The sequence below is a fragment of the Triticum urartu genome, chromosome 3A (assembly GCF_056163025.1).
Source record: "Triticum urartu cultivar PI428250 chromosome 3A, HENAU_Tu73, whole genome shotgun sequence".
In the NCBI taxonomy this organism is placed as follows: Eukaryota; Viridiplantae; Streptophyta; class Magnoliopsida; order Poales; family Poaceae; genus Triticum; species Triticum urartu.
Window position 1 is genome coordinate 678,406,040 of NC_141875.1, and position 54,301 is coordinate 678,460,340.

At 45.7% G+C, this 54,301-nt stretch overlaps 1 protein-coding gene and 3 pseudogenes across 1 annotated transcript; 1 reads left to right on the plus strand and 3 right to left on the minus strand.

The window, feature by feature from the left end:
* Window positions 1–20,206: 20,206 nt before the first annotated feature.
* Window positions 20,207–22,399, minus strand: LOC147981483 (uncharacterized; annotated as a pseudogene).
* Window positions 22,400–24,272: 1,873 nt separating this feature from the next.
* On the plus strand, window positions 24,273–29,521 carry LOC147981484 (uncharacterized; annotated as a pseudogene).
* Window positions 29,522–31,454: 1,933 nt separating this feature from the next.
* LOC125549155 (uncharacterized) lies at window positions 31,455–32,655 on the minus strand (annotated as a pseudogene).
* A 3,506-nt stretch (window positions 32,656–36,161) lies between these two features.
* On the minus strand, window positions 36,162–37,896 carry LOC125549154 (DIMBOA UDP-glucosyltransferase BX9). Its single transcript, XM_048712631.2, has 2 exons — window positions 37,342–37,896; window positions 36,162–37,247 (listed from the first exon to the last, which is right to left on the minus strand). Exons 1-2 carry the CDS (start codon window positions 37,784–37,786, stop codon window positions 36,349–36,351), a joined length of 1,344 nt encoding a protein of 447 aa, XP_048568588.1. The 5' UTR covers window positions 37,787–37,896; the 3' UTR covers window positions 36,162–36,348.
* Window positions 37,897–54,301: the final 16,405 nt, after the last annotated feature.

A 54,301-nucleotide genomic window follows, 5' to 3' on the forward strand; every position in this document is an offset into this window, starting at 1 on the left:
CCTGTAAGCTGAGGTCCCGGAGGTAGCAGCGCTGACAGTTCCAAAGTTCATCCAGTTAAAACAAGAAAAACAAACAACGCGGAACATCGAGTGAATGCAAAGAGAGGCACTCACGCGGAAGCGACGGGGATATCAATCTTGATTTTCGGCAACGCCTTCCGAGTCTTCGGCTCTACAACTCTGGGGTGCTTTGGCGCCTTCTCAGTCGGGGTTGGTGAAGAGATCCGAGGGCGCTTCGAAGACTGACCAGCCGGAGCAGTTGCCTTGTCACGGCACTCAGTCGTTCTTGGTCAAGCTTGGATCGCCTCTCCCTGCGAGGAGACGACTCGACTTCTTCTCCACCGCTTGAGTCGTCGCTTCCTCCATCCCCTTCACCATCGGAAGTCCACTCGCCGCTTTCGCCGCCACTCGCCTCGCCTTCCAGAGCTTGCTCTTGCTCCCCGTTGGGCATTGAATACATTTCAATAATGGCCTGAAAGAAAGCAGGTAGATCAAAGTCAGTCGATGCAATATAGGCAGCTACGCGAGTGAATTCAGATTACAAGCAAAAACTCAGAATCAGACCTGCTCTGGTGCGTGGGACTGGTCGAATGGAGGGACTCTCCTGGATCCCCTGGGATTGTCCTTATTCCCGGTAATGCCAGACAGCTACTTCTCCAGTGTGTCGTCGTCGACCTCCTCCGGGTGGAGTCTTGAAGACCCGAATACATCCACATCGGATGGTCTCGGGCTTGGAGAGGCTGGATGCGCCGCTGAAGGAAGACCTCCAAGAGATCCATACCAGTGACCCCGTCACGAATAAGCTGGACCACTCGGTCGACCAACACCTTCACGTCCACCTTCTCCTCCGGGAGCACCTTCAAAGGGGAGGGTTTTTCCACTCGGTCCATGGTAAAGGGAGGGAGGCCAGTCGATTTCCCTGGCGTCGACTGGTCTTTACAGTAAAACTAGGTCAACTGCCATCCGCGAACTGAGTCAGGAAGAATCATGGCCGGGAAGGAGCTTTTCCCTCTCGTCTAGATGCCAAGACCCCCACACATCTGGATCACTTGGGTCCTCTCGTCACTCGGATTAGCCTTTTTCACTGTCTGGGAGCGACAAGTCAAAATATGCTTGAAGAGACCCTAGTGAGGCCGACAACCCAGGAAGTTCTCACACAAAGAAATGAAAGCGGCAAGATAAACGATTGAGTTGGGGGTAAAATGATAGAGTTGTGCCCCAAAGAAGTTCAGAAACCCTCGGAAGAAGGGGTGAGGGGGCAAGGAAAATCCACGGTCGACATGGGTGGCAAGAAGGACACGCTCACCCTCCCGAGGCTGCGGCTCAGATTCCTTCCCCGGAAGCCGCGCCGAGTCGTAGGGGATCAGCCCCCCTTCGGCCAAGTCGTCGAGGTCTTCTTGGGAGATCCTCGAGTGGATCCAGTCGCCCTGGATCCAGCCCCTCGGCAGGCCGGACCGCGAGGAAGATCCGCCCCGGCTGGTCGCCTTCCCCTTCGACCTCGCTGTCGCCTTCTTTGCCCGCTCCAGAGCCACTGTCTTCTCCTTCCCCATTGTCGCCGACGAGACGCGTACGGTGCGGTGGCGCTAGGGCGAGAGCGAGCGCAGCAGAGGTGCGTGAGGAAGAGAAGAGGAAATGAGATGCACTGTTCGGGAGACTCCGGTCCGGCGCTTTATATCAGGTAGCTTCCGAGTGGCTGACGGGTAGGCCCAGGCGGCTCTGTCAAATCCCGTAACGACTGCGCGCGCGATACGTGGCGAAAAAGGTGGCACGGGGATCGAGGCGGCTCCGCTCTATCCCATCCGATTACTGCGGCCTCCCCCGTCCCGCGCGCTTCCCAAAGTTCGGATCCCACGAAATCTGCGCGCAACAAACAACTGGTCAGACCAAAGATCTCCTCCGCACCATCACTCGGAGCCTTACAAGTAAAGAAACCCACTCGACGAAGAATTAAGAATGGATCAAGGCGACTGAAAAGGAAGTTGCTGTTGTCACTCAGGTCCGTTGATCTAAAACAAGATATGCTCACGGCATGAAAAACGAGTCAGAGAAGTTCTCAACTCCTTCCCCACTCAAACCTCGATCCATTCGGGGGCTAATGATGAAGCTATGTACCTAGGGTAGGATCATGGACCTGTCCTAACTGCCCTACCCAAGGACATCTCTAGAAGAAACCACCTTTCAATCGACTTGGAGGCGTTCCACTCGACAGACTCGAAGACGCTCGACCAAGAAGCAATCACTCGACCAAGATCCAACCACTCGACGGCCAGGAGACCTGAAGTCGCTCCGCACGCTAACGGTCGGTCATTAAGTAGCTTTTATGGTCATCATAGCACTTTATTAACTAGCGTTACCAGTAACGCCCTGCCTTAATGTACATTGAACCCTTTGTAACGTGGGCTGGCCGGGGTCCTGGCGCACTCTATATAAGCCACCCCCTCCTCCGAGACAAGGGTTCGCACCTCTGTAACCCATATTCATATAATCCAGTCGACCGCCTCCGGGCTCCGAGACGTAGGGCTATTACTTCCTCCGAGAAGGGCCTGAACTCGTAAACCTTGCGTGCTTACAACTTCTCCACAACTAAGATCTTGCCTCTCCATACTTACCCCCCTACACTACTGTCAGACTTAGAACCACGACAACCCCTGCCGGCGACGAAGGGCCACCACTAGCACCCCATCTCTCCTGACCAACTCCCCGCTAAACACCTCCGTGCCTCCCCACCATGGCCGCTGCCTCGGACCATGAACCGCCGCTCGCCCACCGAGTCGAGAGACGGAGCCACCACCAGCAGCAGCCAAGGAGCCTTCGAGAAGCCTTCCCGTGCCGCCCGCTGCTGACCAGGTCGTCGCACGCGCACACCGCCACCACCAGCCCCCGCGCCAAATTAGGCCACCTCACATCCATCGAAGCAGAGCACCTGCAGCTGCCGCGCCACCTCCAAGACACTGCCGCCGCACCCTCACCCGCAGCCACCGCAGTTGAGCGCACCTGGATCTGCGCCGCCGAGCCCCGCCATAGCTCAGCGCCTCCGGTGGCCAGACGGGGGATCCACACAGCGGGGGAGAAGAGGCCCTGTCACCGCCTACGCCGGCCGGGCTTCGCCCGGCGGCGCCTCCAGGAGGCGGCGAGGGAGGGGGCGGAAGGGACGGGAAGGAGGTGGTGACTAGGGTTCCCCCGTCCGCTCGCGGGAGCGGCGCGGGGAGGGGGGCACTTGTTTTTTAGAAGAGCTTGGGCCTCTAGTCCTTAATTAAATGATTGCTGATTGCACCACAAGTAAATTTTCTTCATGAAATCTGGTTAGCTATGGAGATTAAGCTCATCATTAAAGCAAGAGTTCATTCTAGTAGACATTTTTTGGAAAAGGAGAGGATAAACCCCCGGCCTCTGCATCTGGACGATTAATTATTCACAGAGACTATATAAAGTAATACATGAGTGAGTTTGAAGCCACCATCTAGGCAACACCTGTTGCTACTCCTATCCCATTGATGAAGGTGTGCTGAATATCCGGGCCTAATACCAAAAGGACGTCGCATCAAACCCTAACATCTAAAGCCAGATGCCCTAGCCCAACCACATACCGGGACTGGGTCCCATATTGGACCGACGCACTCTCAGAGGCTACCGCCGCCATCTTCCACTGGTCCATCTCCAGAGCAGCAACTGACCCATCGACCTTGCCTGGCCCGCCGTCGATGCCACCACGACGCTAGATAACTCCACCAACTTCCACGAATCCGTCCACACGCGTCCATCGCCGAACCTCCGCAGCACCATGCCATCGGGATCCCCCGTCCCCCTCGCTGCTAGCTGTGTCTTCAATCTTGTCGTCTACTTTCAGTAACTTGTGATAATTGGCTTGGTCACACCTGTTCAGTGGTCAGCCAGAGCCTATACTTGACTTGTATGAGTAGCAGCATGGTGCATAGGGTAGCCCATGAATGTGAGCAGTGCACAGCAAGGTGAGGGAATGGAGCTCGGTCAGCAGCAGTATATCTGGTCGTGTGGAGCTCCTTGTAACCTTTATCAGGCTCTCTCCCATTCAGAGAGTCAAAAACTGAAAAAGAGAAAAGAAGGAAGGGCAGGCACAAGAAGGCAGTGCCGCCTGGAACAAAATTTCAGTGTGTTGCTTACTCTGTTTCCATTCGATTCCTCGGCTCTGGTCTGTTAGGTTTAGGTGTTGCCTTGGAGTCCACCATAGAAGTGAGGCTGGGCAAGAATCTGGCCAACAATCCCCTCTGCTTCACATTATGTGCCCAATTGAGTTGATGTTGTCGACTCACAACTTGTGCCCATTGTTGAAATCAAGACGAGTTCTGTTTTCCATGTGCACCCATGCTTTTTTTGTGAGAGAGGTTAATGGCATTCTTGTTGGACTTTAGGCTGCTTTTTTTTTCTCCACTGCCCAAATGGGTGAAACATTGAATTAGATCTATCTGTACCACTACATAGTGTGTCAATAGCTTCAAATATTAGTAGTTGGATATCAGGATATGCACATCCAACAGTCGAGAGATTGCAAATCCAAGCATTATCATTCGTTGGATAAAGTTTTCAACTCATACGATTCTACCACGTGGCCTTCTAATTTAACCCCCAACTCTACCATCTTATGTGTTCTAAAAGCATCTATCCACATGCTTATCTTATCCTCTAATAAAAAGGAACTAAAACAATCTAGATTCTAGAGAGGTAAGAACCAAGTTGGATCTTGTCCAATACTATTCTAGGAAAGGAAATACATATTTAAATGTATATTCCCACGCTTTTTATATATACTTAAATGACGCGCCAAGCACGTGCAATTTACTAGTGCCTAATAATAAAGAAATTAGTGCTTCTGCCCATACGTCGTGGAAATTGCCCTCAATGTTGCAAAATATTACCCACCGATGTCACCCATAAATGACAAAAAACATTTCACACACACACACACACACACACATCTATACTGGGCCTGGGACAGCCCACGCACTAGGGACTTCCTATACTTCTACGCGCTGGGAGAAGATGATATGCGCCTGTTTGGGCTAGCCCATGTCCGGGTAGCCTGTTTCTTAATTTTTTTAATATTTTTTTTCGTTATTTTAGTTTAAATAATTTGGCATTTGGGATTTCCGAAAAGTTCTGAAATTAAAAAAAATGATAATTTTGAAATAAAATTGTCAATAAATCATAAAATGTATGTGGATTGAAAAATTGTTTAAAATTGTTAAAACAAATGTTCAAGAAATAAAAAAAGTCCATGAGTTCTAAAAATAGTTCGTGCATTGAAAAATGTACATGAAATTGAACAAAATGTTCGCCAATTCAAAAAATGTTCATGAATTGAAAATTGTCCTAAAAATTTAAAAACATTCAAGAATTACAAAATAGTTTATTGATTGATAAAATGTTTTCTGATTCAAAAATTTACCAAACATCTCAAGAAATGTTTGTTAAATCAAAAAGATGTTCGTTAATTTTAAAAAAATGTTCCACGAATTTTCAAAAAAGTGTTCGTCTATTCTAGAAATGTTCGCAGATTCAGTAAAAATGTCTCAAAAAATGTTCAATTTTTTTAGAAAATGTTTGCAAATAGTATAAGTGTTCATTATTTTAAAAAATGTTAAAAAGTAAAAGGTTCATGAATTTGAAAATTATTCATGATTTGAAATATGTTCATGAGTTTAAAAAATAGTATTGATTTTCAAAAATTGTTCACGCTTTTATGAAAAATGTTGAAAAATTTGCAATGAGGTTACAAGAAAGAAAGAGAACGAAAATAGGAAGAAAGAAAAGTAAATAAATAGAATAAACAGAAAATAAAATAGGAAAAAAAGGATGAAAAAGCAACCTGATTTTCTAAATATTTTTTGAAAACATGAACATTTTTAGAATTTATGGACTTTCGGTAATTTTTAAGCTTTATAGGGCTGATGTGAAAATAGGCCGGCCTTGTGGGGCCTGTTTCGCCGCAGCCCACGCGAGCCCTCAAAGCACGTTTCCTGCGGTCTTTTTACTCACTTTAAAGGTCCAAGATATAAGGGGTCTGCTGAAGATACTTTTACAGGGGTAATTTAGGGATAGTGAAAAAATTACAACACGTTAACAAATTGACTGACGGAAAACCATTTTTGACATACAACGGGCAGTGCTATATTGGGCTGAAAAACTGAGGAGTGGTATATTGGCATGTTGGTTTCACTAGTGGTATAGTAGCAAGTTCGAATTTGGCTCGTCGTATTTTGGCTACTGCCTTATGGTGTTACGGGGAAAAGACATGGATGCGGTGTGATGGTGCTTGGGATCTAATTCTTCGGTTCCTAAATATAAGTATTTAGGAGATCCTAATACAGACTACATACAGAGTAAAATGAATGAATCTATACTCTAAAATACGTCTATATTCATCTGTATGTAGTTCATATTGAAATCTTTAAAAAGACTTATATTTAGAAACGGAGGGAGTAGATCGGAGCTACTTGGAACCGCAGGCTACTGCATGCCCTCGCCTCAACTAAGGTACACCCCCTGATCTTAACCCACATCACCAGTTGTATACTTTCCCATAGAAAATTCACCATACTGAAACTTATGACTAGAAAACAGAAACTGCAAAAAATAAATAAAAAGAACTTGACTCACTGTAAATTTTCATTTCTCATTCATGGGTAGCTAAAGAAAATTGCTAGTGGCAGATTACCCCCTAAGGAAAAATGTAGATAACTCAAAAATAAGACTGAAGCAGAAACATCTCGTTGTTCCCTATGGGAAAATGTAGAAAAATAAAATAAAAAGACCGAAGAAAGAACGATAAAGACCAATGCTACTTGTGCTGAAGAATGATTAAAGCACATACAAAACCTAACAATAACTTCAATAAAAAAACAATGATGGGAACACAAACCTTACCAGAATAGTATACGAGAACAACAATCTTCTAAAAGCTCTGCCTTATACCTCACCCCCACAAAACAACCACTTCTTCTTTGCTGCTACAGCTGATGGTGTCCTGGACTAGGGGGTGCTAACCTATATGACCCACAGTCCACGGGCCGAACTCACAGCACACCGATCACTACAAGGAAGGACTCCGGAAGCCATGAACCCCCGGTGTGATCAAGATAGAAACCTCCGAAGACTTGGTGTGTACTTCAAGGGTACCAAAGCCGGCATGTTGACAACCGACCATATGTGTAACCTAGGTACCCCCAGTGTGTGTATATAAGCTGTGGGGTTTAGTCTTTAGAAGCACATTTACCAGCCTTAGGGTTTCGAACACAATCGTACGATCTTGAGGTAGATCATCTTATAATAGGCTGGAGCTGTAGCGAGCTGGAACGGGGAAAGAAGAGACAGTGAGAGATCATGCCAGGAAGATATCGTTGAACATGAAGAAGGTGACTGTAGTGAACCGAAATGGAAGCAGAAACAAACTGAATCGAAATATGGACAGGATAGGAGATACCCGGATGAGTGATAGTGAGATAGACAAGACTCCCAACAAGATGACGGTAACGCGTCGGATCAGACAAGGGCTCACCATCAGAAGCACGAAGGTGAACATTGAGCTCCATACGAGTCTCAACAGTGCGCTCATCACTAAGAGCCGTACGAGAGAGAAGATCTTGGATATACTTTTCTTGATAAATAAAGAAGCCATCAGAGGTATAAGAAACCTCAATCCCCAATAAAGTAGCAAAGAGGATCAAGATCAGACATACGAAACTGCTCACTAAGACGTGCCTTGACAAAGGCACTGTACTCAGAGTCGTCACCAGTAATGATCATGTCATGCTTTGGATCTGACTCTCGAGTAAGGTGCAAGGGTGGATTGAAAACACCATGTCCACTTCAGGCAAGGAAGTTCTAGTCAAAGCAGTTGCTTAGTCTGTTTCTGTTTATTCGATGTCATTCTTTAAACCGGCAAGATGTTTATGTGAGCACGTGAACATGTTAATCAGAAAGTTCTGGTGGGGCTCTAAGGATGGCAAACGCAAACCTCATTGGATCTATTGGGAGACAATGACACAACCAAGGGCATGGGTGGTCTTGGATTCAAAAACTTTGACCTCTTCAACTTTGCCATGTTGGCTAAGCAAGCCGGCGTTTAGTTCAAGACCCTAATTCCTTGAGTGCCCGTATACTAAATGATATGAACACGGCAACATCTAGTATATCAAAGAGTGTGGCTGCTATTGAAGTTAAACAAACCGAGTCGAGCAAGAAGAACTTATTCGAGAATGTTGGAGAAACTACCAAACGATCAAATATATTGCACCGTGGTAGAGATGGCAAGAAACAGCTATGTGGACCTGGTTTTTGTGCCATTAGTTATGGAGACGCAATATACAAGAGGGTCAAAATTACACAGCAATCAAGATTGAAGCAAGGAGTAAATTGTAGCCAACCCATGTGTGTGAGCGTATGCATGCACACAGGCCTGGAGCCAAATTAGCCAATTAAACCAAGACATAAAATATTGTACAGTTTGAATCAGCTTGTCAAGGGTCACAATCAAGTGCCTAAGCCAGAAGAGATTACACCCACCTTTCGTACACCTCCACGATGGGTTAAAATTGGGACCATGAAGCTGCACGTTGGGTCCTAATTGCATGGAGATTACTTTATTTTTTTAGTCCCTTTATCTTGCGTACGGTTGTGTCCTTTTAAAATTAGGAAGTATATCTTCTTGTTAGTTAGTAGTTTCCCTTGTGCTAATTACGTGCCATACAAACCGTGAGGGTAAGTTTTGTTAGGAGGCCAGGTGGTGTGGGCCTTAGGCCATGTGTTCGTTATATAAAAGTGAAGATGGCGTCCATGTATCAGATCAGTTTTTTGTTTATCCGCGAGTTATGAAAAAGTCAAAAAACGTCCATATTTCGGACGACCCAATTATGAGTATTTTGTGTGATTTTTCCATCGAAAAAATCTACTAGTGATGGAGGGTTGATCATCATATCGACACCTACGTGCTGAGGGATCGTTATTTTTGTTCGTGTATTTTCGTACACGGGTGAAAATTATTATTGGAGGTTGCGAGGAGGAACAAAACGGAAGAATTGTAGATCAAATACCGCCGTGCAAGATCGGCCATCTACACGCGCAAATTAGCATCTCGCTATTTTGTGCTTCATCACTAAACATCATATACTATCCAACCACTGATTTTATGCAAACTTTACTAGGAGCGCATCCGAGCCAAATTTGGATACCCATAATTGAGGACCGTGATGTTCTCAAGCAAGGTTTGATCACGCGCGTCCGAAACGGCACAACCACCAACATATGGATAGACAATTGGCTCCCCAGGGATGAGATGCTCCAGTCATATGGGTGTGTATCCGCGAACCCGCCCCAGCTCGTCTCGGAATTGATAGATCCCACCTCGGCTACCTGGAACAGACAAAGGGTGAACGAAGTCATTATGCCAATGGGCGCGAAGATCATCCTGGGCATTCCGTTATGCACACGAAATATAGATAATTTTTGGTGCTGGAACCTTGAGAACCATGGCTCTGTCTCCGTAAAATCTGCTTATAAAATGTTGGTGGCGACCAAGCAAGGCCGTGAGGCATGGCTGGAGGGTTCCGCTAGAGCTTCAAGTTCAAATGCGGAGGAGGGGATGTGGAAGAAACTTTGGAAAACTAAGGTACCAGACAAAGTGCATATGTTCATGTGGAGGCTCTCTAAACACTCGCTACCTACAGAGGACGTGCGAGCTCATCAGCATATGTCAGGCACCAGCACATGTGGCTTATGCGGGATGCCGGAGGCGTGGAAGCATTCTATTTTACAGTGCACAATGTCGAGGTGCATATGAGCGTTGTGGACGAAGACCTTGCAAATAAAATGTTGATGATTGAAGATCCTAATGCAAAGCAATAGTTGTTTACACTGATGGAATCTCTCCCACATGACCAGTTTGTCCTCCTGTCAATTACATTGTGGTCGATATGATCTGCACGGCGTAAGGCGATCCACGAGGGAATTTTTCAGAGTCCTCAAGCTGTCCAAAGCTTCATCAAAAGATACCTCGACAAAATGAACATAATCAAGCCGAATGTAAATCGTGGGACTGCAGCCACTTCTAATGGCCAGCAGGCAGCGCGACGACATAAAGCTCCTCGTGTGAGCTATGCTAAGATACATGTAGATGCCGCAGTAAGGCAAGGAAGGGGAGGTTCTGCTGCAGCGGTGTGTTGAGAAAGCAACAGTAACTACGTGGTGAGCTCCGCCCTACACTAGTAGAAAAAGGGTTAAATGTGAAGCACATTAGTGCCGGTTTGAATTTGAGCCGGCACTAATGTGACAATTAGTGCCGGTTTCAACGGCTAGGCGGGCGGGCATCATTAGTACCAGTTCGTGGACAACCTTTAGTACCAGTTCATGCCATGAACCGGTACTAATGAGGCCAGTGCGGCTGTGGTCAGGCTGGGGCCCCCACGAAGACCTTTAGTACCGGTTCATGGCATGAACCGGTACTAGAGTTTCTTAGTAAGCTGATTTTTAGTCCCACCTCGCCAAGAGAGAGGCGGTATGAGTGGTTTATAAGCCGTGAGTGCACAGACAATGACGAAGAGGCGCAATGCTCACCTGCACATTGATTAGCTTCAAGCCTTTCGGAATAGCATAGGTTGCACTGAGCAATGTGCAGTACAGTCTAAACTATTCCGAAAGGCTTGAATCAAATTAACCAGCATTGCACCTCTTTTTTATTTTTAATAACTTATTTGAACTCCGAACTTCTTGTGTTTCGTATGCAGCATTCAAAGCGACGTCATCAATTTCCAACATGTTCTGACATCATTTGTTGTTTTTCAGTCATTTACCTAATTGTTTAGAGAGCTAAATGACCGTGAAATTGAAAATCACTACAAAATGAACTGTGAAAATGTTGAAATTTAGCATGGTATCATCATTTCATCCGCATAGCATGTGCGAAAGAGTAGAGAGGGTCACGGCAAAAACTGGACGCACTTCGTGTATAAACTGGACAATCTCTTTCGGAGTATCAGGGTTTCGGACGAGAACTCATCTGTTACACGGGCACTTCAATGTTTTTTAAACTTATTTGAACTCTGGACTTCTTTTGTGTTCAGTATGCAGCATTCAAAGCGACGTCATCAATTTCCAACATGTTCTGACATCATTTGTTTTTCAGTCATTTACCGAATTGTTTAAAGAGCTAAATGACCGTGAAATTGAAAATCACTACAAAATGAACTGTGAAAATGTTGAAACTTGGCATGGTATCATCATTTCACCTGCATAGCATGTGCGAAAGAGTAGAGAGGGTCACGGCAAAAACTGGACGCACTTCGTGTACAAACTGGACAAACTCTTCCGGAGTATCAGGGTTTCGGACGAGAACTCATCTGTTACACGACCACTTCAATGTTTTTTAAACTTATTTGAACTCCGGACTTCTTTTGTGTTTAGTATGCAGCATTCAAAGCGACGTCATCAATTTCCAACATGTTCTGACATCATTTGTTGTTTTTCAGTCATTTACCTAATTGTTTAGAGAGCTAAATGACCGTGAAATTGAAAATCACTACAAAATGAACTCTGAAAATGTTGAAACTTGGCATGATTTCATCATTTCACCCGCATAGCATGTGAGGGTCACGGAAAAAACTGGACGCACTTCGTGTACAAACTGGACAATCTCTTTCGGAGTATCAGGGTTTCAGACGAGAACTCATCTGTTACAAGGGCACTTCAATGTTTTTTAAACTTATTTGAACTCCGGACTTCTTTTGTGTTCAGTATGCAACATTCAAAGCGACGTCATCAATTTCCAACATGTTCTGACATCATTTGTTTTTCAGTCATTTACTGAATTGTTTAAAGAGCTCAATGACCGTGAATTTGAAAATCACTACAAAATGAACTGTGAAAATGTTGAAACTTGGCATGGTATCATCATTTCACCTGCATAGCATGTGCGAAAGAGTAGAAAGGGTCACGGCAAAAATTGGACACACTTCGTATACAAACTGGACAAACTCTTTCAGAGTATCAGGGTTTCGGACGAGAACTCATCTGTTACACGGGCACTTCGATGTTTTTTAAACTTATTTGAACTCCGGACTTCTTTTGTGTTCAGTATGCAGCATTCAAAGCGACGTCATCAATTTCCAACATGTTCTGACATCATTTGTTGTTTTTCAGTCATTTACCTAATTGTTTAGAGAGCTCAATGACCGTGAAATTGAAAATCACTACAAAATGAACTCTGAAAATGTTGAAACTTTGCATGGTATCATCATTTCACCTGCATAGCATGTGCAAAAGAGTAGAGATGGTCACGGCAAAAACTGGACGCACTTCGTGTACAAACTGGACAAACTCTTTCGGAGTATCAAGGTTTCGGACGAGAACTCATCTGTTACACGACCACTTCAATGTTTTTTAAACTTATTTGAACTCCGGGCTTCTTTTGTGTTCAGCATGCAGCATTCAAAGCGACGTCATCAATTTCCAACATGTTCTGACATCATTTGTTGTTTTTCAGTCATTTACCTAATTGTTTAGAGAGCTAAATGACCGTGAAATTGAAAATCACTACAAAATGAACTCTGAAAATGTTGAAACTTGGCATGGTATCATCATTTCACCCGCATAGCATGTGCGAAAGAGTAGAGAGGGTCACGGCAAAAACTGGACGCACTTCGTGTACAAACTGGACAATCTCTTTTGGAGTATCAGGGTTTCGGACGAGAACTCATCTGTTACACGAGCACTTCAATGTTTTCTAAACTTATTTGAACTCCGGACTTTTTTTGTGTTCAGTATGCAGCATTCAAAGTGATGTCATCAATTTTCAACATGTTCTGACATCATTTGTTGTTTTTCAGTCATTTACCTAATTGTTTAGAGAGCTAAATGACCGTGAAATTGAAAATCACTACAAAATGAATTCTAAAAATGTTGAAACTTGCAATGGTATTATCATTTCACCCGCATAGCATGTGCGAAAAGTAGAGAGGGTCACAAAAAACTACTCAGAAATAAATAGACGAAAATAAATAAAGCAGAAAAGAAAAAAACTATATAAAAAATTACTCAAAAATAAATAGAAGAAAATAAATAATGCAGAAAAAAAGTATATAAAAAATTACTCAAAAATAAATAGAAGAAAATAAATAATACCGAAAAAAATCTATATAAAAAATTTGTTTGGGCGCTGCCCAGTGGGCCTGCCAGACGTAGGGTGTGCAAATGCAGGCCCAGAAGGGCCAGCAGACTCACAGGGCAGCGCGCCCTAGTTAGGCCCAGAAGCCTGTTATATAGAGAAGTTCGAAGGAGTAGGCGCGGCTGGGTTTATAAACCAGTGCGACTGCCCTTCGCTCGGTGAGGTGGGACTAAACATTGTGCACCACCGGTGGCAGCGCACAACCATTAGTACCGGTTGGTGGCTCCAACCGGTACTAATGATTGAGCCTTTAGTACCGGTTCGTGGCACGAACCGCTACTAAATGGGCCGTTTCGCGCCCCTTGGCCTGGCGAAAATTTGCCTTTAGTACCGGTTGGTGGCTCCAACCGGTACTAAAGACCCCTCCTATATATATGGCACTTACGAAAAATTCAGTTTCATCGACCACCATTTCTTCTCGATCCAACTTCTTCGCCGCGCCCGTCGCCCATCGCGCGCCGCCCTCGCAGGCCCCGCCGCCCCCGCCGCCCGTCGTCACTGTCGCCCCCACCACCCGTCGTCGCCGTCACCGCCGTCGCCCCCGCCACCCGTCGTCGCCGTCACCGCCGTCGCCCCCGCCGCCCGTCGCCGCCGCCTCGCCCGCCGCCCGTCCCCGTCGCATTGCCCGCCGCCGCCTGTTCGCCGACGCCCCCCGCTCGTTCAAACACACACACACACACACATACACACACACATACACACACAAACACATACACACACACAAACACATACACACACAAACACACACACACACACATTGTTTTTACTTATTTTCTATTTTCTGTTGTTTAGATTAATGTTAGATAAATTACATAGATAATAATGTTAGAATGTTAATGTTAGCTAGATGAATTATATGGAAAAGATGTTAAATATTGATGTCAATTTTAGATGAATTAGCTAGATATTAATTAGGTATATATATGAGATTTGAACTAGTTGAATTAATATAACTAGTTTATTTTTAGTATGAAAATTAATATAACAAGTTTATTTTTAGTAAGAAAATTTAGGTATATGAGATTTGATGATCTAATCAAAATATTATTATATAGAACTACCTACTTTATTTTAGTAAGAAATTAATAGAACTAGTTTATTTTTAGTAAATGCTTAGTTGAATTAATAGAACTAGTTTATTTAGTTGAATTAATAGAACTAGTAAGTGTTTAATGTTTCACCTATATATGAACATATGTTAGATATTAATGTAAAATGTTAGATGAATTAAATATAAATTATATATTAGATATATATTTAATTTAGTTATATGAGATTTTATTATCTAATTAACATTTTATTATATAGAACTAGCTACCTTATTTTTAGTAAGAAAATTAATAGAACTAGTTTAGTTGAATTAATTAGTTGAACTAGTTAGTTGAATTAGTTCAATTAATTAGGTATATTTTTCATAAGTGCTTAGTTGAATTAGTTCAATTAATTAGTTGAACTAGTTGTATTAACAGAATTAGTTGAATTAATAGAACTAATAAGTGTTTAATGTTTCACCTATGAACATAGGAATGTCGTCTGACGATGAACACGATTTCATTATGTGCGAATACTGCGAAGACCAGCGCGGCCTGTGCAGCAGCAATTTTCTAGTTGATGATAGACGCTTAAGCATCAAGCTGGACGAGAACTTCGAAGTGGATACAATAAGTCACAACGACAAGTCTTTTTTCGTAATTAAGCATGACTTATGCTTCATTTGCTTCAACTTTTAATTTTAATTTTTCACTATTCTACTAGCGTTTCCCCTGCCATGCAAGTATTTTTGTCTTGGATAAGATAAGTTTCAGTCCTAACGAAACTATGGAGGTAAAAAGATTTTACTTGAAGACCGAGCATGGTTATACCTTCAACGTCAAATTATACAATGCAGACACATACACCTATTTTGAATGCAAAACTTGGCAAGCACTATGCAAGGCTTATGCATTTGAGCCTGATATGGTTATCACCTTTGATATTCGTCCGGAAGATGATATTGAAGGTAATACAGACATCTGGGTCGATGTGCAGACGCCTCCAATTTTACCATTATGTGAGTTTCTCAACCATATTTATGTCTTCGATATGAGATTATTTGAACCAGTTGAATAATTAATAGATCTCAATTTATATTGACAGCTTACTTCCAATCAAGCAAACATGTCCGGCGCTTGGTAGACAGGACCTATTATGTTTCATGGCTTGAGGATCTTGATACCATGCGAACTTTCAACCTTTTCTGAGTTCATTTGAAATGCTTTTCAATTTCAGGGTCATTTAGCTGAAAAAATCAGTAAATGCATGAAAGAATTTGCTTGCACACAAAATTTCTTCGCGTTTCAAATGCCAAAACACATAACTAGCTACCCTAACTATTACAGAGATTCCCTCCTAGGTGTGAAACACAGAAGAAAGTGATGATAGTGAAGCTGATCACATCCCAGATCTTTGGGTGTGAAACTTTTTCTTCGCGTGTGTCCCTTTGCGTCGTAGCCATGGAAAATCTTCATCATTTAACTGGATGCTCGGGTCAATATTCACTGTGAATGGAGAAATTTCATCAAACTTTTCATAATATCCTGACATGTCTGTCTTGTTATCCACTCCCACGATGTTTCTCTTCCCAGAAAGAACTATGTGCCGCTTTGGCTCATCGTACGATGCATTCGCTGCCTAAAAGGATTAATGCCATCTGCGCTTAGACCAAACCATACATTCCTTGCGTCATCTGCAAACTCCTTCCCGTACTTTCTTTTGATTTTTCTTCACTGCGACCCGTCAGCGGGTACTCTCAACTTTTCGTCTTTCTTACGGTCTTCTCTGTGCCATCGCATCGCCTTGGCATGCTCTTTGTTTTGGAACAAATGTTTCAACCGTGGTATTATAGGAGCATACCACATCACCTTGGCAGGAATCTTCTTCCTGGGGCGCTCGCCCTCGACATCACCAGGGTCATTGCGGCTGATCTTATAGCGCAATGCAATGCATACTGGGCAAGCGTTCAAATCCTCGTACTCACTGCGGTAGAGGATGCAATCATTAAGGCATGCATGTATCTTCTGCACCTCTAACCCTAGAGGGCAGACAGCCTTCTTTGCTTCGTACGTACTCTCGGGAAATTCGTTGTCCTTTGGAAGCATATTCTTTATCATTACCAGCAACTTTCCAAATCCCTTGTCAGATACACCATTCTCTGCCTTCCATTGTAGCAATTCCAGTGTGGTGCCCAGCTTTTTCTTGTCACCTACGCAATTCGGGTACAACATTTTTTTGTGATCCTCTAACATGCGCTGCAACTTCTTCTTCTCCAAATCACTTGCGCAGTTTCTCTTTGCATCGGCAATGGCCCGACCTAGATCATCAACGGGCTCATCCGATGCCTCTTCTTCAGCTTCTTCCCGCATTGCCGGCTTAGCTTCTTCCCGCATTACCGGCTCAGCTTCTTCCCTCATTGTTGTATCATCGTATTCAGGGAACCCATGGCCAGGATAGCTGTCGTCATCCTCTTCTTATTCATTGTCTTCCATCATAACCCCTCTTTCTCCATGCTTGGTCCAAACATTATAGTGGGGGCATGAAACCGGACTCAAACAGGTGGACGTGAATGGTTCTTGACGTAGAGTAATTGTGACCATTCTTACAGCCAGCACATGGACAAGGCATAAAACCATCCGCCCGCTTGTTTGCCTCAGCCGCAAGCAGAAAAGTACGCACGCCATTAATGAACTCGGGACAGCATCGGTCATCGTACATCCATTGCCGGCTCATCTTCAATACACAGCACCGAAAACACCAAATTAATACAACACATAAAGTTCGTACATAAAGATCATACAACACTTAAATGCAACAAACAAATAACTCTCTAGCTAAAGAATTTAAATGCAACAAAAAATGCTATCAAGATCGCAACTAAGGTAACAATTGATCCAACAGCATAATGATACCAAGCCTCACTATGAATGGCATATTTTCTAATCTTTCTAATCTTCAAGCACATTTTCTCCATCTTAATCTTGTGATCATCGACGACATCGGCAACATGCAACTCCAATTCCATCTTCTCCCCCTCAATTCTTTTCAATTTTTCCTTCAGATCCTTGTTTTCTCTTTCAACTAAATTTAACCTCTCGACAATAGGGTCGGTTGGAATTTCCGGTTCAACTACCTCCTACATACAAATATCTATGTCAACTTGATGGGCATAATTTGTCATAAATACGAAATGCAATGAATAGTTTCAATAGAGAATATACCACATCCGAATCATAACCTGGACGAGGGCCGACGGGGACGGATATCAAAACCATGGCACTATGTATAACAAACAACATATGTGTAAGATAATTATACGAGTAACTATATATTCAAATCACACAAACATCAAAATTTTATATAAAACTTCATGAACAAGAGGCTCACCACAAGGTGGTGCCGGCGACGGGACGTTGCGAGCGATCGACGGTGGTTACGACGGAGATTTAGAAAGTACTAAGTAAACCACACCTACATATGCAAACTAAGTGTTATTTTTGACCTCAAATTGCATATAAATCAAATACTAGCACATATATATAATTCCTCCCAAATTACTAAACTCAAAAATCAATCACTATATAAAGCATTGCACGAGCTAATCTAGCAATGAGAGATGAAAGGACAAATTTGCTAACCTTTGTGATCATTTGAATGGATGGGGCCCTTCAAATCTTGACAAATTTTGGGCAAAATGTGTGATGAGCTTGAGAGGAAGAGGGAAAAGAACAGAGAGGAGAGGGGAAAGGGGAAGAACAGAGCGAGCTCGGGTGGACGAAGGGTCTATGTAGGACGACCTTTAGTACCGGTTCGTGATACGACCCGGTACTAAAGGTGCTGGAGGGGCCCCAGACTGACAACATCCTGCCACCACTCACTTTAGTACCGGTTCGTGGCACGAACCGGTGCTAAAGGTTCGCCACGAACTGATACTAATGAGAGCGGCCGGCAAGCCGTTGGAACCGGCACTAATGCACACATTAGTGCCGGCTCAAATTCAAACCGGCACTAGTGTGCTTCACGTTTGACCCTTTTTCTACTAGTGTAGTAAAAGACTGGAGCAAAATTGTGAACGATCACAGAGAAGTACTAGGGGGCAGCAATCAGAAGCGCAACCCACGATTAGGAGACATGTTCATCTGCATGCTCCAATATGATGAATCAGCAAAGCTATACATGTTCTATGCTATTTTACCTGAGAGAGAGCAGCAGGAATGATTAATTAGCTAGTTCATGCTCTTAGTACTTGTCCTCTCATGTCCGTGTTCTTCTTCCTGAACTTAATATCAAAGAGCGATTTGCTTTTGTGGTGTTATGAACGCTTATAATATCATTATCATGTTGAACTCGATGATATCTTTGCTATGAAAACTGTTGTTGGTGATGATATATATGATGCAAGAGTTTTTATATTAATATGATGATGATGATGAGTTATTATATCATTTATGAAAGAAACTGCATATTAGTTTCAACTGGATGGATTCTAGCTAAGTGATCAAGTATATGCCATATCCATATTACCTCGATCACTTAATTAGGTGATCAAGTATATATAATATGGATATGACATATACTTGATGACTTAGCTAGCTAGGATCCATGCATCCAGTCAAACTAATCTGCGGTACATTCACCTAATGATTTAACAACTCATTATAATGTAAAACAATCACTAAATTAAATTAAAAATACAAAATTAAAGTAAAAATAAAAAATAAAACCAAAACACACCCAAACATTTAGTACCGGTTGGTGTTACCAACCGGTACTAATGTCCTACGTGACCACGGAGCTGGCTCGGGCCACGTGGTTGCCCTTTAGCACCGGTTCGTGCTGAACCGGTACTAAAGGGAGGGGGGCTTTAGTGCCCACAATTTAGTACCGGTTACCGAACCGGCACTAAAGGGCCTTACGAACCGGTGCTATTGCCCGGTTTCTGCACTAGTGCTAGTGGCCGAAGGCGTTGATGATCTTGCTTCTTTGGAAGCGATGGCATGCAGGGAGGCCAATGCTTTGGCTACAGATCTTCTTCTTCACACTTTTGTGGTCGCTTGTGATTGCAAGCAAGCTGTCTCGGATATACAATAGCTCCTGGGGGCAATATGGTGCAATAATTAGTGTGTTTAATCTCCAAGTTGCTCAATTTTAAGGTATTTTTTCTTTCAAGTGTCGTGCTGTGAATTATGAAGTACATAGCTTAGCCAGGTTCTCCCTTGCAAAAGGTCTGGGGCGCCACGTCTGGTTTGGCCAACACCAGGATCCAACTTGTATCCCACATTTCATGGACCTTGAGTAATAAACCTGGCTTTACCCTAAAAAAACTAGATCGATCAGATCGGGAGCTAGGAACCTCCAGATCAGTTAGATCGAGTGCAGTGCAGCCTGACGGGTGGACGAATTGAAGCGAGATGGAGGCGGATCGGAACAGAAGGCCGAACGAGAACCAAATCGATCCACAGTTGCACGCACACGCGCGATCACGCGAGGGTCCGGGGGCAACTGTGGAAGCCAGCCACGGTGCGAAGATGGCGGGGCCGGGCGGGCGAAAGCCAGCAGCAGCGACGACGACTGGCAGACAGGGCCGATGACCAGCGGCGACAGGTGGATGGGGACTGGCAGGAGGGCAGCAGGGTGGAACACGTGCAACCTGGAGCGGATCGGCAGGGGCGGAGCCAGGATTTCACCATGGGGGGGGGGGCGAGGAACACATTGAAGCACACATGAGACATAACACAAAAATATTTCAAGTCTTGAATATTGTATCGATATCAAACATGTAATAGTATAAGCTTTACAATAAAAAGACTACATTTCTACTAGTTTGAATGCAGATCTACGCCCCCCAGCCGGTCGATCAAACAAATCAATAATCTCATTAACATTGAACTTTGCAGCTATTTCCTTCCCAATGTATACAACCATGTAAGGTCGAAGAAAATCGTCACCCATTTTACTTCGGAGACGTGTCTTGATAATCTTCATTGCTGAAAAAGCTCTCTACGCAGTTGCAATTGACACCGGGAGAGTGATGACCAAGCGCAATAATCTATCAACCATTGGATACACAGAGGCTTTACCTGTTTTATGCAATGCAACGGTCAAATCAGCCAGTGATGACGAAGAATTCAGCTCTGGATGGTTGCAAACATCTAACTGATAGTGTGGAAGTTGTGACTCCAGGCGAGCCTGCTCTTGACTAGAAAAATCCGTTGGATAGAATTTGTCCACAAGCATGCAAATCTTTGATATGTCAAACGAGTCATGCCTTGGATCCAAGGATGCACAGAGTGTCATTAGCTCTGTTGTCTGAACGCTAAAACGGTCATTTAGCTCAACCAGTTGTTGATCTATCGCCACATTGAACACATCTGCTTTGTAGTGGTGAAGCACCGTGATGTTATTATGTTTATTCCGAGACTTAGTCACATCAACATACCTGTAAATTACAAATACAGTATATGTGTTAGAGTAAAGCATATGTGATCAATATTATTCTATTATACAGTAGAGGAAAGGGAGTAAGGGACATACTTGCGACTCATATCGGGGATCTCAACTTCATGCTTCACACAGAAGGTCTTAACCTCCTCTATGAGAGGTTCCCATCCTTCCTCTCTTAGATCAGGGAGGAGCACCTTAGTGTTAGAGAGTGTATCTAATGCATTCAAAATGTCCATAGATATCTTCTGGAGTGTTTGGACAAGACATCTGTGATTTTCATAATCCTCTCCATGAGGTGCAAAATGAACACAAAATCAAAAGAAACAATTATCCTTAGGGCGCCTCCAGCATCTCCACGGGAATATTGTGTCACCGAACGATCATTCGCTATACTTCGTAGGACTGTAATTGTGGCACCAAACATCTTCCTCAAGCTCCGAATTGACTTGAAGTGCGAACTCCATCTAGTGTCTGCTGGTCTCTGTAAAGAACCTATCTGGTTTGCCCCTTTTCCCGTATCAAGATCCCCCAGTTCAATTTCACGTGCAATTTCGGTGGCTTGATTTGCTAGTAACTCATCATTGCGTTTAGGTGAAGCACTAACAACATTTATGACAAAATTGGCATGTTGAAAAAAATTATGCACTTCATGTACCTCTCGTGATGCTGCAACAAGGGCCAATTGAAGCTGATGCGCCATACAATGAATGCAATATGCATAAGGGCACGCCTTCAGAATTAAAGCCTTCAATCCGTTCCACTCCCCTCGCATATTACTGGCCCCGTCATAGGCCTGACCTCTGATATCTTCCACATTTAAATTGTTATCTGCTAGAACAATGCAAATTGTCTCCTTGAGAGTCAATGCAAGAGTGTCATTCACATGAATGACATCAACAAAACGCTCCTGCATGAACCCTTCAGTGTCACGAAACCGGAGGACCAACGCCATTTGCTCTTTCTTGGATTCATCGCAAGCTTCGTCAACCATTATACAAAATTTGCTATCACCAATTTCTTCTCTAATTGTTCTTTGCACCTTTCGAGAAAGTATAGCAAGAATTTTCTCTTGAACCTGATGAGATGTGTACTTTGTGTTTCCAGGAGCATTTTCCAAGACAACATCTTTCACCTCCTTGTTATAAGAAGCCAAAAGTTTTACCAGTTCTAGGAAATTACCCCGGTTAATGGATCCCGGAGATTCATCATGCCCTCTAAAAGCACAAGCCTGGAATGTTAACCACCTGCATCATGTCATATAATTGTTTTGTTAGGATACTACAAGATATAATATTTTAATTATTGTAACATAAGATGGAAGAAAAATATTGCTTACCGGATGGAATCAATTGTAACTTTGAGCCTTAGCCTTGCATCTAAAATCGTTTTTGCGGTTGCTTTCCCATACACCTTATCAATATGAGTCATGCTGTTTTTGAAATTATCATAACAACGAACTGAGAAGTTATGGGCTGAACCAGCATCTTTACCCATATGAGTTAAAAAAGCACACTCTTTCCCATTATTCACCTTCTTCCACCTATCAAAGCCCAAAACAGTAAATGTTTCTGAGCCGCACTTCCCAATCAGCTTTCTTGAGAAGAGGAAACAATGGAAGCAATATGCACGCTTTGTGTAAGGTGAAAACTCAAGCCATTCAAAATCCTTGAACCAACTGTACTGGAAACGCCGACGATGTTTTGGTGGATCATCATTATATGGATACTCTCTCATGTATGGCATGTATCGGCCTTCAGAAATATAGAATTGGCGTGCTTCATTTTGCTTATCAAGAGGGAGTTCCCAAATCTGTTTGCGCTTTCCAGGGTCTCGCTCGAATGGTGTGCTTCCGATTCTTTGTTGTTCTAGAACTTCTACTTCTACAGATGCCTCAATATTTTGCTTGGGGGGTGGCATATCAACTGAACTGAGATTGGGGACACTGTTATCAGTGGGTTGCTCTGTGACATCGACCTCCACGGTTGCACTTGCATTTTCAACTGTAGAGTTTGAAGCAATTGGCTTGAAAAAATTACTTATCGGTGGTGTCTTCTTCTTCCTCATGACCTATGCAGTTCATATATAAGTACAAAGCAGATATGTAATCTGGAATTGATGTGACAAGTGCCAAAATATACTAAGTCACTAACCACTAAGTAGTAAGTACTAACAGTTGATCAATTGATTTATTGAATCAAACTGACGAGTAGTATGAACCTGACAATAATACCTCCTTCTCTGATCACGGGACAGGATCAGTTAGGAATTCGGTGTGGGCTTGTGGCGATTCCGTGCGGCTGCCTGTACTGGATTGATGCGCGGTCGGCGGCAGCTTCGCGAATCAGCAATCGACGACGGGCGAAACACGGCGGCGCGACGCCCGGCGGCCGGCGTCAATGAAGCCCTAGCGCCAGCGGCTAGCGGCGCGTCGCGGACGAAAGAGTCCAGGTCTCCAGGAAGCTAGTCGCGTGCATGTCGTTTATCATTGATCGATTGAGAATCAAACTGACGAGTAGTATGAACCTGACAATAATACCTCCTTCTCTGATCACGGGACAGGATCAGTTAGGAATTCGGTGTGGGCTTGTGGCGATTCCGTGCGGCTGCCTGTACTGGATTGATGCGCGGTCGGCGGCAGCTTCGCGAATCAGCAATCGACGACGGGCGAAACACGGCGGCGCGACGCCCGGCGGCCGGCGTCAATGAAGCCCTAGCGCCAGCGGCTAGCGGCGCGTCGCGGACGAAAGAGTCCAGGTCTCCAGGAAGCTAGTCGCGTGCATGTCGTTTATCATTGATCGATTGAGACGCGTGCATGTCGTTTATCATTGATCGATTGAGATGTGCTCAATCGATCAATGATAAACGACATGCACGCGACTAGCTTCCTGGAGACCTGGACTCTTTCGTCCGCGACGCGCCGCTAGCCGCTGGCGCTAGGGCTTCATTGACGCCGGCCGCCGGGCGTCGCGCCGCCGTGTTTCGCCCGTCGTCGATTGCTGATTCGCGAAGCTGCCGCCGACCGCGCATCAATCCAGTACAGGCAGCCGCACGGAATCGCCACAAGCCCACACCGAATTCCTAACTGATCCTGTCCCGTGATCAGAGAAGGAGGTATTATTGTCAGGTTCATACTACTCGTCAGTTTGATTCAATAAATCAATTGATCAACTGTTAGTACTTACTACTTAGTGGTTAGTGACTTAGTATATTTTGGCACTTGTCACATCAATTCCAGATTACATATCTGCTTTGTACTTATATAAGAACTGCATAGGTCATGAGGAAGAAGAAGACACCACCGATAAGTAATTTTTTCAAGCCAATTGCTTCAAACTCTATAGTTGAAAATGCAAATGCAACCGTGGAGGTCGATGTCACAGAGCAACCCACTGATAACAGTGTCCCCAATCTCAGTTCAGTTGATATGCCACCCCCCAAGCAAAATATTGAGGCATCTGTAGAAGTAGAAGTTCTAGAACAACAAAGAATCGGAAGCACACCATTCGAGCGAGACCCTGGAAAGCGCAAACAGATTTGGGAACTCCCTCTTGATAAGCAAAATGAAGCATGCCAATTCTATATTTCTGAAGGCCGATACATGCCATACATGAGAGAGTATCCATATAATGATGATCCACCAAAACATCGTCGGCGTTTCCAGTACAGTTGGTTCAAGGATTTTGAATGGCTTGAGTTTTCACCTTACACAAAGCATGCATATTGCTTCCATTGTTTCCTCTTCTCAAGAAAGCTGATTGGGAAGTGCGGCTCAGAAACATTTACTGTTTTGGGCTTTGATAGGTGGAAGAAGGTGAATAATGGGAAAGAGTGTGCTTTTTTAACTCATATGGGTAAAGATGCTGGTTCAGCCCATAACTTCTCAGTTCGTTGTTATGATAATTTTAAAAACAGCATGACTCATATTGATAAGGTGTATGGGAAAGCAACCGCAAAAACGATTTTAGATGCAAGGCTAAGGCTCAAAGTTACAATTGATTCCATCCGGTAAGCAATATTTTTCTTCCATCTTATGTTACAATAATTAAAATATTATATCTTGTAGTATCCTAACAAAAAAATTATATGACATGATGCAGGTGGTTAACATTCCAGGCTTGTGCTTTTAGAGGGCATGATGAATCTCCGGGATCCATTAACCGGGGTAATTTCCTAGAACTGGTAAAACTTTTGGCTTCTTATAACAAGGAGGTGAAAGATGTTGTCTTGGAAAATGCTCCTGGAAACGCAAAGTACACATCTCCTCAGGTTTAAGAGAAAATTCTTGCTATACTTTCTCGAAAGGTGCAAAGAACAATTAGAGAAGAAATTGGTGATAGCAAATTTTGTATAATGGTTGACGAAGCTCGCGATGAATCCAAGAAAGAGCAAATGGCGTTGGTCCTCCGGTTTCCTGACACTGAAGGGTTCATACAGGAGCGTTTTGTTGATGTCATTCATGTGAATGTCACTCTTGCATTGACTCTCAAGGAGACAATTTGCATTGTTCTAGCAGATAACAATTTAAATGTGGAAGATATCAGAGGTCAGGCCTATGACGGGGCCAGTAATATGCGAGGGGAGTGGAACGTATTGAAGGCTTTAATTCTGAAGGCGTGCCCTTATGCATATTACATTCATTGTATGGCGCATCAGCTTCAATTGGCCCTTGTTGCAGCATCACGAGAGGTACATGAAGTGCATAATTTTTTTCAACATGCCAATTTTGTCATAAATGTTGTTAGTGCTTCACCTAAACGCAATGATGAGTTACTAGCAAATCAAGCCACCGAAATTGCACGTGAAATTGAACTGGGGGATCTTGATACGGGAAAAGGGGCAAACCAGATAGGTTCTTTACAGAGACCAGCAGACACTAGATGGAGTTCGCACTTCAAGTCAATTCGGAGCTTGAGGAAGATGTTTGGTGCCACAATTACAGTCCTACGAAGTATAGCGAATGATCGTTCGGTGACACAATATTCCCGTGGAGATGCTGGAGGCGCCCTAAGGATAATTGTTTCTTTTGATTTTGTGTTCATTTTGCACCTCATGGAGAGGATTATGAAAATCACAGATGTCTTGTGCCAAACACTCCAGAAGAAATCTATGGACATTTTGAATGCATTAGATACACTCTCTAACACTAAGGTGCTCCTCCCTGATCTAAGAGAGGAAGGATGGGAACCTCTCATAGAGGAGGTTAAGACCTTTTGTGTGAAGCATGAAGTTGAGATCCCCGATATGAGTCACAAGTATGTCCCTTACTCCCTTTCCTCTACTGTATAATAGAATAATATTGATCACATATGCTTTACTCTAACACATATACTGTATTTGTAATTTACAGGTATGTTGATGTGACTAAGTCTTGGAATAAACATAATAACATCACGGTGCTTCACCACTACAAAGCAGATGTGTTCAATGTGGCGATAGATCAACAACTGGTTGAGCTAAATGACCGTTTTAGCGTTCAGACAACAGAGCTAATGACACTCTGTGCATCCTTGGATCCAAGGCATGACTCGTTTGACATATCAAAGATTTGCATGCTTGTGGACAAATTCTATCCAGCGGATTTTTCTAGTCAAGAGCAGGCTCGCCTGGAGTCACAACTTCCACACTATCAATTAGATGTTTGCAACCATCCAGAGCTGAATTCTTCGTCATCACTGGCTGATTTGACCGTTGCATTGCATAAAACAGGTAAAGCCTCTGTGTATCCAATGGTTGATAGATTATTTTGCTTGGTCATCACTCTCCCGGTGTCAATTGCAACTGCGGAGAGAGCTTTTTCAGCAATGAAGATTATCAAGACACGTCTCCGAAGTAAAATGGGTGACGATTTTCTTCGACCTTACATGGTTGTATACATTGGGAAGGAAATAGCTGCAAAGTTCAATGTTAATGAGATTATTGATTTGTTTGATCGACCGGCTGGGGGGCGTAGATCTGCATTCAAACTAGTAGAAATGTAGTCTTTTTATTGTAAAGCTTATACTATTACATGTTTGATATCGATACAATATTCAAGACTTGAAATATTTTTGTGTTATGTCTCATGTGTGCTTCAATGTGTTCCTCGCCCCCCCCCCCCCATGGTGAAATCCTGGCTCCGCCCCTGCCGATCCGCTCCAGGTTGCACGTGTTCCACCCTGCTGCCCTCCTGCCAGTCCCCATCCACCTGTCGCCGCTGGTCATCGGCCCTGTCTGCCAGTCGTCGTCGCTGCTGCTGGCTTTCGCCCGCCCGGCCCCGCCATCTTCGCACCGTGGCTGGCTTCCACAGTTGCCCCCGGACCCTCGCGTGATCGCGCGTGTGCGTGCAACTGTGGATCGATTTGGTTCTCGTTCGGCCTTCTGTTCCGATCCGCCTCCATCTCGCTTCAATTCGTCCACCCGTCAGGCTGCACTCCACTCGATCTAACTGATCTGGAGGTTCCTAGCTCCCGATCTGATCGATCTAGTTTTTTTAGGGTAAAGCCAGGTTTATTACACAAGGTCCATGAAATGTGGGATACAAGTTGGATCCTGGTGTTGGCTAAACCAGACGTGGCGCCCCAGACCTTTTGCAAGGGAGAACCTGGCTAAGCTATGTACTTCATAATTCACAGCACGACACTTGAAAGAAAAAATACCTTAAAATTGAGCAACTTGGAGATTAAACACACTAATTATTGCACCATATTGCCCCCAGGAGCTATTGTATATCCGAGACAGCTTGCTTGCAATCAGAAGCGACCACAAAAGTGTGAAGAAGAAGATCTGTAGCCAAAGCATTGGCCTCCCTGCATGCCATTGCTTCCAAAGAAGCAAGATCATCAACGCCTTCGGCCACTAGCACTAGTGCAGAAACCAGGCAATAGCACCGGTTCGTAAGGCCCTTTAGTGCCGGTTCGGTAACCGGTACTAAATTGTGGGCACTAAAGCCCCCCTCCCTTTAGTACCGGTTCAACACGAAGCGGTGCTAAAGGGCAACCACGTGGCCTGAGGCAGCTCCGTGGTCACGTAGGACATTAGTACCGGTTGGTAACACCAACCGGTACTAAATGTTTGGGTGTGTTTTGGTTTTATTTTTTATTTTTACTTTAATTTTGTATTTTTAATTTAATTTAGTGATTGTTTTACATTATAATGAGTTGTTAAATCATTAGGTGAATATACCGCAGATTAGTTTGACTGGATGCATGGATCCTAGCTAGCTAAGTCATCAAGTATATGTCATATCCATATTATATATACTTGATCACCTAATTAAGTGATCGAGGTAATATGGATATGGCATATACTTGATCACTTAGCTAGAATCTATCCAGTTAAAACTAATATGCAGTTTCTTTCATAAATGATATAATAACTCATCATCATCATCATCATATTAATATAAAAACTCTTGCATCATATATATCATCACCAGCAACAGTTTTTATAGCAAAGATATCATCGAGTTCAACATGGTAATGATATTATAAGCGTTCATAACACCACAAAAGCAAATCGCTCTTTGAGATTAAGTTCAGGACGAAGAACACGGACATGAGAGGACAAGTACTAAGAGCATGAACTAGCTAATTAATCATTCCTGCTGCTCTCTCTCAGGTAAAATAGCATAGAACATGTATAGCTTTGCTGATTCATCATATTGGAGCATGCAGATGAACATGTCTCCTAATCGTGGGTTGCGCTTCTGATTGCTGCCCCCTAGTACTTCTCTGTGATCGTTCACAATTTTGCTCCAGTCTTTTACTACACTAGTAGAAAAAGGGTCAAACATGAAGCACACTAGTGCCGGTTTGAATTTGAGCCGGCACTAATGTGTGCATTAGTGCCGGTTCCAACGGCTTGCCGGCCGCTCTCATTAGTATCGGTTTGTGGCGAACCTTTAGCACCGGTTCGTGCCACGAACCGGTACTAAAGTGAGTGGTGGCAGGATGTTGTCAGTCCGGGGCCCCTCCAGCACCTTTAGTACCGGGTCGTATAACGAACCGGTGCTAAAGGTCGTCCTACATAGACCCTTCGTCCACCCGAGCTCGCTCTGTTCTTCCCCTTTCCCCTGTCCTCTCTGTTCTTTTCCCTCTTTCTCTCAAGCTCATCACACATTTTGCCCAAAATTTGTCAAGATTTGAAGGGCCCCATCCATTCAAATGATCACAAAGGTTAGCAAATTTGTCCTTTCATCTCTCATTGCTAGATTAGCTCGTGCAATGCTTTATATAGTGATTGATTTTTGAGTTTAGTAATTTGGGAGGAATTATATATATGTGCTAGTATTTGATTTATATGTGCTAATATTTTTGTGTTATGTCTCATGTGTGCTTCAATGTGTTCCTCGCCCCCCCCCCCCCCCCCCCCCCCCCCCCGTTGAAATCCTGGCTCCGCCCCTGTGCCGGCGAGTAGTTCGGCGCCAACTTCACCTCAGCGACGACATCGGAGGTGCTGGCGACATGCGGTCCGGCTCCATTTACACCACCACGACGTCGGAGCTGCCAATGTGCAGCCGGCGCCATCTCCTCTTCCTCGAACCACGGACGATGCCCCGAGCCAAACCACATCCACGCGATGATCAAGTGTAGTTGTCCACAAGCAAGGAGGAGAAGGCCGACATCCAAGGCAGCACCATCACGTCGTGGGAAGAACAAATTCATGCGTCCATCTTCGAGGAGATGCCTTCATGTGTCTTCTCCCTTTCTCTTTGTTTTCCTCTTATTTCAGCGTATTGAGCGGCGGACGGACACTCGGGAGCGGCAACACAGAGTGCGCCCCAGGGGAGCAACACACAGGCCAGGTGGATTCGTGCCTGCAGCGGCAGCGTCGAGGAGATTGCAAAGAGGTGGCCACGGCGACGGCATGCTCGCCTAGCAACCCCGGAGGCAGCGACTACATGCGGCAATGGAGGCCGCAGGCACCGCGCCGAGGAGGACCATGTGCTCTAGTCGGGACCATTGCAGATGACGCGTTCGCACCCGCAGCACCATAGACTTACCACGACGATGCCGGAGGACCGGCTGGCGGTGTCTTCTTCTATCTGCACCAACACACTACATCAAAACCCATCCGGGAGTGGCGACGCGAAGAGTGCCCCAGATGGAGCATCCGCACGTGCGAAGGTGGTCACGGATGGTGCGCATGGAGGCGTTCATCATCAGGTGAAAAGGTGAAGCCCTGTACACGCGAGGAGGAGGAAGCCGACGTCCAAGGCTTCATCATCATCTACCTCAACTACGTGAAGAGTGAAGTCACGGCGTCCAACTTCTTTGGTGGCATGCTTCAATAATTCATCTTGGAAAAAGTCCAAAACAAACTTTGAATTTGTCGGTGAAAGTTAAATCAAACCCTGAACTCTCAATCCTTGAAATCAGCACACCAAACTCTGTTATCCCGGTCTATTTTAAACCTTGAGAGGATTTAGCCGATATTTGCTGAACTGGGCCGGCCCATTAGCAGCGGCGCTCGCACGCGCCCACTGCTCCTGGTCTTCTTTGTTTTTGCCTTTTTGTTTTGTTATGTTTTTTGTTTTTTACACATGTCTATTTTTTCTTCGTACCCAATATACATTTTTAAAGCACACATAAAATATTTTTTGATAAACTTTTGTTATTTTAAAATACATCATGTACATTTTTAAATTAAATGTTTTCAAAAAAATTAATACATATTTATTATTTAAGTACATGTTTACATTTTCTTAATGATAATAAACATATTATAAAACTAAACAAACACTCTTTTGCATGGTTCAACATTTTCATATTTGTAGACACTTTTTTCAAACACAACCCAAGTATATTCTGTTAAGTGTAAGACACAATTTTTTACAACATGCAAACTTTTTATTTACATTGTACACACAGTTTTGTTTGAAAATCTCACAAACACATTTTTTGAAACTTGTAAACATTATTGAAATGCTAAAAATTTTCGAATGTATGAAACATTTTTTTGAGTTACACAAATATTATTGTACATTGTATAAACATTTGTTTGAATTTGTCCGTACATTTTTTTAAACTTTAAGATTATGTTTTCTTACAGTTTTTTCAGATTTAGAAATTTGTTCCTATTTTTAAAATTTTCAAGAAGCATTCACACCTTAAAATTATGTTCAGGTTTCAGAAAATATTTATGTTTCAAAAAGTGTTCGCACTTAAAAAAAATTGTTCAGCTTTCAGAAAATAAAAGCCCGCTTCATGTCTGGTGGGCTGACCCAGGCGAGTCCTTAGCCAACGATCCGAAAGAAAATTCTAAAAACATTACTTTAAAATGCGACACGATTTTTAAAAATCCGAAAAATTTTCATAGGATGTGAAGAACTTTTGAAATTCTGAACATTTTTTAGAATTGCTTTCGGAATCACAAACAATTTTTGAAAATGCGAATATAATTTCAAAATTTCAGAATTTTTTTAAAAAAACCAAAGGAATTGAATTTGTGCGAAAAATAGAAAACAACAATATTTTTTAACTTCTGGATATTTTAGAAATGCGTGAATATATTTTAAAGTTCATGATTTTGTTGTTGTGTTATAGTGGGCCCGCCCAAATTCTGAGTAGCAGGTTATCCCCAGGATTTTCTTATTCCCAGTGTGCGAAACAGGTCTAGGGTCCAAAATAGATCGGGATTACAAGTTCAGAGTGTCAATTTCCGGGATTCAAAGTTCAGGTTTTGATTTAGCTATCGTCTACAATTTCAAGGTTTGTTTTAGACTTTTTCCGGGCTTCTTGATCATATCAACAAAGAAGGTAGCGAGCTCATACTTGGTGTTGCAGCCATGAAGATACTGACAGTTAGTCCTTTAAGAAGCCATGAAAGGCAGATCGTTCACAACATAACCCTCCAGTGTCGGAAAGAAGGTATGTGGAACAAGGGTTTGTTTGAGCCGAAGTTGAGTAAGACCAAGGTGTTCGCGATAGAAACTAGCAACCAACTTGCTATCCATGTCAACCTGAAGCAGCCAGTTGTCAAATCGGACCAGCACGAGCAACTCGCCATCCCCAGGCACGACCACCACATTCCACCGACCATCATACTTGTCACACTGCTTGGTGATCTCCTCAACCGGCAACTCAATTCGGCACTTAAAGGCCCAGAGCTCACTTTCGTATTCCGGCAACACCTAGATATCAATGACCGTCCCTGCATCACTAAAGCTGGACATACCAAGCATGCCATCCATCTCAAACAGGTCTGCATGTCCAGGAACGACCGGAGCACCCATCTGCAGGAACGACTCAGTAGCAGTGTCGAACACAATTATCATGTTGCTTTCACTCTCATGCTGTGGTAGGTACCAATGCAGGTTACCACGGCATAGCACAGAAGTGTGGAGCGTCAGTTCCTCCACATCCGGCCACCCGATGTGCCTCGGCGGCTGCCTGGAGCCCAATGCGAAGACATAGCAGGCATCCTGAACGGCAGGAGACGGCCCATCATACATCAATTTCGGATTTGGGTACAGCAGTAGCCGATACTCACCACTGCTTGGGTGCGGGTATATTCCCAAGAGCGCGAAAGCACGGATCAGCGGGAGGCGAGCGTACTGACGAGTGGCCGGGTTGCAGACGAAGAAGTACAAGGCACCAGATGAGTTCAGGCCACCGGAAGTGAAAAGGATGATGAGGCCGTCGCAGGAGGCCTTCAGATTGTACCTGGGGTCGTCAAGCGTGGCGACGGGGCGGAGCTGGAGCTGGGCGGTGGCGGCCCTGTGGTCGAAGTGGATGATGTCCAGGCAGTCGTCTAGGGAGGCGCCGTTGCCGTCGTGGCCGTAGGGGAACACGCCGTCGTCGAAGTCTCTGTTGCGGACGTAGACAAGGGGGAGGGTGGGCTGGCGGGCGTGGTGGGCAGTGTTTTTCCCTAAAAAGAAGGATAAGCCAGTGTTTAACTTGTACACAGCAGATTTTTGAAAAAAAAAACTAATTAGGCAAAAAATTACTTATGATGAAATACCCATGTTATCTGGCGACCGTTCGTGGCTAACCCCAGCGAACATCCTTCATGTTGTCCCACGATTCTCAGAGCAGAACTGACAACGGGCCAGTTCTTTTGGGCGATTCTATCAGAATCGCCCCCCCCCCTCCCCAGCTTCTCCCAGAATCATCACTCCATATGTTTTGTACAATCCTAAATAATTAGACCTTAACTAGGTAGGATTGTAAAAAAAAAAATGAAGTGACGATTCTGGAAGAAGCTGGGGAGGGGGGCGATTATGGGAGAATCACCAAAAAGAACTGGCCCAACATGTAGGATCGCTGGAGTGGTTCATTGTGCAGCTACTTCTGGCGAAAGCGTGTTTTTTTTTCCTTCCAAAAATTCGTGAGGCAAGGTGGGGGCATGCCCTCTTGTGCGTGCACGGGCAACCAGCGTCACTAGGTTGAGACTTGAGAAGCCATTTATGGTTGTCTTGTGTTTAAAATGACACATATTTTTTTCAATTCCGAAAATCCCTTTTTTATTTTCTCACATGACAGTTTTTTGTAGCATGTCATTTTTTTAAGAGGATGGCATTTTTATTATTGAGAGACAACATTTATTTTATTTTTAATGGCATGGCAGTTTTATTACTAAGCGCATGCCATTTTTTATTAGCAATATGATGACATTTTTATTATAAGAAATGGCATTTCTATCATGGCATTTTTTACCATGGAATTTAAGAGGATGGCATTTTTATTATAAGAGAGTGTCATTTTTCATATAAATAGGATGGCATTTTTATCATTAAGAGGATGGCATCTTTTATAAAGAGGGTGGCATTATTATCATTAAGAGGATGGCATTTTTTGCCGTGATCATTGAGGATTACGATGGGCGGATTCTACATCAAGCAAGCTCGGCGGTTTCTACGTCTAGGCACAAACTCAGAAGGTGCCAGACTTATATCGCCATTATGTTGTAGTAGAGCAACTTGCCTGGAGAATTGGAAATGTAAAAATATTTCAATTGCGGCCAAGGCTTTTGTACTAAACGAGACTATGTGCGGGTAAGGGCTCAGCTTCTCGTCTACAATTTTCACTCTGTTGACCATTGAAGGGGGGGGGGGGGGGGGGGGGGGGGGCGATGTTTTCTATAAGTTAAATATGAGAATATCCCCCCTTTTTTGTGAGGTTTGTGGACTCATTGGGCATGAACATGAAGAGTGTGAAGATGGTGTTTGGTAGTAGGGGACAAGCAGTATGGGAGGTGGATGATAGTGGAGAAGAGATTAGTGGCATGTGCATAGCAGCGGTGCGCAGGAAGGTTTCCGATGGGTGACCGAAATAGAGGCAAAGGTCGAATGCATAAGCATTACATGTCGAGGAAGAGATCCTCTCAAGATGCAGATCCACCAGATGAGGGTGATGAACTTACACGGCAACTAGCTCGCTCAAAACTGCATAGGAGATAGTCCAGGAGGAGGAGAAAGATAGGAGTCCATTGAGAAAGAAACTTGACTTAGAAGGAAAACAATGACCAAACAAGGGGAGGAGGGATGATCGAAAAAGGAAATGATTCCGCCACAGCCCACCCAATATAGATATCTAGCTCAACATCACCCAAAAGGCCAAAACACATAAAACTGGACAACATCGGCGGCCTTGAGAAGGGCCCCGAGCCTAATGTATATGCTATGCTGGAATTATTATGAGTTGGGCGACCCTGCAACAGCTCAAGAACTGCGCGAGTGTGCCTCGACGGTGTTGTGCGTGGTGGAAACACAAATTGCTAAGTACCGTGTGGAAAGTCTGGCAGGTTCATTAGGATATGATCATGCTTATGTAGTTTGTACTAGTGGAAGAAGTGGAGGCTTGGGCATCTTTTGGAAGAATTCAGTGCAACTCAGCATGAGGAACTTCTCATAGTATCACATTGATATGAAGGTTACTAGCTAAGGCCCTGTTTGTTTGGGTTGTGGCTGAACGAGAAGCGTCTAGAGCCGGTAGAAGTTGAGAAGCCAAAAAACAGGGTTGGTGACGTTTTTAGGATGGCTTGTCAGGCTGTAGCTAGCGGTGAAAGTCTGTGATGCTCCTGGATGCTGAAGATGTTATATAAACACGAATCTATTAGCTTATATTGTACAATGGCTAAAAAAAGCTTAGCACTTATTTAGCCGAGCAATTGTTTTTCATTGTACGTGTCGTCGATGTAGATGGTTGAGGAAGGCCGGCTGCAGTACGCGTCATTCCTAGAGATGGTTGAGCAATGGCTACGCCCGTCGGCGTCTGGTGTAATCTGGTGGGTATAAGCAGCGGTGACATTTTTTATGTAATTACAGCGAAGTCGACGGGCATGAGTTCGCGGGAGGGTGAGAAGCGGGTGAAAGATGAGGGAAGCTGGGTTGGAGGTGCTTTTGCTTCACAGTGCAATTTCGGCAAGTGCTTCTTACAAGCCCATCCGAGAAATTATATGTTTGGTTGGGCTTAAACAAACAAGGCCTAAGGTGGACAAGGAACTGTGGTGTCTGACATGTTGGTATTGAGAAGAAAATACAAGTCTCAGATGTAAGAAATGGGACATGATGGAATTTTTAAAAGCTGACAGTGACTTGCCATGGATGTGCATAGGAGATCTCAACAAAGTATTGAAAAGGAGAAGATGGCGCACATGGGTGCAAATTCTACAGTTTCTTCACACAACGTTGATCTATGTGGGCGAGATGACTTGAGATACATTGGACTGTATATCGGTCTGCGTACGCAGCCAAGTTTGCAGGCCTTGAGGTGTCACCTACAACAATGTTTACATGGAAGTCTAAAGCTCCACTGCAGTGTCACTTCTTTTCTTGGCTGGCCATCAAGAATCGTTGTTGGACATCCGATAGGCTTGCTCGACGTGGGCTACCCCACCGAGCCTCCTGCCTGTTCTGTGACCGGAGTGAAGAGACCATTAGCCACATAATGATCATTTGTGTCTTGGCGAAGGAGATATGGCACCGCGTCGCTATCGCAAGTGGAAGACCAAAGTTTGAACCAAGGATCAATGAGACCTTGCTCGACTGGTGCGTCAGACAAGAACTGAGGGACGAGAACAAGAAGTACGCATGGGCGTTGTGCCTTCTAGGCATGTGGGAAATCTAGAAACACCGGAATGACATCTTCTTCAACGACGCGTCTCCATCTCCAGCCCAACTCATCCGAAGGATTGACAACGAGGGAAGGGTATGGGTGACGGCGGGGCTGATCAGCAAAGCTCTTGAGGGGTTAGTAGTGGAGGCATCACCGCGGGTAATTCAGGAGTAGTCCGTCATGTAGCTCTTGGGGTGGAGATGGCTTCGATGAGCCATTTGTAAATTATGTCCTGCATGACCCATTGGGAGTCTCTCTCACATTTCTTCTATAATGAATGATACGCACTTTCGTGCGTATTTAAGAAAAAAATTGAGAAAAAAGTGAAAGGGAAACAGTACACGAAAGTGCACTTTGGATCAGGTGCTAGCAACGAATGACTGGAGAACGATGTTCTATCAACACTCACCACACCCACTGTCGAAACTATGCTTGTCAAATCAGTAAGTACTCTCTCTGTGAAAAGAATATAAGATCGTTTAGATCTATGAAATTGTTCCCTCCATCCCAGAATAGGTGATTCAAATTCGAACTAGTGAGGGACTAGCAGTCTTTGTAGACCATCACGTAGAAATATTATTGTTTGCATGCCGTAGCCACACACACGTTCTGACAGACTGCACCATGTGAACCATGTATTACTTCGACTCATAGGGACAGTATGTGATCTATCAACTTGTCTACTGCCAGCTGAGTTGACCCCGCGCTGCCCAAAGCCTCCATTGCTTTGATCTGAAGCTCCTTCGCTCTCTCCCTCATGGCCGCGCCATCGTCCCCTTCCATGAACCTCGCGATCGCCTCCGCAACCTTGCCCCGTTCCAGCTTGCCCGCCAGCAAGGCTCCCGTCCGCCACACCTCCTCCACGTACCTCCCGCTGGCCAGCTGATCGCCGAAGAGCGGCCTGCACAGCATCGGCACCCCCTCGCAGATGCCCTCCAGCGTCGAGTTCCAGCCGCTGTGCGTCCAGAACCCGCCGACCGCACGGTGGCCGAGCACCTCCTGCTGCGGCGCCCACCGCACCACCTTGCCCCTGCCCTCCGCCGCCCGCTCGAACCCCTCCGGCAGCTCTACGTCCTCGGCGCCGGAGCCGATGACGAGGCCCCGCCGGACGACCCACAGGAATGGCCTGCCGCTGTTGGCGAGGCCCCACGCGACCTCCTCGAAGTCTTCCCGGCTCACCGGGGCCACGCTCCCGAAGCTCACGTACAGCACGGAGCCCGCGGCCTGCGCGTCCAGCCACTCGATGCAGCTCCGGTCTGCCTCGAGCAGGCTGCTGCCGGCGCCGCCGATGGCGGAGAGCTTGTGGAGCGGGCCGATGGCGAAGACCCCGACGCCGCTGGCGGCGAGCTCGGAACGGATCGCCTCCAGCTCCGGGGTCTCGAGCGCTTCGAACGTGTTGATCACGACCCCCGAGGAGTTGTCTGTGACCTCGGTGGCCGTGTCCAGGAGCCTGTTCGCCATCTCTGGGTTGGGATATTTGCTGGGGTCGAACAGGTCCGACACCCGGATCGGCGCCAGCTCCTTCACCGGCTTGTCCAGCTCGTGCTCTGAGCAGAGTATTCAATCCAGAGATCTCAGCAACTAATTGTGATCACGATTAACAACACACAGAATTAGTAGTGAGTAGTGACTGTAACTAACCTTGCGCCGGCAGGTATCCCTTGTCGTGGAGCATGGCGTAGGACCGGAACAAGCGGATGGCGGCCGCGCTGCCGGTGTGCAGCACGACCGTCGGCATGCCCAGCTCGGCCGCGGCCTTCTGCGCGGCGGGGAGGCTGGTGTCGATGACAAGGCACGACGGGCGGGGCTCCAAGGCCGCGATCGCGTCGCGGACGCACCCTGACTCCTCCATGGCATCGTTCATCGCGAGGATCTTGCCGATGCCGTCCTTGGCGTCCGGCATGCCGCCGTCGGCCACGGCGACGAAGCCGAACTCCGGGTGGGCGGCCGGGTCGGGGGCGTTGAAGGTGGTGTGGAGGACGGTGATGGCGAGGCCTCGGCCGTGGAGCGCGTCGGCGAGCTGCAGCGCCGGGCTGAGGTGGCCCTGGAACGGCAGCGGGAACAGCGCGACGTGACCCCCGGCCATCGTTGTGGAGCAGCTGAGTTTTTCGCCGGTCAGAGACTAAGAGTACGACTATTTATATATCCTAGTGCAGAATGTTAGTCAGTGCAGAAGCTTCCAGGAAATTTCGGGGTTTTTATTCCCAAGAAGAAGTTAGATACTCCCTCTGAGGTCCTTTTTACTGTACATATTAGATTTTTGTCAAGTTAAACTTTGCAATGTTTGACCAAATTTATATTAAAAAATATTAATATCTACAATATCAAATTTATACGCTATGAAACTACATTTCATAATGAATCTAACAACATTGATTTGGCATTGTGAATGCTGATGCTTTTTTCTATAAGTTTGATCAAACTAGAGATATTTTGTTTTCGGGTAAAACCTATACGCAGACTAAAAAGACCGAAGGGAGATTTGCGATTACATCAACATGCGGAAATTTCGAAAAGAAATACACTTTGTAAAATGGTAGAGTAGCTCCCAAGGCTCTTGACTGACATCGGAAGATTCTTTACAAGATTGGGTTTCGTTTCCTGGGCGACAAGGGTTGATGTAGCGGGCCTTGACTTGTCAGGGTAATTAAGTCACTACAACTAAATAAATAGTGAAAGTGGACAGCACATAATTAAGTAGCCACGCGGCAAGGACAGGGGTCACGTGGTCTGATAAGGTGGACAGGGTGATCGTCGACGGTGATGTGATGACGGGCGTAGTTGAAACGGTCAAATGGTTGAACTCCTCCCACACTAGCAAAGTAACCTTGCACGCGAAGCTCGAGTGCTCGCAGCCAAGATTCTGGATGAGATTAAGGATTGGAAGCCCGCACTCAACGGAGCAGGAGGTTTGCAACGTTTTGTGAGAGAATAGCCTAGTTGTTCGCAACTCGCTAGGCTTCTTGTAAATCCTTATGCTCTCTTCTATAAAAATATGATACGCATTTTGTGTACTTTAAAACTAAAAACATGCACACAAAGCAACCGGTAACTACTCTGGTTTCTGTGTATAGAAGGGATAGATCAGCAACTTTTCTAAACTGTAAGGACATAATTCTTACCATGGCGGGGACTGCAATCTAAATTACCTAGTTAGAGTTTGTTAACGATCTTGTATTTCTTAACAAAGGGAGTATCTATCAACGACGAGGTTAATAAAAAGTAGACATGAGAAGAACCCATGGAAGCTATAGAAGTACTGCATTTATAGCGCTAACAAGTTCCAGTGAAACAAGAAAAATACATCTCCAAGTTGGATTTTTGCTACACCTGTATTTGGCCAGCCTCCACCAAAATCCATGGCACCAAAGACATATTGTGTTGCCCTTCAGGAAACAATCAAAGCGGATTTCAACTACCTCGAGCTCAAATCCGTAGACCCACAGGAAAAAAATTGCTTGGCAATGGGTGCCGACTGTAGGACATTCGGATGGTTTACTCTTGGGCATCGACAAAAATCAGTACTTTGTCTCAAATTGAAGTTTCGGCCGTTTTTCCTCGGCGCTTCTATCCAAAGAGTTGCCACGCAAGCTACTGGGGAGTTGTGTGTGGTTTATTTCCCTGCTGATCATGCCCGTTCTGTTGATTTTCTCGACGAGACGAGGTCTAAGATTGCCACTATTTCCTCCCTTGTTATCATCAGATGTGATTTCCACTTCACCCGAGAAGCTGGCGACAGGTCGTCGGGTAACATTTGCCGGAGTAGAGTCAATCTATTTAATGATGCCCACAATGATGTGGCACTGAGCGATGACTTTTATTACTTTCAAGATTTATAGGAAAATCTGTTGTACTATCAAGTTTATTTTTCTTCACAAAGTTGCGCTATGAAGGTTTTTTTTAGGACATGGAAGAGAATAAGGTAACAGTGATCTCGTGCCCAGTCTGTTTGAGAGCTACCACGTGGTGGGTTAGAATTTCCGAACGAACCCCACCTTCGCCGATTCCATGCTCGTCAGTGCTTGTGGACGCATCCACGAATATTTGAGAGCCCAGATTTGCAGGTCGGTGATGTAGATGCTTTTATGCCCGTCTCTCCATCCTCTTCAGCATTTGCTAATTGAGAATCTAAAAAGAATCACTAAAAAGAACGCTGATAATGCCCACACGTACGATGGAAGCAACACCCGCCCACACATCGTGTGTGATATAAGCAGGAGGCAGCCCACACGGGTCATGTGTGGGCGAACATTAGAACCGTCCACATGTGTAGGTGTACCTACTTCGTGCCACACGCCCAATAAATACTACTCATTCCCACCCTGCAGGTGTGGCACAAAGTAAATATGCACACACGTCCTGGCGCAGTTACGTTAGTTACTCGCAGGATGACGCTTTACTTACCCCGGAGACGGCAATTTTAGTTATCTGGGATGGCAAATATAGTTGTAAAAGTATGGCAACTCTCTCTGTTTTGGTTAACTATAGTTACCATGACTAATTTACTAGTTGACACGTGTGGTCCAACCATAGCTGCCATGCACGATTAATCATAGTTGCTATGTGTGTTTACCTGATTGCCGTGTACGCGCAACTGCAGTTGCCATCTGCCAACGAATTATAGTTGCCATGTGCGTTTACCTAGTTGGCACATACGCGCAACTGCAGTTGCCATCTATTATGTACGAGTCGTCGTGTGGGCGAAAAACAGTTCACCCACACGCGAGCGGACTAGGTAGTGACTATGTGGGCGGGAACTGATTCGCCCACACGATGTAGCAGGCAACCGCACGTTGCGGGTCGTGTGGGCGAGCGCTCTAACGCCCACACAACATGCTATGTCTATGTGGCATTGAAATTCCAACAAATTCGTGCAAAGCAGAATCAAAATGGATCAACGCGTATAGATAAAGTATAAACATACTACACGTGTGGGCATTATCGTCCGAGAAAAAAGAATTATACATGCCCTTCTATGCACGTGCCATGCAATGCAAGATGTATTCAAACACTCATGTAAAGGTCTAGCTTGACTTACCGCGGCTGTCTTGCCGTCCCCGCCCGCGCATCTTCAAGCTTGGACGGGTGACGCTGCCGTCGCCGCCGCAGCGTTCTCTCGCCGGTCTGGTGCACGTGCACCGCCGAACGAGGCTCCCGTACTCGCCGCCGCCGTGGGGCACGTTTCTCTTGGCTCTTTTCCTTCTCTTTGTGGTTTTTCTTGTGTACATATGTTTTCCCGAGGCGCATTCTCTGGTACGGCCCCCTCCGCTGCGTGTGCTTCTGCACAACCTTTTATAGGCAAGGATCGTACCACAGAATGGATAGAAACGATCCGCTCCAGCGCAGCGGCAGAGTTGTTTGTCAGGTCCTACTCTTTTGGAGATGATATGCACGTTATCTCTGTGAAGCTTATCTGTTGTGTGTGCGGTGCAGCAGCTAGACCCGCACACGGAGACAGGCATGGCTGGCACGTAGGGCCCTGGCTCGATGAGCCTGCATGGGTAGTCATGCCAACTATGTCGCCATGTTTAACGAGCTAGCCACATGAACACATAGGATTTCTATCATACTAAAATGTTGATTTGTGTCCATACATAACTCTTTGCATGCATCCGTACAAACTACTATGTGCTAGTTAATCGGGTTGAGATCAGGTATGAGTGGGCATAAATAATTAAATGCTCCATGGTCTTGATGACCCTCTCGTGTAAATCAACTTATTATGCTTGGTCATGTACAAGCTTGCACATAACCCCCCCCCCCCCCCCCTTTCCTTTTTACTCCGCATAAAAGATTTGTGTCGAGTCAAACTTTAGAAACTTTGACTAAATTTGTATTTAAAAGTATCAACATCTACAATACCAAATATACATAATATGAAACTACATTCCATAATGAATCTAACGATATTCCTTTGGCTTTGTAAATGTCGATACTTTTTTTATAAGTTTGGTCAAAATAGAGATATTTTGACTTCATACAAAAGTTAGACTAAAAATAAACGGAGGGAGTACATATTAACACCATAACTTCTTATATTTCATAAAAACAATTCCGCCAAAATGGCTTCGAACAGCTGAACAAGAGTTTCTTTTGAGCTGAAATTGAGTATGACTGACTTCTTTGCGATGGAAAGTGTTTACCACCTTGCCATCCATGTCAACCTGAATTAGCCACTCAGAGAATTTTACCAACACGAGCAACTTGCCATCCCTAGGCACAACCACCACATCACAACCGTCATTGTGATTCTCACACTTTGTATTGATCTTCATTACCGGCAATTTAATCTGGCACTTGAAGGTCTAGGCCTCGCTTTCGTAGTCCTACAACACCCAAATATCAATGACTGTTGCTGCATCATTTAAACTGGACATGCCGAGCATGCCATCCATCTCAAACAAATCGGCTCTGCTAGGAACAACTAGAGCATGCATGTTCTCGAACGACTCATTCATTGTGTCGAACACCACTATAATGTTCATTTCCCTCCCAAGGCGCAGTCGGTATGTAACACCCCGGATGTAACTTTCCCAATTTGTACTCCAACTCTTGCCGTTTCCGGCGTTAAGTTATATTTATTTCTCGGGTTCGGGTCTTTGTCTCCGTGTGTTGTTTTTCTTTTTCGTGCATCTCTTATCATGTCATCTCGTGCATTGCATTTGCATACATGTTCATCTCATGCATTCGAGCATTTTCTCCGTTGTCCGTTTTGCATTCCGGCACTTCGTTCTCCTCCGGTGGCCATTTCTAGCTTTCTTTCGTGTGTGGGGATTAAACATTTCCGGATTGGACCGAGACTTGTCATGCGGCCTTGGTTTACTACCGGTAGACCGCCCGTCAAGTTTTGGGTCATTTGGACTTCGTTTGATACTCCAACGGTTAACCGAGGGACCGAAAAGGCCTCGTGTGTGTTGCAGCCCAACACCCCCCAAATTTGTCCCAAAACCCACCAAACTCTACTCCATGTCCTAGAGCATTCGATCACGATCGCGTGGGCGAAAACCGCACCTCATTTGGACTCTCCTAGCTCCACTTATGCCTATTTAAACACCCCCCATTTCGGATCTCGTCTTCCTCACCGTCCTCTTCCTGAAAAAAAAACAGATCAACCCCGCCACCGACGGACGTGTCCGGATCGGACCGGACAACGTCCGCCGCCGCCTCCCGTCCAGTCCGCGCGCGCCACGTGGGCCGCGCCCACATCGCCGCCGCCGGGCCCGCCTGGCCTGCGCCCGGCCCCCGCGCGCCGCCTCCCGGGCCCGAGCACCCCGCGCGCCTCTCCGCCTCCAGCCCCGCCGCCGGCAGCCCGCCGCCACGCGCCGCCATCGCCGCCGCCACGTGCCGCCGTCGCCGGCCGGCGCCACCGCGCCGGGCCCCGCCGCCTCCACTCCGCGCCGTCGTGGGATGCCGCCCCCGCCGCCCGCCTCCGCCCCGGCTTCTTCTTCTTCAACTCCGGCGCCAAGTCCGGCCAGCTACAGTGCTCCCCGGCGATTCCTCGAACCGCGTGCAGATCGGATCTGGAAATATCTCTTCCTCGGTTGACTTTTCACTCCCGAAACCCTAATTTTTATGCGATGTTTGACTGCTTGTATCTCCGCAACCGTAGCTCCGTTTTGGGAGTATGATATATCAAAATCTTCGTCTCGACATGTGCATCATTTCATTCCATTTCATCTTTTGCATTTGAGGTCATCTTGTTGCCCAAAATGCTGTTAGAAGGAGGCTTCGTGAGTTAAATTGCAGATCCATTAGTTCATCATGCACTTTTGTCATTTTTTCCATGTTTAATTCATGCATGATATGCCTGTGCCCCTTTTGGATGAATTGTTAAGCATTTTTTCTTCTTTCCGGAGGTGCCACCCATGCATTTTTAGGATGTGTGTGTTGTCTTGTGCAAGCTTGCGAAGAGAGGTACCTGAGATTGCTGATTTCAGGGACTTAGTGATTTTCACTAAGTCTGGGATATTTTAGTTCATGATGCTATATGTCCAGCTTGTTTCCTAGTGATCCGTGCCTCTTTTGAGGATGATCACTAAGGGAGTTTTGATATTTATGTTATGCTCTATCCATCCATGTCTTTGTTTGCATATATGGAGTGCTCTAGGTTGACTCAATCAAGCTCAACTTTTGCTTCGTTGTTAATCTGGGCAGATCGTCAACTTGTTTGCGATTTTGCCGATGCTACCGTTAGTGTTCCATGCATGCTATGCCTTTGTTCTTGACACGTGTAGCTAGCATATTGTGCCTTATTGCTGGTTATATGCTTTCCTTGCCATGACTTGCACCGTAGTGAGTGCATCGAGCTCGTTTACATGCCTTCGTGGGTTATATTTCAGCATGTCTCAGTTTTCACTAAGTCTGAAAACTGATTGTGTTTTATGCTATGTTCGTGTGCCCGTTAATATATTTTGTGAACCCTTTTGGCCCCAGGTCACTTTGGGTCTTTTGTTAAGCTTGTTGAGTAGCTCCATGCCATGTTCTTACTTGTCATGTTCAGGTCATGTATCATGTTGTTTTGCTGCTCCGAAGAGGGCTTCGTGATCTGAAATTTCAGGCTAGTGTTAATTTCACTAAGTCTGGAATCTGTTTAGCATTTGCGTTTTTGCCATGCTTGTTTGAACCTCATAATGGATGAATTGGCCGTGGCTCAGTGCTAGTATTTTATTAAGCATCTTGTGTGCATCACTGCCATGTCTTTTGTTTTCATATTTGGTGGCTGTAGCATGTTCATTTCATTGCATTTAGGAGCCTACTTGCTGTATATCGCAGATCGGTTCGTTTCGTAAAACGCTCGCCATTTCCAAACCGTAACTCCGATTCCAATGATCTTTATATCGTTTTCAAGCGATTTCATCCCCTCTATCCAGTGGCACCCTTGGAATTCCAAGTTGAGGCCAGGTTCATGCTTTTCCTGTCATATCTTGCATTTTGCATCCCGCATCGCATCCCGCATAGCATATCATCATTTCATCATATTGCTTGGTCTTGCACGTGGTTGATTGTGTTCTTATTGCTTGTTTGTCTTGTTGGGTAGAGCCGGGAGACGAGTTCGCTACCGAGGAGCCCGTTGAGTTTGCTTGTGAGGATCCAGTCAACTTTGACAACTGTGCAGGCAAGATGATCATACCCTCGAAATCACTACTATCTTTGCTATGCTAGTTTGCTCGCTTTTTTGCTTTGCCAATGCTACGATGCCTACCTTTTGCTTGTCAGCCTCCCAATTGCCATGTTGAACCTCTAACCCACCTTGTCCTAGCAAACCTTTGATTGGCTATGTTACCGCTTCGCTCAGCCCCTTCTTATAGCGTTGCTAGTTGCAGGTGAAGATTGGAGCCGTTCCTTCTTGGAACATTTATATACTTGTTGGGATATCATTATATTGCTATGTTATCTTAATGCATCTATATACTTGGTAAAGGGTGGAAGGCTCGGCCTCTCGCCTAGTGTTTTGTTCCACTCTTGCCGCCCTAGTTTCCGTCATATGGGTGTTATGTTCCCGGATTTTGCGTTCCTCACGCGGTTGGGTCATTATGGGAACCCCTTGATAGTTCGCCTTGATTAAAGCTTTTTCAGCAATGCCCAACCTTGGTTTTACCATTTGCCACCTAGCCTTTTCTTTCCCTTGGGTTCTGCAGACTCAAGGGTCATCTTATTTTAACCCCCCCGGGCCAGTGCTCCTCTGAGTGTTGGTCCACCTATCAGCTACCGGTGGCCACCAGGGGCAACTCTGGGCTGGCCTACCCGTACCTAAGACAATCTGAGTGTGCCCTGAGAAAGAGATATGTGCAGCTCCTATCGGGATTTGTCGGCACATTCGGGCGGTGTTGCTGGTCTTGTTTTAACCTGTCGAAGTGTCTTGAGTTACCGAGATACCGAGTCTGATCGGAACGTCTTGGGAGGAGGTCTATTCCTTCGTTGACCGTGAGAGCTTGTCATGGGCTAAGTTGGGACCCCCCTGCAGGGATTGAACTTTCGAAAGCCGTGCCCGCGGTTATGGGCAGATGGGAATTTGTTAATGTCCGGTTGTAGATAACTTAAACCTTAATTAATTAAAATGAATCAACTGAGTGTGTTGCCGTGATGGCCTCTTCTTGGCGGAGTCCGGGAAGTGGACACGGTGTTGGAGTAATGCTTCCGCAGGTTGTTCCTCTAGATTCTCGCTCGCGCCTTGCCTCCTCTTCTCTCTCTCTTTTGCGTACAAGTTAGCCACCACATATGCTAGTCGCTTGCTGCAGCTCCACATATACTTGCCTTATCCATTCCTATAAGCTTAAATAGTCTTGATCGCGAGGGTGCGAGATTGCTGAGTCCCCGTGGCTCACAGATACTATAATTCCAGATGCAGGTCCAAGTGATTCCGCTCCAGGTGACGAGTACGAGCTCAAGTGGGAGTTCGACGAGGACTCTCAGCGTTATTATGTTTCCTTTCCCGACGATCAGTAGTGGTGCCTAGTTGGGGTTATCGATTCAGGGCCTTGTCGCATGTTGGGGGTCTTTTCTATTTTGGCACCGTAGTCAGGCCATGAGTGATTTGTATGATGGATGTTATTTATGTTCCTTGATGTGACGTGGCGAGTGTAAGCCAACTATGTACCTCCCCTTTATATTATTTATGTACATGGGATGTGTGATGATTTCCTGACTTGCGACATTGCTTTCAATGCGGTTATGCCTCTAAGTCGTGCCTCGACACGTGGGAGATATAGCCGCATCGAGGGCGTTACACGGTACCAGTGCAAGCAAGCACATGACAGCAGGGCTCTGTGGGATATCAACTTCACTCTGCCCGCCTACTCTACGTGCCTCAGCGGCTGCCCGGCTCCCAATGTGAATATATAGCACCCATTTTGACTGGCAGTTACCGGATCCCGATACTAATAAATTAGCATGTACTCACCGGTAGGAGCATGTGGGTATATGCCCATTAGCGTAAATCCAGAAATGCCCAGAAGCTGATTGCGGAAAGACACGATGAGGGGGCCGTCACAGGAGGCCTCCATCAAGATCTCCTTCGGAAGCCGCGGCGTAGATGCGACGGTCCACCCTCTCTCGCGGCCTTCGCCATGGTCGCCGGCCGGAAGCTCGTGAGTCCTGGTCACTACCAGAGCTATGTTGAGGCCGAGGGGGGCATTGCCCCCCTCCCTCGCCCCTACCCTTGGACCAAACTCTAAAGATTTTTTTGAGGGATGGCTTAGATGAGAATTTTTTTAGCAGTCTACGCTCCATGTCAACCTGAATTAGCCACTCAGAGAATTTTACGAACACGGGGAACTTGCCATCCCTTAGCACGACCACCATCACAATTGTTATCGTGATTCTCACACTTTGCATTGATCTCCATTATCGGCAATTTAATCTGCCACTTGAAGGTCCAGGCCTCGCTTTCGTAGTCCTGCAACACGTAGATATGAATAAATATCGTTGCATCATTGAAACTGGACATGCCGAGAATGCCATGCATCTCAAACAAATCGGCTCTTGCAGGAGCAAGTGGAGCGCGAATGTTTCGGAACGACTCATTCATTGTGTCGAACACCACTATAATGTTCATTTCCCTCCCAAGGCGTAGTCAGTACCAGTGCAAGCACGCACGGAACAACACGACTCTCTGAGATATCAGCTTCACTCTACCTGCCTACTCCACGTGCCTCGACGGCTGCCCGGTTCTCAATGTGAATATATAGCACCCATTTTGACTGGCAGCTATCGGATCCCGATGCTGATAAATTAGTCTGTACTCACCGGTAGGAGCATGTGGGTACATGCCCATTAGCATAAATCTAGAAATGCCCCATAGAGGAATATACTGCTGGTTCGCCGGATAGCAAACGCCCAAAAGCTCATTCCGGAAAGACACGACGAGGAGGTCGTCGTAGGAGGCCTCTAGCAAGATTTCGGGAAGCCGTGCCGCACTCCGCCCACCCACTTGATGTGCATTGGTGGCTAGCTGGAGCCAATACAAAAATGTCGGGTGCGGGGAGGGGGGCACTAGCCTCTGTTTATCACCCAGCTCAATGTATTGAGATTTATCAATTTTTTATCGAAATGAAATAAATATTTATATTAAACTTTTATACTTTATAAACAATTTTTCTATTAAGCTAGAGATAAATAAGTATACTTTTATGTTACATAGTTATCATAGTTAACCACTGAACAATATTGCTAAATATTAATTGCATTGTTCTTTTTATAAAATGGTTTCTGCTAAATATATATCACTAAAAATGGTTTGAGCTAAATTTAAGTTCTTTTTTTAACATAAGTTCATTCTGAAATAAATTTCATAAAAGTACAAATTTTACATAATGTATACACATATATATTTGTGTGTATCCATGTACGTATATTTTAATATCTTAAAATATCATTGTAGAAATCTCTGAACTACATTGTCTAACAAATATCTTAATAGTGGTTTCCAGTGTATTATTATGTACTAACTATGTTTATAAATTTGATGGAGTATAAATGGAATCGTTGCCAAATGAGTGTTCTAAGTTTGGCTTTGTCTTAAGCTGATAATATGTGGATGTTATTATATTTTTGAAAAGTAATCAGATCTTTTAACCAAAAATATAGCACATATAACCCTGGAAAATAAAGATAATTATGTGCATGCTATCTGTTTGGTATGGAAGTAGTATCACTGATAGTAATCACCGGAGCATAAAAATGATGTCAATTTACTTTGCATCTATACAATTTTACTATTTGATATGATTTTTGGGATGCAATTATTTTTATTATCTAAAATCAGGGAGCTTCAAAACTCATATTCCTTTTGTGCAACGGAGTGAAAAATTATTGTGTCCACCAAACCGTCCACCAGCACGGCATGACAACATCCTGGTGGCTACAAGGTGCATGCCGAGGTCTAGAAACATGCATATCATGCTATAATCTTCATTAATTGTGGTGCGTACATGCGTAACTACTTTATAAAATTGACCAATGCATCTTTAGATTTTTATATATTAGGCCCTGTTTGGTTCATAAGTCCTAGGACTTTTTCTAGTCCCAAATAAAAAGTCCCTAGTCCCTAAAAAGTCTTTCCCTTTTTCATTTCAGGGACTAAAAAGTTCTTAGTTCCTCCCTAGAGGTTATTAAATGACATGTAAAAGACCATGTTATCACTAGTATACAGAAAAATAACAACCAAACAACACCATGGGGCGACGGGGCAACGGGTGCAGGTAGGGGCATTGTTGGAAAAGTCTCAAAAAAGACTCTCCTTAAGAGTCTTCTTCATTTAGTACCAACAAGCAACTTTTAGTCCCTAGTAGTCCCTCCTGTTTGGTTAAAAAGTCTCTAAAAAGGACTTTTTTTAGTCCCTACATCAAAAGGTCCCTGGAAACAAACACCCCCGTCTCACCTTCTGTCTCATCTAGTTAAAGTATTGCGAGTCTGATGCCACATTTAAGTCATGAAGATGATAAGACTCAACTAGAGGTCATGCATGCACTCTTATTCCTCATGCACCGTGCAGATCCAATTAGGGGCAGAGTGATGTATTTATCGCTTTGGGGGTTGAACATGTGAGGCGATTTTTATTGATCAGTGTGAATCCATGAAACTCGTGCCAATCATATAGGACTACATTTATTTTCATGCATGACACAAAGTGGCACATCATTTAATATGATACGGTATCATGATATGATACTCAAAGCTCTCTCTCTTTCTTCATTTAATTATATGCCATCTTATCAAAATTGCTTAGTTGACATGCATGATACTAACTATGATATTCCCATTACAACCAGTCTTATGAATTTATCATCTATCTTGGTTGCCTAAAATTTTGAGATGACGCATTTAAACTGGAAGAGGGGATTGTGTGAAGTGCTAGTGTAAGGAGCACTTATGTTATAGACTATCAACTTGCATATTTTAGAAAATCGATGGAGTGCATATCCCACGAAATACAGGTTAAATACTCTAATATGCTACCATGCAGTTCAGAATCCGATTTAAGTAGAGAGCCAACCACATTCTACTATGCAAAGCCCACGATCCTTTTTAAGGTCTCATTTCGCATGCAGCGGGATCGCTGGACGCTGGTGCTATCTCTTCGAGCACAGCGGCGGTGACATGGCCTAGAAGACAGCCGGTTCGGCACGAGAAAGGGGCGTGCAGGATGGCTGCTTTGACTCTTCCGTCCTATGTTGTTGGATGAGTGCAGCGGAGCCGTGGACAGAAGAACGTGGGAATGATCTCTGGTCGACGGGCCACAAGGTCTAGGATCGTGTGATAGCCTGCTTCAGCAGCTCAAAATGCAGCTTTGTCAGCTATGGTGCTAATTCTACCCTAGATATGTTGGCGCCACCCCTCTGACAGATCAAGCTTCGACGACGATGGCACACTAAGGAGACAATTGGTTGTTTTGCTTTTAGGACCCCAAGAGTTTCCTTGATTTTATTCACAGGGTCTTCCTGCAAAGTGTTGGATAGTCTGTGTTTTGGATGCCTTTTCATTGTTTCTACGTGTGGGTATCTAATTTTGCTGATTAATGAATGACACATGGTTCACCTACAAAAGAAATCCGGTCTAATTTAAGACAAGCAGCATAGAGCATGCCTTTTTTTAGGGAATCGTTTGTGTGCGGCCCGCCGGCCGAACATTGCGCTGGACGCGTCCACGCACGCACGATATAGGCGACTCACGTTGCGACACGTGGGGCCGCGGGCCCACATATGTTATCTCTTCATCTTGCACAGCCGTCGCCGAAGGGTGCCACGCGGAGCTCGCCGCCATCGGCCTTCATCCCGCGCGCCAGCTCCTCGAAGGCCTCGGCCACGGCCCGCGAGCTACTGCTCCATCCCCTGCCGCGCGGTGACCATAGCCGCCGGTGCGTCGCACACCTGCCCGGAACTGCGCCCGCTGATTCTAGTAGATGTGGAGTGGCCACGACGGCGCCTTGCATGCCGGTTTTGCTACGAGTGACTACTTTTTAAGGAGTGCACTCGATGCTGTGGTCTTGCCACACCATGGTCGGTGCTGCAAGGGGGCGCCATAATCTGGCGAACCTGTAGGCACCGACGTGCTACACGGGGATGCTTCAATCGTCTACGCAAAGCTGTTATTGGCAGTCGACAAAGCTACAACAAGTGATGAAAATTGTCGGGGGTGTCGTGCGACATATGCCAAAGGATGGCTTATCATGAAGGGGGCTAATAAGACGTCGCCGGTGCCAGGAAACAGGATGAGGCGAAGACATGCACGCCGGCGAATCTTACCCAGGTTCGGGGCTCTCCTAGGAGATAACACCCCTAGTCCTACTCTGTGGGGTCTCCGCATGATCACTAAAGCAACAAGAGTGGCTACAAGATTGCTCCTAGAGCTATTTCTCTAGAGGAGGAAGAAGAACAAGGCTAGCCCTAACTTCCTCTCTCTGTAGGTGTGTGTGAATGAACTAAGGTCTGAACCCTTTGCATGGGTGCCCTGGGGGTTTATATAGGCCTACCCCCAGGGGTACAAAGGTAATCCGGCCGGGTGTGGGACCTGGCTGTCAGTGTCTCTGGTCGCCGGCTTCTCCGCTGGCTGGTGGGGCCCGCTGCCTGGCGGGTCCCACCGTCTGTCTCATACTTGGACGACAGGCCGCGTCCGCCGCTTGTGGGTCTGGCTGGCTGCTCAGCACTGTAGCGACGCCGGTAATGATGCATGCTTTGTCGAGGGAGGCGTGGCTACAGTACCGCCGCCTGGCGGGCGATCACTATAGCCATCCCCCATCTCTTCTGATTAATGGCGCACAGACTTTGAGGGAAGGGGAGGGCCGCCTGGTAGGAGTCGGCTTCCCCTCACGCCGAGTGGTCCGGGTTCGTCGCCTTCTGGCTTCTCACTGACAGGTAAGGCCCATCGCCTGTGGGCCGTACCGACAGCCCGTAATGGCGGCAGAGGCATGGCCTTCTCTGCCATGCGTGATGTCATGGGCGGAGTGGCAACAGTGCCGCGCCGGACGGGAGATCTTCGTCGGGTACGGTGCACTGTGGCCACGCTTGGCCCTCGATTCGAGGGTGGCAGGGTGTGCTGTACCACGCCCTGTCTCATCGTATTCATGTGGATGCTGACTTCGAGGATGCCCGGGACCGCCTGCTAGGAGCCGGCCTCTCTGGAGGCCGCCTGCCAGGAGGCGGTCCAAGTCGTGGCCGTCTTCGGGGGTTCGCCGCCTTCTGGCAGCCGGCCGCTTGGATTTGCCGGCCATAAGAAGGCGGCGATTAATCTTGGATGCTTGAGGGGCGCAGTCGGTCCCTATGTCTTGAAAGGCCATGGGGGGCAGATGAGGCTACTCGTGGCCAGTAACTCCGACGAATTGCTACATGCGTCATTCTTTTTTGCGGGGACAAGAGAAAGCAGGTGTTACAACCGGTACACATCGAAGCTACAACCGTCAACCCAAAATGCTACGACCGGTGGAATTTTTTGCTGGAACTAGAGAAAAAATGGGCTTCGATGGACGGACGTGCGTCAGAGCTGCAACCAGTCCTGAAAAATGCTACGTCCGGCAACCAAAAAAGCTGCATCCGATTTTGAAAAAAGCTTCAACTGGATACGGGATAGCTGAAGGTCGGCCACCGTGCAGCACAAAAAGCTACAACCGGTGGTGAGAAAGCTACGACCGGCTTAAAAAAGTTTCAAACGGATACAGGGTAGCTAGAGGTCGGCCACCGCGCAGCCGAAAAAAGCTGCAACCAGCGTCAAGAATAGGTACAACCCGCTTCTAAAAAAGCTTTAAACTGAAAACAGCTAGATAACAATGGCGACCGGCAATGACGGAGCTGCATGGTGGTACAGCCATGGGCGCATTGCCAACTACAACAGCAGGCCGGTGGTGACGCTGGAACCCTCATCCGGTTGTGCTGCAACCAGGGGGTGTGAGACACATCGAGATGCAAAGTGGAGTTGCATCCAGTGAGCCGCGGCGTCCTCGGCGAGCTGCGATGCCAACCGTCCCGGGCGAGCTGCTACGTCGAGCAGGCCCGACGAGCTGTGACGGGGCGGCCAAGGGCGCGCACGAGGAGGTTGACCTGCAGCTTTCTTTTTTTTCACGCAAGTTTAGAAGAAGGAAGACGACCTGGATCGGGGGCAATCACATCCGTTGATGCGTCTAAATCGGACGCCTGGCAGCCGACCAGCCTAAATTTAGGTCGGCGCACCGGAGCCTATCAGCGTCCTTTTTTTTAAGAAAAAAAGGATTTAAATATCTGCCGGCTGATACGCATGGGACGTGTCAAGCGGCCATCAGTACACCTCGTTGCTGAGACCCGACGTACCTGCTTCATCTCCTCTCGTGACCCCATCTTCTTCCTCACCCGACGCTCGTGGTCAGTTGTGCTATTCCTTTGTTCCCTTTCCAAGAAGCTCCCTTCACTTCATCCGATTGAGCCAAGCAGCCGCGCCGGCGATTGCTGCAGCCCCGATGATTAAGCTACTGCAATGGTCATCTTCTTCAAGTCTCATCTTCACTGAATGCTTAGTGTAGACGATGGTGATGATGTGGTAGAATATAAGGGTGGAGCGGCATGTCCGTCACTCCGGCGATGCTTGAATGTATCCCTCTCGCATGTCGATGTCCGATGATGAAGATGTCTGGCCTCGTCAGCTCAGACAGATGGGCGGACTTCGCCTCGTCGGTGCCCGGCCTGGTGTTGTCCACCTCGTCGGTGTCGGACTGGTGTCTTGCCTTCGCCTTGTCCGTGCCCGGCAAGATATGTGTTGCTTCATCGGAGAAGGACATGTCGGTGAAATGACTTCGCTTGTCGGAGCTCGGACAATGTCGGGGAAGTGGGTTGATGTAGAAGTCGAAGCACACTTGTGTGTCGCCGTGTGGCGGTGTCACGTGAAGATGATGAGTTGTCGATGTAGACCTCGGGGCATCGTAGTTACAAGGACGACCTCCACTCGGTGTAGACGGTTGGTGTAGAAGAATGGTGGCGTGCTGGTGCAGTCGGCATCCTTGCCAGGCGAAAAGTCAAAGCAGATGGCAACGTCATGTGGACATCCGTCGGCGCCAATGTAGAAGACACCCTAGCCAGATGAAAGGTTGATGAAAATTGTGACGCCGTGTCCGGATGACAGTGTGTCGATATAGTCAGCTTCCACGCCGGAGGTGAAATCAATGAAGTGGTGACGACATGTTGATGTAATAGTCTTCCTTGTCGAGCTAGAGGTTGGTGATGACGACACCGGCGAGGTTGATGAAGATAAAGATGAAGATGTGAAGACGATGCATGGAAGATTGTACATGGGTAACTCTGCCTCCGTCTTCTTATACGAGGTCGGTGGCGAGGCCAGATCGCTCACTGCCAACGCCATCCCATGATCTACATATTAGGTGATGTAGTGTGGGGCAGAGCTAGCACCCGGTTGCACATGGGGTAGCTGCGATCTTCCCTCGGATTCGCCTCGTCCACTCGATCGATGCCCTGAAATGAGAGAAATAAAAAAAAGATAGATGTAAGATGAATGGAAAAAGTCTAAAACAAACCTTGAAATTATAGACGATAGCTAAATCAAAACCTGACTTTGAATCCCGGAAATTGACACTCTGAACTTGTCATCCCGGTCTATTTTGGACCCTAGACCTATTTGGCACACT

Coding starts and splice junctions, on each gene's coding strand:
- LOC125549154 (XM_048712631.2), bottom strand. CDS start 37,786: ATGGCCGGGGGTCACGTCGCGCTGTTCCCGCTGCCGTTCCAGGGCCAC. Junction 37,248..37,341: donor GGGATACCTGCCGGCGCAAG/GTTAGTTACAGT, acceptor TACTCTGCTCAG/AGCACGAGCTGGACAAGCCG.